Below are 72,089 nucleotides of genomic sequence, written 5' to 3' on the forward strand. Positions count from 1 at the left end.
GGTCTAGTGGTCAGTTCAAGAATTACTTTGAGAACAATCAGACAGCAGTATGGCTCAAATTGATACTGCAGGATTTGTGCCTAATTAGCCTTACCTTACAGGTCAAAACAAGACTGCAACTAACATTAAGACAATTTTAATAAGTAAAATAGTATAGGAAGTGTAGAACTGTAGAAATTATATTACGGTTTATCAGTAAAAATTTTTCTCTATCACTTATGGAATAATTTTCTTGTGAAATGAAACCTAGCATGTAACTCAAGATCTGGACCATGTAGTTGATGGCAATTTTATGGAAGGAGGAGGGATCATTACAATTGGTCTGCAGAGTGATTAGTGACATATATGTCATTGAAGTAGATGAAGCAGTCAAACCAGAAGAGGTTAGTGGTCCGTGAAATGGTAACTGTTGCACCTATCAAAGGCCTCTTGCAAGAAAATGATAAATAACAGACTTACTCATAAAAATATTTTGCCTATTGTATCACTCTGGAAACATTCAAACAAACTCTTTTTACAAACACTAGAAATACTATGTTATTATTTTCTCTCTAGTTGCTGCAAATATCATTAACTTATTATTCCTAACTCTCGCAGCCTTTCAGATAATCTAGCTCTGTACACATAGTTTGAACTCGAGGTGCAGCAGTAAGTGTTGATTTAAAATTATTGCGATTTTCTGAAAAACTTATCACCACCCAAAACTCACTAAAGTTTAGCCACGATTACCCATATCCACCGGACCTCCCATCTCTTGGTTACCCCCAGAGTTGTTCTTTTGTTAATGATAAGTTAAGGGATCAATGGTCTTTGTAGTCTGGTCCCTTCAATCCCACAAACCAACCAACCAATAGAAAGTTCTTGAAAGACACTTTCTGAAACTTCCTGAATGTTTTCACTCAAGGCTGCTCCCCAGCAAATACATGTTATACTTCCTTCAGGACCTCTACTCCACAGTTCATTTCTGAAATCACCACCAGATTCCACAAGTTTCACTGCATCCCCCATCTCAAATGTATATTCCTTCAAGTCCAGTGCAAGGCTATATTTTGACAGTGAGAGGCAAGAGTTCTCATACATCCCCCTATGCTAAAATTCACTAGGAATTAAAACTTAAGGTTACTACTAAAATTGCTAATGAGACAAAAATATATATACTCATTGGCTTCACCTCTACATGAATCAATACCTTTCTATGAAATATCTAATGAACATTTAATTTCACACCCGGTTCTATGGAAAAATCCAGTACCATCGTAATATCCCTATTGGCACATCCCAACTTGGTGATGCTCTGTAGAGCAGATCAAAATGTGGGTCAGTCTTGCTTGCTTCTTACTGAGTACATGGCCCATTATTGCCAGCACAGGCATGTGGGGTGGGGATAGCTGATGTCAATTTATGAGATGGAACTGCGATGAGAATTGTTGAATAGACACATGCCTGCCCAAGACAATGAGATCATGAGCTGAGTAAGAGTGTTGTATTATCGTAACTTAGCTGCAGGCTACAAATTGTCAGGGGACTAAACTGAACATGAGCAGTTGTAGAATTGGGGTGCTATGCCATTAACTAAACACAAGATTGTTTTCACAAAACATACATGAATGTGTTTATTACAACTGTTTCAAGTGGTTGTTGAAAGAGATAAACATCTTCCAGTTGGTTATGTTCAGTGCAAAAATGAAAATTGTGAGCATTGGTTGTTTATAAGGGCAGCACAACTGGAATGAACAGGCATAACTGTAAGAACAATCGACACTTGACAAGAGTGCAAAAATGAAAATTGTGAGCATTGGTTGTTTATAAGGGCAGCACAACTGGAATGAACAGGCATAACTGTAAGAACAATCGACACTTGACAAGTGTTGCACTGCCAGTGCTAACAAAATATCCATTATGGACAAATGTGTTTCAATGTGTGCAACAAACTTCTGACCTTTTAACATTATAGGTGGTGAGGGATTCATAAGCTTAGAGCAAGAGCTGATAAATACAGGGGAAAATTATGGACAGATCACCACCCAAGAAATGCTATCTTCCCAAAGAACTTTGGCACAACATGTACAGGGTGAATCATCTGAAAATTGCAATGCAAATATCACGGAAATGATGTGTGATTTCTACAGAATGGATTGTTCATCAAGGGCTTGTATTCTTAGCCATTAAACAGATTGTAATAATATTTGGAAAGTGTATTTTTATGCAAACACACCCTTTTTTTAAATGTAACAATGCCTATTGACATTAACAAACTAGAAGTGGGTACATTAGAATGTCAGTAGTGTTTGCTGCAGGATTCAAGTGTGAATCATTTACAAAATATTGTGTTTTGATTGATAAGTAGCAACTCCAGTCTTGTAAACTGACATATGGCTTGAAGAGCAGTTTGCTGACCACATGCCCCTCCATCTCTGCATCCACCTGTGGGCAGAGGATGACAGGGTGACCAGTCGGTACCTTTGGGCCTTCATGGCCCATTCAGGTGACAGTCTAAGCAGTAGGTTGTAAGTTGATGATGGGATTTGCCAATGCAAAAAAAGTCAGCATGCTCAAGATGTATGGATAATGTAAGAAGAATGCAGTTCATTCCTGTATGGTGTATGCGAGAAGATATCCCAATAGATATCAACGATCTTGGCAATTATTTATCAATCTCTTCAACTAGTTACATGAAAGTGGTAGTGCAACCACTAGACAACATAACAGAAGGAAACAAGTGATGACACAAGAGGGAGAAATTAATGTTCTTGCTGCTGTTGCAGTTGATCTGCACATTAGCTCCCATGCAATTGCATGAGGATGTGGCATGTGTCAGGCAAGTATCTTACGCATTCTCCATCGACTTAGGTTCCATCCCTATCCCATCTCTCTCCAACATGAGCTGCTTGTAAATGATTATGAGAATAGTGTTAACTTCTGTACATTGGCATTAACCCTTTTGGTCACAAAGTATTTTTTCCTGACAAAACAATCATGGCTTTGCTATCCAGTTCTTCGAATTAAATTGTGATTTTTCAGATGTGTAAAATATTCTGAGGTGCCTCCCAAGGGGGGATACAAAGCATCCCCATATGAGGACATCGTGTTCAAGAGGGTGCAGTATAAGTCGAAATGTCAAAGTATTTTATTTGATTTTATTTCACCAACATACATAAATCACACAAAGCTTACTTAATGATTACTTACATTAACTATGGTTTTACACTTGTGAAGAATAATAATCAAAGAAACACTTTTTTTTCTATACAAACATAAGTGAAGGTTACATTTTACATAATAAAATTTGGTTTTGCCTTTGCAACCCAGTTTCTTGCACCTGTCAAACGATTTTTTGTCACTGACCACAGGAAGATGCCCAACGTTGTCCAAAAAACTTCAGCTTTTGGGCAAACTTCCACAGTGGCTCATTTTGAAGTACTTGGACTCTCACTAGTGGGACGCCCCCTTTTCCTGGCAGCTGGCTTATCTATTTTTGCCCTAAAGTGAAGCAAATCCAGGTTCTTATTTTTAGGAGCACCTAATTCTGATGTGTTTTTCTTGTACTCAATCCATGCATTTACACATGAAATATCAACTGCGTGAGCAAACGTGCATCCACTTTCAGGTTGCAAAACTGGTTATAAACCATCAAAAAAGGCTGTCAAAAATCGTATTTGGTTTCAAAAGAAGCTAACTGCATGTTGTCTTCAGGCGCAAAGCCTGCTAAATTCCCAATAGATGTGGCTGTCACCCTCCCATGTCTGGATACATATCACATGAACAGACATCAGATTTAACCAATCTGGACATTCGAAGCTACCTTTCAGTCTGCTACGATTAGAATGGATATTTTTTCTTATTCAGCTTTAGGTTGGTTGTGCTGTAACAAATTCTTACACAACAATAACATTCTTGTAGCCAATGCATTGTTGTTTGGATGGGATGAGTGTTTCATGATTATCTCAGTGTCACTTATCATGCAGTTGGCGGGCTTTGCATCTAGGCTACTCAGCTTACAATATACCACATGATATAAAACATCTAACATTACTTCCATCATTGTCCTCTTGTTCAAAATTATCGCCAGGATCATTGGACAGATTGAATTAAAGAGCTCTATTGCTCCTTCTGCAAGTGGCCTTCGTCTATCTTGGACATTGGGGCATTGTGAAATCACCATAAGATAACTAAAAAGATAGTGAAATAATGTCCAAAATTACTATGCTATTACAACCTTTCAATCACAATGTCCTCTTTTGGAGACATTTATAAAGTTATAAATATGTCACTTACATTTCGTTCTGAAAGATGCCTTTAGTTTTCACCTTCAACAATGCACCTATCTATGCACAAATATTTTTTTTTTTTTTTTTTTACCTAGCCTCAGAAGATATTAACCAGCTGATGGGAGGTACAAAGATTACTGGCAAGCAACCATGTGACTGTACACATTCAGTTTTGTTTTGTGGTACCACAGATTCACAGCAGGCATCGACACTGTTCTCAAATAAACTCTCTGCTTGTGACAATATGAGGACAACAATTACAAATGGTAAAATTTAATGAATTTTAATATACTAAGCATTTATTTAGTATGTCCTTATATGAGGACGCCATAACTGAAAGGGTTAAGGGGGGTAAGACATCAAACGGGCCGACTTGGAGCAGGAGAGGCACCACAGGACATTTTAATTTCCACTGTCTATAATTTTACAAATAAATTCATAAAACTTTGAAAGCATGATCAGGAAGGATTCAGGATTCATACTCATAGTAGTGGAAGCTCAAAAACCTAACAAAATACATTTTTTTACATGTAAAATTTCATCATTTTTTCACTTACTACTGGCTCCATTTGTTGCTATAGGTATACTTTTCTTCCTAAGTAAGAGAGATTCTTCGATGAATTTTGCACAGCTTACAAACTATAGTTACATGTGTATGAAACTCAAGGTTTTATTTGATTTATGAAAAAATGAATGAACTGTTACATTTTAAACTTCTTGTTTAGAAAAAACTCAAATTTTATCGTTAATTATCTCAATTTTTACCACAGTTTTTAATAGATTTGGAAAATTCTAGAGTTTCATACACCTGTAAGTACTGCTTGTACGCTGTGCAAAATTCATCAAAGAATCTCTCTTACTTAGGAAGAAAGGTGTACCTACAGAAACAAATGCAGCCAGTAGTAAGTGAAAACATAATGAAATTTCACATGTAAAAAAATGGTATTTTGCTACGTTTTTGAACTTCCACTGCTATGAGTGTGAGTCCTCAGTCCTTCTGGTCATGCTGACAGAAGTTTTATGAGTTTATTTATAAAAGTATAGACAGTAGAAATTAAAATGTCCTGTGGTGCCTCTCCTGCTCCAAGTTGGCCCATTTGACGTCCAACCCCCTATAGGACAGGATACTCCAGATTGCATCTTCTTTAATGATCAAGTCACATTTTCCAATCATGGCCAGGTAAACTGCTGAAACATGCACTATTGATGTGTTGACAATTCCTGTTGGCTTCATCAAGTGGAATGTCAGTGTCCATGGAGTGTAAACATGTGGTGTGGTACACCAAACCATCAGTTCACAAGCCCATTTTTCATAAACAGAACACTGAATGTGCACAAGTATCACAGCGTCCTAACAGACTAACTTCCATTGATGTTCCTCTGCAGACTAGGAGGAACCTGTGGTACTAACATGATGTCTATCCAGCCAATAGTGCACGAAGTACTACAGCATGCCTTCAGGAAATGTTTCCAAATTGTTGGATTGCATGCAGAGGACCTGTACATTGGCCAACCTGTTACCCGGATTTGACACCTGTAGACTTCTTTCAATAGCGAACTCTGAAAGACGCTGTCTACAAGAATATACCAACTACAACCAATGATATGCAACTATATATTACCGCAGTCTGCTTGGACATCTTCCCTGAAATGCTAACACATGTGCAGCAGTCATTCAATACAAGACTGGCAGCATGTATTGCCACTACCGGTGGTTATTTTGAACACAACCTGTGATGGTTAATTGTCCTGTTACTAGTTAGAATCCACATAACTAGTGCATGAACTTGTGTTGTTCTTTAGTGAGTGCTACCACAGGTATTGTATAAGTGTCACTGTGGAAACTTTCCAAAATATGATCTCTCATAAAATGACTTGCAATAGATTCCTACAACAAACATCACTGACATTTTAATTTACCCTATGTTTAGTCTTTTAATGTCAATAGTCCTTGTTCCATTTAAAAAAAGTGTATGTTTGCACAAAAAATACACTTTCTAAGTATTATTACACTCTGTTGATTGGCTAACAGTATGAGCCCCTGACTACCAATCCTTTCTGTGAAAACCGCACATAAATAGTACTTTCCATTTCTGCACTATTTGTGGTGCAAGTTTTAGGTGATTCACCCTGTATATTGATTTGGCTGATCAAATGAGGAGTGAGCTTATTCCAGAAATGAAAGCTGCAATTGTTAAAAACCAGTGGTCAATGATGTGCTATCTGTGGATGGACGCGATTGTAATATCCACTATTTGAATGTCATGTCCAGATGTATTCATGGGTTGACGGACAAATGGAAATTCAAAAACAGTGTATTTCTAACAGCAAAGTTTAGTGATGTTGCCAAGGCTGGTGAACATATCATTATGGACACATATAAACAAGTGGCAGAGTTACTGATAACTTCCTCAAGGGGGGCTAACATCAAGAAAGCTCTAGAAGCGCACGGACATCTCTCATACATGATGCACTGTATTAATACAGCACTGACACACACAACCAATGAAAGTTTTAATGGATGAGATTCCTGTGGTATATGACCCCATCCTGACCAAATGTAAACTAGTAGTCTTTATGAAACAATCTGGCTTAGCAGCAACATTACAAAAAACCTTACACCAGGATGTAGAAACTAGGTGGAATAGTGCATACATGATGTTAGACTCATTTAATTGACAGAAAGACTAAACAGATACAAGATGATGACACTGAATTATACGCGACTATCAAAAGCATTATTCATGTTTCGTAAGCTAGTCCTATCCTCAATTGCTGCTTTAAATCATTTTCTTTTGGTTGTTGTTGTTGTTCTTGTTCTACTACTGGCACAACAACAGGGTGATTGGTTGTTCACACAATGCATCCCTCTTTGTTCAGTTACAGCATCATCGGTGTAATTCATCAGTGTAATTTCTTTTAGTTTTAGCTACAGGTCGATCCAGCTTTTTGTACTTTTACTTACGTCTGTTGTGATTTGCGAACGTTTACACTGAAAAAAAAAAACACACACAAATAAAACTGCATAGCAGTGATGGTGAAGAGCTGGGTATAAAACGATGACAAATGGTGATTACGTGCAGTACCTTAAGCACCCAGGCTCTGAAATGTGGAACGTCTCCAAATTTTGTTGACTCCTTGAGGTATCCACGGTATGTAGCTACAGAACCTGCGAAAAGACTGTTCGTAGTTCCATAGCCCCTATTTTCTTGAACACTGTTCCTTTACAGTTTCATTGCAGACATGTCCAAAAGAACAGACACCACACATTCATTGCCTCAAGGGGCAATGAATCCACCACCTTCAGTGTAGAAGCACAATTACGAACGACCTCCTGCAGGAGTCTAGAAGTAGGAAGCATGGAGGACATGGACGGTGACTGCAGGTAGGGGGTGCTGGTTGGGGGTTTGGGTCGACTGTGATGCATGGCGAGATAGCCTGCATAATTGTGATAAATACTGTGTCCTGGTGGCGCAGTGGTTAATGCAACTGCCTAGTAATCAGGAGATCCTGGGTTCAAATACTTGTCCGGCACACATTTCCATTCAGCATGACTGATTCTGCATATAGTCCTGATGCAGCTGACATCAGTAGTCCCTTCCCTCCCCCCAACCCCCTTCACTCCACCTCCAATGTCAACATTCCCATAAGGCTATAGCCATTATCCTTCAGGTCATTTGACATTTATATAAACTGCCAATAAATAAATACAACAAATTAGCTTAGCACCACCCTTATGACTTACAAACTTTTTGTTTTCTACATCATAAACTTCTTCACATAATTAGTTTTACCCGAACCAAAGTCCTGTTAATTAAAAAATAAGGTTAATTGAAGTTAAACTGCAGTCTGTTAAGTACAGTATCTAGTGAGTTAATCATCATATTTGTGTGAAGTGACATACATGATTAAAAAAGCTGGCATCCCAGTTTGGCAGTGTCGTACTTTGAATTACCTGAAAATAATTCACTTACAAGAGACATGACATTGAAAGTTCAGATGTTCACAATAGTCTATTACTGATTTTACTTGTAGGCTTTCAGGATTCTGAACTTTGACTTTATACTTACATTTACCAATTCTTTCTGGGCAAGATAGCCTACACAATTAATTAATTAATCCACTAATTAATAATTTTGCATAAACTACTATAGTTTTGAAGATGGATGCCATACTTGCAGTTAGCGTATTCCCAATGCGCAAGCATAAGATGGTCCTACATACTTCTATACATTACTAAACTTCAACACATTCCATAAACCTACAATTGTAAAAATTTACACACTATTCATTATAGAAACATCTAACCTAGCTATTTTTTAAAATATTAGGTAGTTTCGAAATCACAATATGTTTTTATGCCAGTCTTTAAATAGCCCATCCCATCCAAAAATCCTGTCTCTGGGGTCCAGGCATCATGTTAACCTCTCTATGTCAGTTCAGGTAAGAGTTTGTGACTAGTATCCATGCAGCACTATGTGGAATGTTTGCAATAACAAAGCCTATGACAAGAGGTCATATGAATAATAACTATGTATGTTTGTTTGGAAAAGTTGCATATCACTCGTAACATGCTAACACCTATGTGTAATGAGTCCACACATCTGAGCAAATGTGTCTTCAAATAACTACCATTCAATGTCTGGATATTTTCATTGGCTTTTATCATAGTGGTGGTTCTACTGAAAACTGTATCTTGTGTAGTGATAAATTTATATATCTACAACTGCACATTTGCCATTATGAGGTTCAATAAATACCATTATTACCGGAAAAATATGTAAAATGAGGGAAAGGCAACCGCTTACTTATAGAGGATTGGTGTGTGGCACACAAAAGCGCATAATAAAAAATAATTAACACTATCTTTCAAGCTCTTGCTCTTTTTCTAGTATGAGTACACACATTCACACACTTAGACACCCAAATGCACACACTCACAGTAGCAGTGAGAGCAGCAGAGTCTCACTGCTACCACAAACATATACGTCTGGGTGTCTGCATATGTGTACTCTTATTAGAAAAAGAGCAAGAGCTTGAAAGCTGGTGTTAACTGTTTTCTATTATATATTTCTGTGCACCATGCACCAATCCTCTATAGGTAAGTGGTTGCTTTTCCCTCATTTCACACATCTTTCCATCCAGGAATTTCCATTATTGTTATGACTTATAAATGCTTTATTCTCTTCTGGATATGCTGACGAAAGAAGAGACACTATCTCCTACCTGTATAAACTGTGTACTATAAGACTGGAGCTTACCATCACAAACATTATAGTGTCAATAAAAGTGGGAAAAGCCACGTAACCCCAAATGCCAACGGGTCAACATCATTTTGCAATTTCTATTTTTTAAAGCCAGTTTTCAGCACAGTCCAGGAAGCAAGATAAGAGACTTTAAGAATGAAGGCATCAAGGGCAGTAAAGATAAAAGGAACACTGCTACCTGAGTAATTGAGGTGAGAGTAAACCAGGATTTTCATTGTAGTTCAGTGGTGTGTGATATGTCTCCAACTAGGACAATGCAGCTTGTGCTCATTGTTCAGTCTGTCGGCGTGCCTCAAAAAATCAAGCTTAGACAATGTGTGTATTATCATTTTCTGTCAGGAAGTTGCTTTCCAAACTGGCATACATAGAAGCAACATCATTCAAAATTGAGCCAATATCGTGACACACAAATCGCTGAAGATCTCCTTCAGAGCAGTTGTCCACTGATGATTACTATTTACAAATTACAGCTTATATATATCCTGCAAGGAAAGCAGCTGAACTGCACACTGCTTTCCTGGGGGCAATAAGGAAGTCAACACAGACAGTAAGTAATCATCACCACATGATCTATTTGAGATCTAGGCATCCAGTATGGACAACAGCACAAATCACCCAGCACTAAGGTGTGCAAAGGAGGTGGGCATGGGGACATCTATAATGAATCCTGCATAATTGTCATTGGATTCTCTTCACTAACAAATGCAGAATTTGTTTGAAGCCTGATGATTATTGTAAAACAGCATGGAGATAGCCAGATACCAATGCTATCCTAAGGGTTCAGCAAGCAGACAGTCAGCCATGTTTTGAGCCAGTGTTATGTATAAATAACACTGGACACCTCTAACTGCTGTTGAGGGTAATTTACGTACTGTGCAGTAACGGTACAGGGCCCTCCAACTTACATAAGTGTGGGGAAGCCAAACCCTGTCTGTTAATTCTGGTCCTCCAGATTAAGATTGAAATGATCAGCCTACACTCCCAACCTTCACAGAACTACTGACCCGAAAAAAAGATGCAGTCAGAAGGCTCTGAAACAAGTGGATAAACAGCAGAGACAACCAACAGGAAGGGAAAGTACTATGAGCTATGGATGTATTCACATGCAGGGAAAAAGACAGTTTAGGGGAAGGGAAAGGACTATGAGCTATGAATGTAAGAACATGCAAGGTCTGAGTACAAAAGAGCAGAAAATTATAAGGTTGACACTAAGGTTTTGAATGAAACAAAGAAAATGGGAAATAATAGGCAAAGGAAAGGAGATAATGTACATTTTTAGTGGAGTCAGTGAAGATAAAAGGACAAAAGCTGCTGTGTCCATAGCTCTGTAAGCCAAGTTCACAAAGAACATTGGCAATTATGAGTCAGTCAGGAAAAGTTTGACAACGATCTACCCTGAACTATGGTACTACAGAGTTTTGATAACTGGTGTACAAGTACCAATAATGTTCAGAAACGCTAGGAGGTTTTCAGTACACTGGCATCTCTGCTTCATACTGAAGGCTGGCTGATTAGTTATATGTTCCATAGATCATTTGAATTTTTTTTTTTAATTAAAATGTTGTGGAATGAGTCAGGAGGGCAATTTCCATGGCCACATTGGTAGCAAAAGTGCAAAAGAAACAGTTAAATCTTTTGAGGAAGAGACAGTCAGTGGTGGTAGAATAAGATTAATAGAGGTGTATGATCAGTTTGGCTTAATAATTTTAAATGAGTTTAGCTCTTTGCTGGTTGTATCCTCATAGTCAAAAGATTTAATAGTTGTCAGTCATTCACTGTTTGCAATCTCTTTTCTGGTAGTGTCCTGAAAATGATATTTGTTAATGATGCCTGCAGTGCCTTCCTGAATAAATTTAGTGCATCTGTATTTGAGTGTTTATTTTTAGTTCATGTGTTTTCTGTCACTACTGGGAAGAAATCCTTGAATTTTGTGTTCTGTTATCATATGCCTCTCAGTCAAATTTGTGTCCATCAAGAATCACATTAGGCCCTCTTAAGGTTTCAGAGTAGTATTATAGTCTAAATTTTAATGTGGAATCTGAACCAGAGTGCAACATTGCAGGTAACTTAGAATAAAAAATTCGGAGAAAGGAAAGAAGTTTAACATACCATTTATGATGATGTCATCAGAGATGGATCACATGATCAGATTGGGAAAGAAAATTAACTACATCTTTTTCAAAAGGAATTACTCCAGCATTTGCCTCAAGCAATACAGGGAAATTATGGGGAACCGAAATCGGTATATCTGAATGTGGATCTGAACTGCTGTCCTACTGAATGTGTGTCCAGAATCATACCACTGCACCATATCACTCAATAGGTCATCTGAACAAGTAAGCTGTAAGTCTTCCATTGATAACATCACCACTGATGCAATCAGAAGCCCCAACACAACAGTAGAGCAAATTTTAAACGGCCATTCTGACCATCACGCCCAATTATTTATAATCAGGGGTGTTACCCAATATACCATACAAGTCAGTGTCTGTAGCCCTAAAACATTTAGATGTATCAATACTGAAAATCTTACAAGCTTCAGAAATTTCTTATTGGACATCAATTGCGGCTGAGTCTACAATGTTAAAAATGTAGATGGTAAGTGTAACCCATTTTTAAGAGATTTTACTTCCTTGTTTCGAGCTCTGTTGATGAGGCTATGGCTCTGCTTCAAAAAACAGGCCTCTCAAATGTTATCCACATCAAATGTGTCCTATCACAGTAAATGAAACTGACAGGGTAATTAGGGAAATGAAAAATAAAATCTCTACTGGTATTGATAACATATCCATCAAAATCTCTAATTACTGTTGTTATCATATAAACTGGATACTGTGCCATATCTTTAATGAATTACCATGACAAGTAACTCTCCTGATGAAACTATATCATCATCAAAACCGCTGTATAAAAAGGGTGATAATGTGGAAGTAATTAATTACCATCGAATTTCCCTTCTAACATGCTTCTCAGAAATTCAAGAAAAACTTCTTCATAGCAGTCTAATTAACCACCTCAGCAACCACAACTCACTGAATAAAAAACAGTTTGGTTTCCAACACAGCTTATCAAGTGAACAGGCCATATTCTTATTTACAACCAAAACTTAAAATCCATTAATAGAATAATGTCTTTCATTGCAATACTTTGTAAAGCATCCAAAGCCTTTTCAAATATGAGATTCTTATAAGGAAGACGGAGTTTTATGGGTTTAGTGGGTCAGCCAGGATGTCAAACAAATCATATCTGAATGACAGAAAGTGGAAGATTTTGTTGAATATCACAGCTGGAACACCTGTATCATCTAAGTGGGGCACTGTGAACGGTGGAATCCCATAGGGCTCTCTTGTTTACCTTTATTGATGATCTTTTCGTGTGACACACATTTTACACTTTTTTCTGACGACATGGCCATTAAAGTAAACAAAGATCTGTATTTGGTGATGTTCAAAAGTGTTTTGATTCCAATGGACTCTCTCTAAATGCAGACAAAATACAATTCATGCATTTCCAACCAAGCACAAAATTGCAAGGACAGGTTAACATTACATGTAATGATCAAGAGCTAATGAGTGTGGAATCATCTAAGTTTCTGCTGTACATATTGACAATTATACTATGTGCACTGATGATTCTTCATCTTTAAAAAAAGTCATTTCAACCTCTTATGTTATCTGTGTCATTACTTCTGTTTGTGACACTAATGCTGTCAAAACTGCATGCTTCAGCTACTTCCACTCACTACTGTCTTATTGCATTATATTCCGGGGGGAGGGGGCAGCCAAAGATAACAATCATTTTTACCAGTCAAAAGAGAGTAATTAGAGTCATATGCAAGGTTCCCCCAGATATTCATATGGAACCCTGTTTGGAAAATTAGGAATCCTGGAAACAATATCCCTATATATATATATATATACTCGGTTATGTGCTTTATCTGTAAGAATTAGTTTGTATACAAATAGAACATCTCATCTCACAATAACAATACAAGGAGATAGATTGACTTACACTGTGCACTAAAGAACATTAGCACGGTACAGGATGGAGTGCATTACACCAGCACAAAAGTGTTTAATATTCTCCCTCCTTAAATTAAATCCGTTGCCAATGAAATGTCAAAATTTAAACACCTTCTTAAGTAGTTCCTGATAGAAAAATCCACTGTAAATGAATATCTAAACCAACAGAAATAATTTATTTCAATTTTTGTTAAATCTGCAGCTCTGTACCATCTGCAGTAATACATTTATCAGCCAGAACATTGGGACTACCAACCTACTATCGATATAAACCCATCCAGGTTATAGCATCATCACCTGGTAAGGAATGACTGTTAGTCAGACACATGCATGGTGCATGTAATTCGTTACAGCATAAAGTTAAGCGCTGGCATGCCAGTTGGAAATGAGGGAGCAGAGAGGGCTGTGAAGAAGATGTCAGCCAATTGCATGCTGACCGACCCCTCTCCAGGACGACAACGCGACGGCAGCAGCCCCTATACGAAGAGGGCATAAGCAGCATGCCAACTGACCATGACCCAGTTCTACAAAAGCGTCAAGACCAGAGACCTGGATAGAAGCATCCACTGTATTACTTCACTTGTATCGGAATCGTTATACTGAAGGACATTGATTATTTTTCATGTCACCTTTTGCTTGTGACACATCTATGTTCTTCTCAAAGTTGAGCATTGTCACTGATCTTATTGTAATAAAAACTCATTAATATGGTTTGTTTGAATGTTGTCTAGTGAGCCGAGAAAGCAGGTTTCCTAGACACCCCACATTCAACGACTAAGCAGGATTCAACATAATATCAGTCAGCACGATGTCCGTGGGTAGAATGGGGAAGGCATGTAATCTATCTGAGTTTGACTGAAGGTAGATAGTGATAGCTCGGAGGCTCGACACGAGCATTTTGGAAACTGCACAAGTTGTCAGGCGTTCAAGAAGTGCTGTTGTGAGTGTCTTCAACATGTGGTGAAACCAAGGTGAAAACACATCCAGAAATCGTGTAGTTGGGCGGCCACCCCTCACTACAGATGTTGGACGTCATAGGCTGGGCAGACTGGTAAAACAGAACAGGCAGTGAATTTTGGTGGAACTAACATCAGAATTTAATGCTGGGCAGAGTACAAAAGTGTCTGAACACACAATGCACCAAACACTCCCAACGATGGGCCTTCGCAGCCAATGTTAGCACAATGACATTGGCAACTATGATTGAAATGCGCACATGACCACTGGCACTGAACATTGGTGCAGTGGCAGTATATTGCATGGTCTGATGAATCCTGATACCTTCTTCATTATGCAGATGGGAGAGTGTGAATATGTTGTCTTCCAGAGGGACAACTCCTTGACATCTGTACTGTGGGACAGGAGACAAGCTGGCAGCACCTCCATGAACTTCTGTGGAACATTCACTTGGGCATCCATGGGTCCAGTGGAGCTCGTCCAAGGAACCATGACAGACAAGGGGTATCATACACTGGTTGCAGACCTCATACACCCCTCCATGACAATCATCCAATCGAACACATCTGGAATGTGACTGAACAAGGCAGCAGAGCTCATTGTTCCCCCTCCCTGGAATTTACAGGAATTAGGTGACTTGTTTGTTGACATGTGGTGTCAACTCCCTCCAAGAATCTACCAATGCCTCATTGCTTCCATGCCATGATGCATCATTGCTGTTATCAATGCCAAAGGTGGACATACCAGCTATTAGGTAGGTGGTCATAATGTTGTGACTGATCACTGTATAATGAAATGGTGCACACCAAAGATCATCTTGTAGACATGTATCTAAGAAGTTGAGTGTTCTATTACTTTACAGTTTATGAATAAATAAACTGTAAAGTTTCATGAAGTTTGCTGTAAATAATCCACTGCAGTTCTGAAGAAACAATGCTGTACATAAGTTAATTACAATGCCAGAAAAAAAGACATTCATTACTCCCCATTAAGGCTGTCTTTAGCCCACAAAGGGCTGCACAATGCTGCAACTAAAATTTGTGACCACTTATCCAGTGATTTAAAATAACTGACGGACAGCAAAGTAAAATCTGAAAACAAACTGAAAAAGTTTCTCCTTTAAAACTCCTATTCCGTAAAACAATTTCTGCTACTGTAATGTTTAAAAGGTGGTGAATAGGAATTAGTAACACACATCTGTATATTTATTAAAAACAACTTCTTTGTTTTCTGGAACATTGTTCTAGAAAAACAGTAATCTCTGATATATCAATAAAATTTGCTAAAAGCAGTATTGATCACATTAATACTTTCTTTAAACTGGTGACTGGTTTTGATCTGTTCTACTTAGATCATCTTCAGATCTTGTACCCCATAATGGTGACAGGAGCTGGACTGGCTGAGGAGGCTGCTCTAGAGAGATGTAGTCATCTGCATTGATTATACCTCTCTACAGCAGTCTGCTCAGCCAGTCCAGCTCCTGTCACCATCACAGAGTACAAGGTCTCAAACTGATCCAAGTGCAATAGATCGAAACTGGTCACCAGTTTAAATAAAATATTTATGCTATCAAGGGTGTTTTTAGCAAATTTTACCTTATAAATGTTCATATTGCAACCATCTTTAGTAATTTATCTGCAATGTGAATGTAAAATGGCTCATTCCACATCATTACCATTTATCAAGCAAATTATCCATGGAATGTGAAACTAGCTATCTAGCTCATGAACTTTGTTTCCCAATTTGGGACAACCTTATGTCAGCAAACTTTCAACTGTAATACACACAATTATTTAATACAACACAATCTAATGCTACTCCATATAATCTATTAATTGTCATTCAGTATTTATGCACACTCACTGTCCTTTAATTTTACAATGTCTCTATTTTATTTTAAATATCTACTAATTGTCTCATTTTTTTCAAGTTGCATTCATAATTTTAATAGCATTGTGTTAATTATCTCCTCTTCTATACAACTGGTAATCAAACAGTTTTTATTTTGTATTTCATGTGCCTTTTAACAATAACTGCAATAATCTTTGGAAAATGTATTTTTTGTCTTACCCTAAAACCAAGTGAATCACTTGCCAACTGGACATACATTATTTTAAAAACACAAAATTAAAATAAATAAATTCTACACACATATGCAGCTCAGAATAACAGAAGCAGCATATCAGTTAAAACGATCAATATAATATCGAAAATGCTAACTTGCTCTCATACTGTAACATACCAACAATGAAATGCTATAATAATGATCAAAATTTTTTCAAAAGCTGGTAATGCATTTGTGCTGTTAAGGATTTCTGTGTCTAGGACGTCACTCAACTGAAGATGAGTTTTGTGTTTCCTCGTATTTCTTTATTATAACAGACTATATTACATACATGAGAGTCACATACTCAAGAACAATTCATAACAAAAGAGGCAGGAGATAAAAAGGGAGATCAATCGAGTAGAATTAGGTCATCAAGCACTACCTCCTGTAATAACCCTGCTTTTGCAATTGTTATGCAGCTACAATTTACTTGTTTATTTACCAGATGAAGTCAGCCGATTTTCACGGTCCACATTGCAATGAAATCAGATGTTTAAAGCTTCACTTAATTTCAACTAAGTACAAAATGTAACCTTACACAATTATCAGGCTTCTAGGTCTACAAACCCAATGATCTATGTTTCAATCTTCAGTCGGTCTTTGGATTTTTTTTTTTCCCCCACTTATTGCTCCTTTCTACAACTTGTTCATTAACATGACTGATTTCATACCTACAGTTCCATTTTCAAATGTTGCTGAGAAATACTTGAGTTATCGCCTTAAAACATATGGCAGTCGTCAAAATTTAGGCGCTATCACTTGTAGGAATACATATAGTACATCACAATACACAATAATGAATGAAGGCTGGAAATATGAGTAATCAAGGTGAGCAGTAATTTTATTTAGATTTCCCTAACATCTTTTCGTTTCATTTGTAAAACGGGGTTTTATGTGTTATGAATACTTGTGATGGGATGCTAGATCGAATTTTGCATGGACGAGGGAGATTATATACCTTATATGGACGGATTCCAGCACCTGGGTGTTATCATTTCTACAGAAATTTATCGAGTTTCACTTCGTGAGAGACAAACGACTACACAATAAAAATTCAAGTTGATGGTAGTATCAATATTCTACGTCTCATCGTCTCGTTTTCCATGGTAACTCGTGGTTTATCTGTTAGCGAATAAATATAGTCGTTAGAGGGGCGTTGAGAACTGATTCACTATAACGTCAAACGCTCAAAGTTTCGTGAAGTAATGAAGATTGTGAAGTGTTGATTTTACCAAGGAATTCCGTGGTTTGGACGTCATCATACAGATGTACAATCTGCCTTTATAGAAAGAAAGTGATGCTCATCTCATTACTTCAAACTACCAAGTCGATTACTTTTTTGGGCAAAGGTTCGAAGCCGTTGCTTCAGAACCACTGTGAAACGCGCTAGCATGTCATCTCTTCAGAGCAATTCCCTGTCACAAAATAATGTGCAACAAAAACACAACTATGCGACGGTTACAGGGGTCTAGTTTGAACTTCATCTTCTTCTCTTCAGGAAATAGTCACAGTTTCTCTTGCCAGAATGTTTAACGGCATTATAACTACGCATGTCTTGAGGATAGTTACTGCCCATGACTAGAGCAACTGGTTAGTGTTTGTTAGCAAACTTTTATTTCGAGATACTGATAAATCATGGCGAATAATTTGTTATGTGTGGTTCTTAAGCAGTTTATACAGATATGATTTATAGAGTTCATTTTATATCGTTTCCATTCACAGCAGTGCATATTCGCTTATGAAGTAACAATAATCATGAAAAACAACTACAAATGCCGGTGGTAGCCATATTGAATCTTCAGAACTAGCAACTAGCAATTGCCGGTTTGCCACTTCTATGCAACGTTGCCATTTACTCAGTACCCTATATGATAACTTACTTAATTTAAAACATGATGGCTCATTATATCAAATTTCTAAAGTTGATTAGGGCCAGTTGGGTTTCGTTGTACTATCTTATTAGTCTGTGCGCCCTTGGATAGCTGCCGAAGTCTTTCAAATCTTTAGTAGAAACTGTGGAGGGGGATTTCATCTTGAAACGGAAGTTAAGAACTTTGATCGAATGTTCGTGCAGTTAGTGTTGGTATCCCCGACGTTTGGATGAAGCTTTTTCGACGAGCCATTCGTGTGTAGTGATTGGAGTTGTTATAGAATACAATAGACTTAAAGCTTATTAGTTTGTAAAGGTAACTGATTTGTTCCCTTGGTCTGCAAGTTCCAACATATTGATTGAAGATTGCAGGCTAACTCTGAAGTAAGTGCATTCGGCCTATTGAATGGGCTCAATTTTGGCGTTAGAAGATTGATGCTAAGATTTGTTTGGAGGCAAATTTATCTTTTAAGTTCTCCATAAAGTTATGGGGAGTGTGTATTTTTAGTTTGCAAAAACATTTAATGAATTTTCTTTTTAAATTGTTGTATATGTAAAGTGAGGTCGTTCTGTGTTTCATAGTTTCATTCCAAAGTAAATAAGCCTCACTTTCGAAAGCTTGAACTCTCGTCATTAAGGTACAAAAAAAACAAAACAAGTGAAGACATTTTGCCATTGTTTGCTTCAAACATTCAAATATCACTTCATTAACAGTTGTGCGTGATTATTCCCACGTTTAATTTAGAGTTGTAACGCTAGCAAGAGAGAAAAGACTTTCCAGCAAGCTACCGGTTACACAGACCACAAAGGGTAAACAATTCGTCATAGAATTATATTGGCATTTTTCATTTGTTGTAGTTCATTTAGAGATTAGTGGGTAAATTATGTCTTAATTCCAGTCGCCTTCATATTCTTGTACGTAAGTCGCAATTAACGTACCATAGAACTGCATTTCATGTGGATGTCAGTTACTGGGTGCCTGTTTTTGAAAGCTTAAGCTTAGAAGAAAACCCACCAGAACAGTAGCAAAAGTAGAGACTTTAAAACGCAATGAAGCAGGTGGTGTGGAAGTAAATGAAGCATCCCTCCTGACCAAACTTAGTGATTTTTATTGATGAGGAGCAATAATGTTTCACTTTTCGGTAGTAGCTTTAGAAAAATCGATGCCCATGTTATTAATTGTTAAAATTTCATGTGTAATGTTAACAACGGATATGTGCCCAACATAATGGTGTATCACAAGTTGACTTTTGTATCCCCTCTTTCATATGAATTTGTTGTAGGTGTTCATATTTGATTAGAGAGGTGGGCTTAACTGGTGGGAAAGGAAGATGAAAATATTGCAATAATTAAATTAATTTTATTTTATGAGTGCCGTATACGACCAAAGTGATGTAATCATTGAGACATGCATGATGGAATGCATATTAGTACAGTTAAGCTTCTTTTGTCTTAACCTCAGCTGTTTGGATTTGGATTATTAGCACCTTTCAATACAGAATTTATATTTGGATTAGTACTGTTAGTCTGGAACTGGGCATGTCACAATGAAAATTTGTCTACTCCAATCAGGGGTAAAATTGTTTTATTGAATTTTTTTGTATTGATGATTAAATAATTAAATAATTAAATTTTTCCTTCAAAACACTAACCCAGTCTCACAATTACTTAATGAGCATCCTTCCCTCCCCCCCCCCCCCCCCCCCCCGCCGGTTAGCTATGTTTATGTTGCAAGAAAGTTTAAAACCCAGTATTATCAAAATGAATTCTTGGGACAGTAGATAGTGGGCTTCAATAAATATGCTGGTTCTTCTTAATTTGTGTAAGGTTAATTGTGTAACTTTCATATGTTAATTAAATTTTCACAATTAAATATAGTTTGCTTTTCATTTTTAAAAATGGGGTTTAAAAACCGAATCTTTTGGTTAAATTAGAACCACCCCTGTTGAAATCTACTGCCAAGGGTCAGGTTCTATGACAGTAGCCACTTCACGAAACATTGATATTATTGATGGTGTCACATAACTTAAGCCCTCACATTTGTCTGTGAACACACCTCAGATACGGAAACAACCTTACCTGATGCACAGAGTGCACCCAGCTGCAGTTGGTTGCTCTTGCTGGTACTAATGTGTCACTTTGAATCAGAAGAAATTATCTGGTTTGTGGTGCCTATCTAAAGCAGTAAAGGCAGCTAGTCTTGCTTGTGAGATGAAGGCAGAACTCACCATCTGTAGTGTTGTCAACAGGACCAATATTGGACAGAGCCGAGTGAAGGGTCTGAGTTAGAGACTCGCACAGTTGTGAAACTGTGTAGGCGGCAGACTCCTTGACTTGTGCCATAGGTTGGTGTGTTCTGTGTAAATAAGTCTGGGGTCTCTCACAAATGGGACAGGTTCATGGGTAGAGGAGGCTGTGATGCGTGGACTGGGCAGTCCAGGGTCTCTGGGAAAATACGTTGAACAATTCAAAGAAGACTTCTCATTTCATTTAGGTATACCACTCAAACAATTGTAGTTTTTGATGCCTTTAATCTACTGTTGACATGCTGGTGAAAATACATTTTTAAAGTTGGTGGTAGGCAGAAAACATTGTCCAGAATTGTACTAAGTGCTTCCTCAGAAGATTATTTTGAGCAATCAGTGAATGGAGCCACGTTGAAGTATCAGTGGTCAGAAAAACACACTTTGTCTTAGCTGCAAATAATCCTGAGCAAATAGGTTGCATCATGGTGGACACAGGGATTAGTGACAACAATGTTGCTGTAGTGCGATTGATACAACATCCAAATACACCAAAAATAAACCTAGAATATATTTATTTAAAAATGAAACATAATTGGTGCCCCTCCTAAGAGTCTCCACTCCTCCCTAACTAACTGTGAAAGTGTAGGCTATCTGTGGCTGAAATTCAGAGAGTATCAGCGGCAGTTGAGAGATTTATACTGAATAAATTAAAGATGGTATTGATCCTCCGTAGTACACAAAACAGGTCAGATCAGCTGTTGCTGAAACAATGAGAAAAGCATGCCAAATTTATAAGAATTCAAAATCACCAGGATTGGTAGTGATTTACAAGAGGTCAAAATTCATCATCTACTTCAGTATAAGATGCTTAAATACTTCCACAAAAAAACTATCTTGAAATTTAGTTGAAAATCGAGAAAGATTCTGGGTCATACTAAAAGTACAGGAGTGGCCGAACACATTGCTACCTTCACTTTGTGATGGCAATGGAAACGTTACTGATGACAGTGCCACAAAAACAGAATTTCTCAACTTGGTTTCCCAAAATTTCTTCAACAAAGAAGTTGAAATAAATATTAGAGTGTGAATCAAGAACAGCTGCAGACATGAGCAACGTAGTTGATATCATCTATGTTGCTAAGCAGCGTAAATCGCTTAATAAAAGAAAGCCTTCTGGTTCAGATTGTACATCAGTTAAGTCCCTTTAAGAGTATGATGCAATAGCTCCATTCTTGGCAGTCAAATATGACGACTTGCTTGTCGGAAAAACTATACGTAAAGACTAGAAATTTGAACAGGTCATGCCAATACTCAAGAAAGGGAATAGAATAATCTGTTACAGACCCATAACACAGATGTCAGTTTGTTATAGGGCTTTGAAGCATATACTGTTCCAACATTATGAATTACCTCAAGGAAAGTGATCTATTGACAGATAGCACAGATTCAGAAAAGAATGTTCTAGTGAAACACAGCTATTTATTCTCTTGAAGTAATGAATGCTAACAACAGAGAATCTCAGATTGATTCCATGTTTCTGGATTTCCGGAAGGTGTTTGATCTCTATCCCACATGCAATTTCTAATCAAACTACGTGCCTAGGAAGTATCATCTCAGTTGTGACTGGAATCGAGATTTCCTATAAGAAAGGTTATAATTTGTAGTAATTGACAGGAAGTTGTTGAGTAAAACAAGTGCTATCTAGTGTTCACATTTGAAGTGTTGCAGGCTCTGTTCCTGACCTATATAAGTGATTTAGGAGACAGAGCAGCCCTCTTAGATTGGTTGCAGATCATGCTGCCATTTACCGTCCTGTAAAGTCATCAGATGGTCAAAACCATTTGCCAAAAATCTAAATGAGATATCTGAATGGTGTGAAAACTTTGACTCTTAAATAATGAAGAGCGAAGTCATCCACATAAGTGCTAAAAGTAATCTGCTACATTTCCATTATACAATAAATCACACAAATGTAAAGGCTGTGAATTCAACTAAATAATTTGGGGATTACAGTTATGAATGAGTTTAAATTTAAACATTACATAGATAATGGTGTGGGGGAATTGAACCATAGGCTGTGATTTATTGGCAGAACACTTCGAAAATGCAACATGTCTGCTAAAGAGGCTGCCTGCACTACACTGATCGTTCCTCTTTTGTAGTGTTATGCTCTGGGGGATCCGCATCAGATAGGATTGACAAAGGACATCGAAAAATTTCGAAGAAGGGCAGATTGTTTTGTATTATCGTGAAAGTGTGGAAAGAGTGCCATTGATATGAATTGGAGTGGCAATAATTGAAACAAAGGCATTTTGCGTTTCTTGGAGTGATTTTTCTCCCAAATGTGAAAATATTTTGCTGGTGCCCACCTGTTTAGGGAGAAATGATAATTGTAATAAAATAAATCAGAGCTCATATGGATAGACGTAAGCATTCATTTATTCTCGCGTACTATTAGAGAATGTAACAGAAGAGAAATGGTCTGAAAGTGGTTTGATGAACCCTTTGCCAGGCACTTAGGTGAATTGGAGTCTACCTTTTTAAAAATTTTTCTTTCTTTCAATTTGGATTTTGTAATTGGAGAATTTAGTCCATAGAGCTCAGCTAGTTTCTATAAGCCTGATAGAAACATTATGCATGGTTCGACCTAATATTTCAATAGGAATCCTAGAGGTTTAATCTCGTATTCTTGCTTTAAGTTCTTTGTGGTACCCTCGCACAGTGCAGTAACCTTGCTGCTGGACAATATATGCTCATGTAGCTGACACGGATTTTACTGAGACCAATACTGAAAATTTTGTCCATTGACAAAGCCACTGAGGTGGAAGTGAGCTTCATCTGACATCAACATGTTGTTAATGAAATTGTAGTGATTGTGCACTTTTGCTAGCATGTGTTCAGCATATTGTCTGTGCATTAGCAGATTGTTAGGTTGAAGTTGCTGAATGATCGGCAGCTGGTACAGAGGGGACTTTAAAATCACTTTCAGTATATGTTGAACACTCAAACGATGCAACTGTAGAGACCCTGTGTGATGTCGAACGGAGCACTGTGGGCTTGTTACCAAAGCAGTTTGCACAGTCTGGATATTGCCCACCGTATGAGCAGGTTGGGGTCTCTCTGCGATTGTTTCTTCAGTGCTTCAAAATTTTGAACACAGGTGTAGATTACATGCATCGAGGGAACGTGACCATGTCGTCCAGTGTTGAAATAACACTGAAATTCTCAGTGTGCGGTGTCCAGACTTCGATACTTGTAAAAGGCTTTCATTGCAGAGGGATGGTGCACAATGTTCCATTGCTCCATGTTTACTGTTTGCTGAATGGGAAGATAGAGCAAGCAGCATTCTCTGCCATTTGGCACCACGTATCTCGCTGCATTGCTATAACGCTTCACAGAATTTCCCATTCTTTTGAGCCACCCTGAAATTTATCTGCTTAGTAAATTCAGTGTAAATTTGCTCTGGGGGCCATACCTTCTTAGGTGAGCATCAGTTTAAAATTAGCATATGATCTTATTTTCACATGTTATTGGTACATGTGAAAATGTTGAATTTTTTTCTGATTTCATGTTTGAAATTAATTTCCAAATGCTTTCTTATTTTAGTCGTTTAGTTTTTTGTGTTTCACACACTAATCATCATTATTTCAATTTTACCATAATGGGAAAAGTAATTTCTGCTGCTATTTCCTAAGTGTATTTGTGACTTCTTACAACTTGTTGTGCTAGCGATTTAGTTGACGAGCAACAAAATTTGAAATCCAGTCTCCCCCCCCCCCCCCCCCCTTCTATCTGGAGGTGTCCTGGTTTATATTTGCCACAGTTTGAATATGACTTGAGGGGTGTGTGTGTGTGTGTGTGTGTGTGTTCCCCCCCCCCCCCCCCCCCACTTGCAACAGTGCAGTTACCATAGAATATTATATAAAATTTAATGGATTAACATTTGATTAGTCTGATAATTACTAAATTAGTCATATTTATAATTGTTAAAACTGTCATGAAATTAGAACCTTTTACATTTGCTCAATTTAGTGGTCTTAAGTTAATTTTGGCGCAGTATCTTGAACATGGCAATCGTTACTTCAATTTTTGTAAGTTGTCAGATAACTGGAGTTGTATAAAATGTAACTCAGCTATGTTTATAAGTGCCTTTCTGTCCTGTCATCTTAATTTGCAAAGCAGAGATGAGTTTCACTACAAAATGTTGGTGTAACTACCCTCCCAGTTATATTGGAAAGATTCGGTTAATTATTTAAATTGAACATTGTTCTTCTTTTCTAATAAATATCTTGTATACGTACTAGAATAAGCTGCTTGCTGATAGTTACATTCTGGTACTACTTAAAGGAAAGCTTGTATACAAGATGAATTCTTTTGTTAGTGTAATTATAAATTCTTATGTTTTGCTTTAAATATAAACACACACTTGAACAGAAAATCTGTGAACTGCTGTTCAAAAATAAAAGATGAAGTTGTCACATTTAATTGCATCTTTATTTAATTGGAAAATATTGGGCCATTCCATGCTCAGCGAATGCAAGGTTTTGTCATTTAAAATGTCAAAGCAGCAAGCTCATATTTGTGCAGTTTTTAAAATTGCAGAATTTTAAACTCTTGAATACTTTGATTTAATCTTGTATATATTTTTGTAATATTAGGTAAGCAGGAGATCCTCTGAAGATCTTTGAACTGGAAAAAGTAAATAATAATAATAATTTATGAATTATCATTTTGCATCAGTAGTCATTCATATATAAATTGGATGGGTGGCACTAGAATCAGTTCTCAAACTGTGGAGCAAACAGTAAAGATAGTGCAAATTTTTTCGTTACTACCCTAGTGCTGTGAATCGTACTATGCTTTTATTGTTTACTTTAAGAATTGGGTGTACCTGTGAGTGTGTGGTGTCATCACTGAAGAACCATAACTCATAATTAAAATTGTGAGAACCTACCTCCGCACTAAAGTTTGTTCAGTTATTTTCTATTTATGGTAGCCAATAATAGGTTCGATGTAATAATTTTTCTTGGATGTATTATAATAATTAACCAATGTGCATTTCCTTGCACTATCTTGATACTAACTTGCAAGAGAACGTAATTTCTTTCCCAATTTTTGTGCAAAATTAGTACCTTCAGTGTGATTTAACTTATCGTTACCAAGCTTTGTTGTATTACATCTGACGTGGAATGGCCCACGATTTTCACTTGGAGTTGTAGGAAAGTTCTTGGTTTTTGGACATTGATGTGACAGGTCTCTTGTTTCGTTTAAGAATGGGAACCAGAGTTTTCATTGGAGGATTAACATACCGCGTTCGAGAACACGACCTTGAGAAGTTCTTCCGGAAATATGGTAGAATCAAGGAAATCGCAATGAAGAATGGATTTGCGTTTGTGGTAAGTGTGATTTAAATTTGAATTCCGTTTTATTGCAGCATGGTAGGCACAAGGGTATATGTCGGAGGACTTCCATATGGTGTCAGGCAGAAGGACCTCGAACGATTTTTCAAAGGTTATGGTCGAATTCGTGAAATTCTCCTCAAGAATGGCTATGGATTTTGTGTAAGTATTAATTGATAGTCATACTTGGTGTAGGTTGAATTTACTGGAAACATTTCCAAGAATTCTGGATTTTTGTAGAGTTCAAGAATTTGTGTTCATTTTGTCAGATATTTCTGTAGCGGTTTGCCATTGCCAGATCATGACTGTGTTTTATTATAGATGTCTGATTCATGGATCTGATTCAAATTTTTGTATTGAAAAAGTTAATTTGTTATATATCAACAGCATTATAGTGGAATAGTGTTTTCTCGGTAATTGTCATTCCCATTTTTGTCATTTAGTCAGAAGACAAAACTGTTGAGGGTTGTGAAGATTTCAGTACACTTATTGCTCCAGTTGTCAGCACATATTGTAATAGTGGCTCATCTGTCTACTTTGTACATTTTAAACTGTGGAAATATTCTCAAGAGATGCAAATTTTGTAGTGGTTGTAGTGAGCTTTCTGTTAGACAAGGAATGTAATGTGGACTTCACTGTGATATGGCTACATGGTTTTAATTTTGTTGAGTACTTTGTAATGTAGACTTTGCCCTTCCTTAAAGGAGGAAAATAGACTTTTGCTGAAAGTTTTGATAATTGCAGGGAAAGTAGTTACCAGATTTCAAGAAATTTTATTACTGAATCATTACTACATGTACTTAATAGCTTGTGTGAATTCAGATAATTGTCAGAAGTTTTTACTGCAGTGTACATGAAAAAAAAAAAAAAAAAAAAAATAAGATGATTGTTTTCAAATTCTGAGGACTAGGAAAATTACTCCCAATGTTTATTTTCCCCAGAAATTCTGTAATCTGATAGTTATTTGGCTATAGTGAGTTATTTCTTCTGTTCCAGGAATTTGATGATTACCGTGATGCTGATGATGCTGTGTACGAATTGAATGGAAAGGAATTACTTGGAGAAAGGTAAGCATTTATTTTATCTGAATGTATAATTTAGTTAAGAAATTGAAAACTAACATTCTTTTCAGATTGTGAATGTAATGAGATGTGATGATTTTATGTTTTTGTCTGTGTTCCTGCTTTTCTTAACAGGTTTTTTAGCCTCTTAGCCTGATGCGTTGATGTCTGGTGCCCTGTGGATGTGGCCCACTGGCCCACGGTGAAGTGACAACTCTTTTGATTTCAGGGTGATTGTTGAGCACGCCCGTGGTACAGCAAGAGGAGAACCTCGTCTCTATGGTGGTGGAATGGGAGGCTACACACGTCGGCGTTCATCGTGGATGGACAAGTAAGCCGATATTATTGCTTGTTGTTGCAGAGTCTCTGTAGAGAAAGCGCGTGGTACACCGCGCGGGAGTGACATGTGGCGAGATTGGAGTAGAAGTCGAGGCCCTCCCCCGCGAAGGCGGAGCCGCGATCGGGCCAAGTAAGCGGTTAGGGTGTCGTTTCATTGATATTACTGTCACAGTTTTTCCTCACCCACCATGGTGACTTTTGTTTTGTAAAAAGATAACTGGTGAGTAGCACCCCTTTCATTATTTCAAAGGAATAAGCATTTACCTTTCATAGGCCATCATTAATTACAGATACTTACTTATCATAAATTTATAGTTAATACTCCCACAGAATAAGCAGACTGAAAGCATGAATTCATGGAATCGAACATTTGTTATTGTATTGACAGGTGTTAAATAGCTGCAGATTTATGCAAAGTGAGAGGGCAAGGCACTCCTTTTTATGCCTTCACATTTCCTAAAAAATTTTGGGGTCATTAAACATGTTTGGAAACTGAGTTTGTGCTGTTCAGTACTAATTATAACAGTGTGAAAACTTAAGATAATGATCTCTGTAGTATATAATGTAGTAATTGAGGGTTTTCGGTTACATAAAATAAGGCATGAGGGAGTGTCTTGTTTGTGGAAGTCACTGAGCTTATGACTTCATTTGTTTCAGGGATATGGATGTCTATTATCATGACAGGTATGTTTATTCTTTTCATATTAATACAGATACTGTTTGTTATTTTTGGGTTCATTTACATTGTCACAAATCATCATTCAGCTCATTCCATTAGGTGGTGTATTTTGAACTGATTTTATTTCCTTATATTGCTATGTTTTGTAAGCCAATAAAGAATGAAATTTAAGGATTGAGTGCAAGAGAATAACGTATTTGGTGTTAATGGATAAAATGTTGCCGCCTTACATAAGGGAGGTGTGTGTGTGTGTGTGTGTGTGTGTGTGTGTGTGTGTGTGTGTGTGTGTGTGTGTGTGTGTTTTTAAACAAATGTTTCTTTAACAGTACAGTTGATACAGGGGTGTTAACACAGGAGCTAATTGCACAGATGAAGAGGTCTCAAGTTGTTTGATAACCATACCTTTTCTGCTGTGTTGTCACAATTAAACACCGAAAATGCAAATTGTTCACATGAAAGGTTTTAGTATGTGTAGCTCAGAGAAGGTGTACGGTTTACTGTATTCATGGTAACAACAGACTTGACCAAATCCAAGACATAACCAGCAGTTCCTAGTAAGAACAGAGGGAGGAAGTTAGGAACCAAAACTTCTAAAACCAGTTCGTCAGTAGGTGAGGACTGAGTACAATAGCAAAAAGATAAACATTTTTTGCTGGGATATATATATATATAGGAAAAATGTCTGAGGACAACATGACTGGAACATTGAAACTGTCTGCCTAATAAAACAATGTCAAAATAATGACTAATGGTACACCATTATTAAATTTCATCAACCAGCCACTGTCTCACATTATTAAGCCCAAAATGGAGTTACATTTTCCCTAATACAAGTCCATAACTATAATATATATATATATATATATATATATATCTCACTTTGTTGAGGGCCTATCGCAAAATTCAGTCTATGCTACAAAATGAGCCAGAAACTTTTTAATTCTTTCAACATACCCCATGTTAAATGACCAGTTGTAAAATGGGGAGATTTGGAATTAGGAAGGACGATGGTACCATTGGTACTTTTTGCCCCATATCATCCTTCAGTAGAACAAGATTTTGGTTTACTTTCGGTCTGTTGGTCTCCATGTGGTGACCTGTGAACTAAAAATTGAAGTGAAATTATCTGGAGACATAACAGGGTTTGGCTCAGTGGGAGCTTTCTGTTTATGAAAAAGTCTTTTTTAAAATTGTTTAGTGCAATGTATGATAAGCTGCATCAACACTGTAATATGTTTCATTATTGTGGTGATGTGAATGGTGCAGGGGCAAGACACTGGACTTGTATTAGGGAAAATGTAACTCCATTTTGGGCTTAATAATGTGAGACAGTGGCTGGTTGATGAAATTTAATAATAGTGTACCATTAGTCGTTATTCTGATATTGTTTTATTAGGCAGACAGTTTCAATGTTCCAGTCATGTTGTCTTCAGACATGTCTCGTGAACAACACTAAGCAGCACTCGAGCATGTGTAAGACAAGGCACCAACATTCATATCTGGTTCTGTAGATACCTGAACTGAAGTGTGAAGAGCACACTTCCTTGTGAAGTTTGGGTTTTTATGGAACCAGATTCAATATGTTAGTGCGTTGTCTTATGCATGGAGAAGATGCGATTGGATGTTAAAACTGGTGGCCTAATAAAACAATATCCAAGTAACAGCTTTTGGTACAGTATTAGTACATGGTAATTGGGAGGTTTGCAGTTCAGATCACTATCCAGCCATCCACATTTAGGTTTTTCATGGTTTCCCTAAATCATTGAAGGCTAAAGCTGGATGGTTCATTAGAAGACGACATGGCCAATATCCTTGACTAATACTGAGATAATATGAGCCTATGCTCAGTCTGAAATTATCTCATTGTCAGGATATTAAATCCTAAGCTTCTTTACTTTCTACAATACAGTGTATTGTTGAATTGTCTTTTAGCCACTTCCTGGAGAATACACCCCAACCCTGTGTTCAGTTTCATAGCATTCTATAGGCATCATTAATTAATATGAAAAATGTGGTGTGGACACTACAACATGGAAGTCAGCCGTGATTGTAAACAGGTGAGAAAATCTAACGTACAAGGGGAGAGGAGAGGTGCAGGGGAACAAGCTCCATCTCACTACCATAGGGCTAGCAGTGTACACCTTGGATTTGTGCTTCTGCGAATGCACAACTGACATGGTCAAAGGGATCACCAGTTCTTTCTAGTGTTGAGTCACACTGATACCCATTATGGAACAGGATTACTCATTTCTCTCTTTTCAAGATAAGAAAAAACAAGCAGGCCGAAGCAAAGCAGAGTGCTTAAAGCATTTGGTAATGGCTGCTGTGCAGTTGGTTGCTTAGGTGAACAATGTAGTAAATGTGGTAGTTCAGGTGCAACCTCTATCTTGTGCAACCATAATTAAAAACACCTTCACATGAAACTGCCATGTTAAAGTGTCCACATAGTATTACAGTTTTAGTTTTCATGAGATGTAGTTTCAGTATTATTAAAAATAAGGGGACTTCCAGTATATATGTAAAATATTAATTGTTGTATCTTTTTAAATATTATGTACTTCCTTGAATCATTGCATGCACAGGGTTGCTTTTACTTCTAGGTATGGACCACCAACAAGAACTGAGTATCGCTTGATTGTGGAAAATCTTTCTAGCAGAATAAGCTGGCAGGTATGATAATTTTAATGTTTTAAACCAAAGATGTTAAAATGAAATTTTGTCAGGGCTAACCTGTGCTCACAGAGCTAGATTTAAAATTTTTGCTGTTTATTCAGACCGTATATGAAGTGCGTTTTTGGAAGTGTAGTTACTGTATTAGCTGCATTAAGGATGGTATAAAGCTTGTAATAAGTGGAAATTTAAATTAAGTGGTGGTGGTGGTTTAATTGGAGGATTATCTTTCATGAAGGGAGAAATCAAATCCCCAAATGTGCTGTAAGAAATATAGAACTGTTCAACAACAGGACATTGAATACATGTGAAGTGATAAACATATGTGCCAGCACTATTATAGTTTTCTATTGCTTGCACTTAAAGTATCTTATACCTTCACTCAATGTTTGGAGTAGGAGGAAGGACATAAAACAAACAAATATTCACTTCTATCTCAAGCTGTGTGTTTATTTTTTATTTATTTTTGCTCATTGATGGGCTCTTACTCAAGAGTATACAGAAGAGTGGATGCATAATAGTTCAGTGGGATTAATAGGTATTCATGTTTTGTATGTATAATGCCTGGAATTTAAGGCAGTTGACAGGTGTGGAATGGAATGTGAGTAACAGGGCATAGATCACCATTCACCGTAAAAGTGAAATATTTCATAAATGTTTTCCAGTGTTTGATAGTGTGTGCAGAAGGTTATTGAACACAATTGGCCATACTACTGCTGCTATGGTACTTAATCTCACTCCTCGGAATCCATACACAATTGTCTCCCCTGAAATTCGAACTTCATTCCAGTACCTCATGTTTTGGTTTAGCACATTATTTACTGCTGTATATTTGAAGGATTGTTTACTGTGTATTCTGGTAATACTTGGATTCTTACTACTTAGTTCACATTATCTATTACAGGATCTGAAGGATTTTATGAGACAGGCTGGAGAAGTTACATACGCTGATGCTCACAAACAGCGTCGAAATGAAGGGTATGTACAAATTGGAGTGACAAAATGTTTACATGAGTCAATTTAAAAATAAGTTGCAGTATGTAATGTTGGATTATTTTGCAGGGTGGTAGAGTTTGCGTCATACTCTGACATGAGGAATGCACTTCAAAAGTTAGATGACACAGAACTTAATGGCCGTCGTATCCGTCTAATTGAAGATACACATTCGAGTAGAGGCAGACGGTCCCGTTCGTCTAGTTCGCGGTCTAGGTCTCCTTCGCGTTCCAGATCACGTCGTCGCAGCAGGACTCGTTCAAGGTAAGTAAATAACATTTTAAATTGGCCCATTACTGCCTTAACTCAACAGGGAGACTACTCTCATTACAGAGGAATTGTCTTCTTTGTGTGCATCTTGTTTTTCGATTGTGAACTGTGTTCTTACTCAGTGGTAATATTCATCAAAACTAGTAAATTCAGTGATAGACAATGAGCAGTTGGCCAATACATCTTTTGCATTCTGCAGGAAGGCAGAACTGATGTTGTTGCGCAACTTCACAGCCAACAACCTGTATAAATATTTTGAACATCTGAATGAACAGGGGCAAAATCAGTTCTGATTAGACAGCAACCACTGGTTATGGAACATATCTGATAAACACAGATTTACTGTATCAGTTCATCAGACTTTGTACCACTGCCAGTGTGTTGGCAAGTTTTAACTTGCCACAGCCTAATCATACAGTTGTAGGTCAGTCCCATAGTAATATGCTGCACTTAATAGTTCCTTAATAAAACGAGCAGCCTGTACTTGGGTGAATATGGTATTCTGAAGGCATGAATAATGTGGATGTTTCCAATGACAGCTGTATCACATGAAACTTGGGGAGTACGGTTATGGTGTTACATGGCTTTCAAAATCCCGAAAGGCAAATGGCTTGGGTTAATCAAAGTGACAATATTGGGGTCATCCAGAAATTAACCATTGAAGCAAATGTGAATCATCTTACTGTATTGCTAATCATTCTTTAGTAAATCTAATTGAAGGAAATTTTCTGTGTTTCGTTTAAGTAGCAAATCACCTGAAATGCATAACTTCCCTCTTCCAGTTAATTTGAGCTACAAATGTTTCACTGCAGGCATATGTTTTTGCCATTACAACTTTCTTTCATAGTTTGCTACTCAGAATCACTAAAATTCATAAGATATTTGAAATTTTTTTGGTATGTCCATTGAAACCCAAATGATACGATCTGATGAAGGCTGTACTGCAACCTATATGGAGTTGCAAACAAAAGTTCATTTAATTTGCAATTTTGTATATTGGAGAAAGGTATTTGCTGTGTAAGAGCTAAATATGTACACTTGCACTCCACAAACTATTGGGATGTGCATAGCACAGGGTACTCAATGTTTTATCACTTATTAGGGGTTCTTTGCATTTGACTTTCCTATTTAGCACAGAAAGAAAGATTGCATAAATGTGTATTTGCATGCTGTAGTTAGTCTAATCTGGTCATTGTGGTCCTTACAGGAGTGATAAAGGACTGTAGTATGTTCTTAGATTCCTTCTGTAAAAATGGTCCTTGAAATGTGAGGTAGATGTTCATAGACTGGTTAGCATTTTCATTCCTGTACCAGTTCAGGTTTTTTAGCATCTCTGTGACACACTCCCATTGTTTGATCAAACCTGTGACCATATACTTCCAGCATGCGGGATGTAATGGCACAGCAACTCTTGTTGAATTATGATACGAAAAGACAGCCAGAGTTGGGTATCTTCGTCCGTCTTTTTGCATCATAAACCTGTGACCATTTGTGCTATCCTAAGTTCTATACATTCATTATTCCCCTTTTTTTTGGTTTCATATTGGTTCCACATATGTAAGTAGCATGAGATGGAACACAGGAGTGTTTTGTTAGCTATCTCATTTATAGGCAGATAAAATTTTCCCAGTGTAGTACCAGTGAACTGAAGTCTACCACCTGCTTTACCTACTACGAAGGCAATGTGATCATTGCTCCTCGTATCCATACAAACTGTTACCTGGTTATTTGGAAGAGTTGATTGGTTACAGTTGTCCCTTATTTCTACTGAAGTCATAAGGTACTAGGTAGCTTCAGTTTGTAAAGCACATGATTTTACACTTTGAACATTTAAGGCAAGTTGCCAATCCTTGCACCACTTTGAAATCTTATAGATATTGACTGAACATTTGTGAAGCCTCTCTCTCTCTCTCTCTCTCTCTCTCTCTCTCTCTCTCTCTCTCTCTCTCTCTCTTACAGTACTTCGTTAAAGATGACTGAGGTTTATAATCGTCTGCGAAATCATTAATATCTGGAAAGGTCTCCGTACACTCCCATGGTACACATCTGAAGGTCTCTCATCTATTGATGACTTTCCATCCTGGATAGCATGCTCCTTACCAATAAATCCTCAGTCCACTAACAAATTTAGTTTGATAGTTCACATAATCACACTTCCATTAAAATGCTTGCGTGGTAGCCTAATGCTTTTCGGTTGTGGAGAAATACCCATCTGCCTGCTTGCCTTGATCCATTGCTTTCATGATATCATATGAGAAGTGTGGATTGAGTTTCACTTTAGAGATATTTACTGAATCAACATTGTGTGGAGGAAGCCATTCTGTTAGATATCTCATTACATTTGAACTTAGGGTATGTTCTGAGAGTCTAAAACAGATCAGTGTGAAATTTATTGGACAGTGGTTATGTGGATCACTTCTGCTAAAGAAGACAGATGTGAATATGTGCAGTCTTCAAAGTGCTTGGCACACTTGTTGTTGAGGGATCTGTAGTATGTTATGATTAAAAGGGTTTTTGAGAAAGACCTAAATTCTATATAGAATGTAGTAGGGATTCCATCACACCTTGTAACTGTATAATTTAGTGCTTTCAGATGTTTCTCCACACCACAGACACTAATCTATATCGTGGTGCGAGAGTTGAACCAGGATAGTTTGCATGGATTTTCCTCTGGAAAGAAACAGTTCAACATTTGCTTTGCTATACTTAATTCAGTTCCTGTATCACCTGTGAGTATTCTCTAAACAGTGCCACCAGATGTCCACATAGCTGAAGGGACAGATAGAGATAATAGACTTGTTCCTCACAAACTTCAAGAAAATTGTGCTAACCCTGCCTAATGAGGTATTCGAGAAACTTTAATTTTTTGCCTGACCCATTATATTCAAGTCAGGAAAGTTAATGGTGGACTCATTGGCATCACACAGGAAATAATGCTGTGACTTTTTTAACTGAATATATGATGTTACGTGTAAGAAGCTGTTCTGGTCCTAACATCATTTAAAGAATATAGCATGCTCTTCTGGAATTTTCCTATGTAAGTGGAATGTTTTTAAAGTACAAAAACAATTTTTAATTTAAGTCTTCTGTGATCATTTAGGCATCTGTGTCCTTAGCCCTAAAATTAATACTTTTGAAACATCTCTGATGTGTGTTGCCACAGCAGTGGCACTCTAAACCTGATCCAGAACTTAGTAATACTGGTCTCAGTTTGTACCAGTATGTTTTAAAATTTTGAGATTGTGCAAGTGTACCATCACAGCAAAATCATAAATTAGCATTTATGCCATACCATACCTGAGCTCATGCTGTTCAAGTTTCGTAACACGAGCTATGAGACACATGATTCTTTCTGTACAACATGTCCTGCCAGTGCATAATACTGAAACTGTTAATTGTGAATGTAGTATTTGCAAATGTTTATTAAAATTTGTAATTCCTTTGTTACAGATCCAGGAGCCGTGGTAGTCGTTCAAGGAGTCATTCTAAATCGAAGTCTGTTGGTCGTTACAAATCGCCATCTCGTTCAAAGTCAAGATCACGCTCAAAATCAAAGTCCCGGTCAAAGTCAAGATCACGCTCAAAGTTAGTGTTTATCATGAAACTTTTACTGTTTCATTGAATATAATACTTAATTTGAATGCTTAATTGTATGGTAGTTGATCATTCTTTCTTGTGTACCATGTTATGTTCACGATGGCCAGCCTGTTGAGAACTAGGTAAGCTTTATTAACTGATGTGAATTATTATTCTGCTCACTGCTGTTGGTACTATGATAAAGCGTTAGTTAACACACAGACTGTTAGAGGTGGTGTGGAAATAATTACAGGTATAATGGCTTAGTGGCGAGATCTTACAAAATCAAAACTGGGAAGTTGGTTACAATTGATGTTTACTAATCTTTGGCTCACTTATCTGTAGATGCAGGTCCCATCTTCCCGTATACAATTATTGAGATATGTTTAACAGAACATACAATTTTGGGACAGTGGTGGAGCAATGAACAGTTGGTGGTGTCTCCAAACAGTCAGGTTTGGGATACAACAGAGCCATTATAAATGACATTTTACTTTTGAAAACCCACATTCACTCAGATACGGGTAAGAAACCAAAGGCTACTGAATAAAATTAATTAAAAAATAGTTTTGCTACTGTTACTTATTTTGGGGTAGGTAATGCAACTGATAATGTAAAAGTCCAAGATGGGATAACAACATGGAAAGAGTAGATTGCTATAACATTTCATCTGGCTTCCTCAGCCAGTTATAGGGGAATCTTCAGTTTAATGTTAGCTCCAAACTACGGTGCAGCTTCATACTTTTCACACTGATGAACAAGGTGAAGGTGGTGAAAGAACGGATAACTGAAAGAAACATCAGGACATTGAACACCCCCCTCCTCTTCCCATCAAGATCCTTTGATTTGAAGTTGACACTTGGCCCCACAATGTGTGTGGAATGTTCAGTGATTGAGATCAGGTTATGAAGATTATTAAACTTACTTTGTGTAAGATCAATAATGGATTACATTCAAATTAATCGAGATAAATGTGGTTAAATTGTTACTGTTCAGTCTATATTAACATCATGGCAGACTGAATCAGTAGCAAAAGAAGGAAAAATATTACCGGACAGGAGAAGTTTTCTGAAGTCCAGTCTGACATAATGTTCAAATTCAATGATAAGTAACTACATTTTTAAGCAGTGAAAACAAAGATAATACAGTAGATTCAGTTTCAGTGACACAAGATTAGTAATAGTGTATTTGGGCAAATGTGTTGTAATGCAGTGACTTTGTCAAAATGTGCATGGTGAGGCCACAGTGTCTGTCCAGACCAGTCCCCACGACAGAGAGAGAGAGAGAGAGAGAGAGAGAGAGAGAGAGAGAGAGTAATGAAATTAATCCTTTAATTCTGATCACAGATTCGAACTCTCAATAAAATTCAGAGGAAATTGATGCCAAACAGACAGGTAGGGCAATTAATAAGTTGTCAATCATAATTACTCAATTAATACTACTAAGCTAATTATCCCAGGTCTGCAGACACTACTGAGGTATTGCCTAAGTAGAGGATGATGGTTGTAGGGGCAGGTTAATTTTGGCATTCCTAATTTAATACAGAAAATGCTCGAGAAGGCAAAATCTAGGTTGGTCCCCTGACTGTATTTTCGAATTATTTTTGAGGCCATGTGGTTGTAGAGGCACACACAGTATACCACGTTTTGGGAAACCATGCTAATTTGGCCCACCCATTGTTACAAATCGCCACCCCACCCCAGTCAGCTGGAGCAGGGAGAATGGTTACACTTTCAACTTCCATTATATTGCCTACAAGGACCTTTTTGTATATTGCTTGAGATACACTGGAATTCGTTGACAGAATCTTGAAACAGACTGGAGAGCAGCTGTCAACACCATTCCGTTTCAGTTATTAAGGATGTCGACATCGTGAGATTCATCATGCAGCACTTACTGCCATTTTGTGGCAAGTGTTGCCTTTCATTACCTTGGGAGCAGCCTTGTGTTAATCATCCATGAGATGCTCATGATGTTTACAATTACGAAGTGCGCTGCAACTATGAATAAGAATAAAAATCTTTATTAGCCGTTCAGTATTTTCTTATACAATGGGCTTTGTCAATAAGTTCAACTACAGTATAAAGATGGTTATATTCTCATAACAACATATATACAAAGCATATTAATGTTAGTGTAGTACAATAGCACACATTTGGAATTTTATATATTGTTAATTTTACAATAAAAAAGAAAACATTCTACAAATTTATATTAAGTGGGGAGTACTCATGTTGATGACATTATGTCATTATCCTAATACATTGATACGCATGTAGAGCACTTGAAATAGGTCTATTATGCCTATATGTCAGATATTGTTTTTCCAAATTTAGGTCCTACTACAGGCAGAGGTACCTTTCTCTATGTTAAAACAGCAAATCTTCCATATTATAATCTTTATATTCATCAACTGAGTAAAATGCTTTACCTTTGACCCAATGTTGTCTTAAATTTATTTTTGATACTGTTTGTACAGTTTTAGGGAGCATATTAAACAGTTAGAGGCCTACATATTTATAACTATTATGTATCTTGGACAATCTAGAGTATGGCAGATGAATTGTATGGTTTCGTCTTGTATTATGGGTGTGGACAGATGACCTAAGGGGATATTGAGCTATGTTTTCTTTTACGTGTAATAAGCAATAATAGATGTACAAACAAGGAACTGTCATGATGATAAGTTTTTGAAAAGTTCCCTGCATGTATCCCTAGGAGATAAACCCACTATACATCGAAGAGATTTTTTTTTTTTTTTTTTTTTTTTTTTTTTTTCCATCTGAAAATTGATACTGAATTTGGAGAATTTCCCCAGAGCGGAATACCATATGAAAGATGGGGGTGGATATAAGCAAAATATGAATGCAGCAGTAAGTTTTGGCTGACATTATTCCTAAGCTTATGAAGTAGGAAATAGCACGTGCAAGTTCAGAATGACTGCATCTGTGCTGCCATTATATTTGCACTGTGAGTACTGGTGCTGCAGATAGACATGTAGCATTGTAAGCTCTATTGTCATATACTTGTTGTTATCACATTCTTGATACATGGCTAGCTTCTCCAATATGATGTTTGGTATTAATTCATTTTGCGCTCTTGCTGAAGACATTATTATTTGTGTTAACTTTTTTCTTTGGACTTACCCTACAACAAGTCTGCTGCTCATCTAGCAGCTGCTTTATTGTGAGTGATACATTAGGAAACATGTCGCAGGGCTTCCTCGTCAGTTTGTCCATTTCTGAATAGATTCATTGCCAGATCCTGACTTCCATTGGTCTGTAGCTTCCCTGCTGTCCCTCTATGAAGTCAGACACCTGAGGCAGAAGATCCACTCTGGAATGATGTGCTAGGGAGCAGTGATAATTGTAAAGTTACTTCATTCTCTTAAGAGAAGAGATGACAGAGACCTCAGCCATAGCTACAGCTATTCAACCAACCAACACACATGCTACAATGTGGTAGAAGAGGAAAGGGTATTAGTAACCACCATCTGGAATCATAATTTGTGGATGGTCGCGGGGTCTCAGGTTCGATCCCCAGCTGGGTTGGGCATTTTCTCTGCCCGGGGACTGGGTGTTTGTGTTGTCTTCATCATTTCATTGTCATCATAATTTGTGACAGTGGCTAGATTTGACTGTGTACAAACACTGAGCTGTGTAAAAATTGGGACTTTGTATGAGCACTGATGACAGTGCATTTGAGCTCCCCACAAACCAATCATCGTCGTCATAAATTGTGGGCAGAAATGTATTAAAGAACTTATTTTGGTAGCTGAAAGTTAATCAGAAGTTAATGTATTCCAGCATGCAGGTAATTAGTGTTTGTTTGACTGGACATATTTGCATGTTGCAATTCTGTCAATTGCCAGTCGTATTTCTGTGGGCAGTATTTCAAACTTGCAACTGTTCCGTGCCTCACTCTTACCTGGGAAAGTAATAGTGAAAGTAATCTTTCAATATACTATTCATTTCTAAAACCATCCCCACCTACACCTGATATTTATATAATTTAATCTAAAATGCTTGTAATTATTTTGGACAGTTCTTTGTGCTGACATTTTTGCTGAAATGAAGAGGTATTTTGGGATATGCATTAACAATGCAAACTGTTGCTTTACTGATTTCATGTTTCATTACTGATGTTGATAGTTTAGGAAAAGTATCTGAATCTATTGGTCATAAATGTACAACATGAAACTTTAAATTCAGCAACAACAATGGTTCAGTAGTTTTGGTACATTACATGAATGATTGTAAATAGTAGGATTACTGGTCAAATTATTGGCTACAGAAACATAAATGAAGGTGTAAGAGAATGGGAGCAGACAACTTCTCTTTGCATGTGTCGTCCCCCCCCCCCCCCCCCCTCTCTCTCTCTCTCTCTCTCTCTCTCTCTCTCTCTCTCTCTCTCTCTCTCTCTCTCACACACACACACACACACACACACACACACACACACACACACTCTCTCTCTCTCTCTCTCTCTCTCTCTCTCTCTCTCTCTCTCTCACTCACTTTATATAAGTTCTACAAAGTATTGAAGAAATGCTTAATATACTTTTGTTTTGCAGTTATTTTTATTTTACCCTTTTGTTGCGGAAATTGTGTTTTTAGCTGTATGTGATAAATTGTATTTCCTTTATATTTACATCATCATCAGTTTAACATTACAAATTGACACCTTTTGAGTAAAATGTGACTTAAACTTGGACAATTTGTTTTGCTGTAAATACTGCTTTATTCTTAAGTAGCAGACAGGAAGATAACTATGCAGAACAAAACTGTTCCATAGGCTCCCTGGCCCTTTGTTGTCCTCAATAAGTTTCTATACTGTTGATGGCTTCTGCTGTTTAGCAGCTCTAGTAAGACACTGATTACATATGTAAAGAAAGCGATTATTGTGGTGTAACACCCAGCAGGCATGACTCAGACCTATAGCCCGGTTTAAAGTAGTTGTCACTTGATGTTTAGGCTCCAGAGTTGTGGAATTGTCGTGTCAAGTAGCCTGCAGGCAGCTGCCACAGTGCATCACTCTCCGCAGTGATAGAAAATCACTTTAAAGCCTCTATCTGCCACAAAAATCAAGTAAAAAATTTCAAATTCATGTACAATGTAGACTACTTCTCTTGCAGCATATCAAAAATCTGTTCTTAATTTTAATCTATTCTTAAGTTTAATCTGGAAAAGAGTTACGTTAATTTTTTTGAAACAGACTAAATTTTCCTCATTGGTAAACAGCTTCAAACTTGTCATATATCAAAAACTTGTGCTCTCACAATACTTTCCTGTCATTGATTACTAAAATATCTTGCTCAGCAACAAATCTAGAAATTTATGTATACTGTCACCCTGTGGTATCTCTCAACTCATCAGAAATCTTCTCTTAAATTTAATTTCAGCTGGCGTTGTGTTAGCTATTGAAACGGGAGAAACTGTCACATGCAGAAAAGTTACCTTATCATCATTACATATCTTGAAAATATTACACACATGAAATATCTTCATGTCTACACAAAATGAAATATATTTAATATACAGTCTAACTTACTTAAGGAGATATATAAGGTGTAACTTAACATAAGGAGATGATTTTAGCTGTCTGAACAGTATTCATTAGTCTCGCAACAGGAAAGAGTAATTGATTGAAATAAAGTCAAAAACACCAGATTTAATCGAAGTAAGATGTTCATTAAAGTACACTATATACTACACACTAATCAGATAATGGGAAGAGATAGGTTAATTGAGTCAGTCCGTTGAACTATCAGTGTCTTGGCTCGTAGTGACAGATATTATCAAGTCCTCTACGCACTGTTTTAATACTCTTCCATTGTTGCATGTTTCCTTTATAACTCCTTTCCCAGTCTTCTGGTGTCACTTTTTCAACTGCCTCATTCAAAAGTCTTTCCACTGTGGTCAATGTAAATTTTTTATTTTCTGCAGCAGTGTGGTGTCTAACATTACCCTTAGTCGGTTATGTTGTGTGGAAATGGCAATGGTATGAAGGCAGCCTGAGCACTTTATGCCTGCAATCTTTTTCCGTAACTCTGTGAACTGGGTTCTTGGACTTGAGTTGTGGACTAAGTTCTGCCTGTGTCAAGCTACTGTCAAACCGTATCATAATTTTCTCTAGCCGACAAATAATGTAGTTTTTCTTCACTGCATTTTTGGGGATCTTGTATTGTATGACCAAATGCTGTGGCATGTTATCCATGACAGTTATAGTTTGTCGTCAAGTTTTGAAGCACTGTCTTCAAACCATTTCACAAGAATGTTGTGGTTCATCTCATCATTGTAGTTCATCTCATCATTGTAGTTCATCTCATCATTGTAGTCGAAGGTCTTATTTGAAGTGAATAACACCAGACAATTAGAAATAAAACCTTTTGAATTTCTGGCTTATGCTGCAATTATTCATTTTCCCCTGGTGGTCGGAGCTCCCATACGACTGCTGATGGTATGGTCTGTCCAGCCTTCTTTTAAACTGCGGCCACCAGACCTCCCCCCCCCCCACCCTATTCACCCATGTTTCATGTAGCCAAATTATATTGTCAAAATTTGTCCCTATTAATTCTCTAACAAAACAGCATTGCCAGGCATCAATATCTTGGTGTTCCATTATTAACTTTCACCTAAAAATGGATTCCTATAGGAATCCTAACTTCTTCACGAGTCGTAGTGAGACTGTTCAGTATCCTGAAATAGGTCCTAGCTGCTGCAAAGTAGTATGTAGCTTTTTGAATGCCAGGTACTCTGTCCTTGAATAATATGCATATTTCTTACAGTGAAATGAATCATCCTGAAAATAATTGGGATTTGTAACGACCTTCTCCAGGTGCCTTTTTATCCAAGGTGCCTCCAACTTAAGTGATTTGTCTGGTTTTTCTTTTGCGAATTTCTGTTTACAGATTCTAATCACTGATTTGTAGAGCAGTTGCAGTTTGCTCCACCACTGTATCTAAAGGAAGTAGAGGTGCTACTACATTCTCTCTCTCTCTCTCTCTCTCTCTCTCTCTCTCTCTCTCTCTCTCTCTCTCAAAATATCCTCATGTGAAACACACGAATTTGTGCGACTGACTGTATAATCACACAACGTCCCAACATTTTTTGAAAGTTTGCTAGGAGTGTGTAGCCTCTGTCTGCCCCTCTGTCGACTATTTTAATCTTACATCATAAGACTTATGAAGCCAAAAGTTACCCAAATCTCGCACCCAGGCTTCCATTGGTGTATTGGTGGTGGAGCCGAGCAGCCCATGACATGTCAAGTGACAAGTAGTTTAAATCACGCTATAATGTACAGGCAACGTGGGTACGATGTTAAATGATCAAAGCTACATGGAAAATTACCGTGGTCTAAGCTTACTTATGGTAGGCTATGGTAGTTGTAAAATTCTAATAACATAAAATTACATCATACATGATACTTGCTACCTCTTACAGAGCCATGTATATCAGGATTGCTGCAGCAGATTCTTCTGAGTGAATCAGGGCTAAAAAATGAAGTAATAGGGAACTTTTTTTACCCATGTAACGCCATGGTATAGGACACTTCACTGGCTTCATGATAACTATTTCATTATAATCTGTACGACAAAACATTAATTTATGTTGAGGCTATCACCAACAACTCACATTAAAGTATGGTCAAGTTAAACATTTTTGGTAATGATTGCATGACATTTTGTTTCTGTTGCTTTTTTCATTTACGTGTGTGTAGGATGTGGGAAATCTTGTGCAACATCGTTGTTTCAGAATATGTAAATGAGGAATACAGATTAATCACTTCTTATTTCCATCAACTAATGTAGCTAACAGTCTGCTCTAGTGTAATAACTATGTTAATAATACAAACATATTTTTAATTTAAGTTCCTAGATAAAACTGTACTAACCATTAATCACCATTGTGTTAGTAGAGGGGACACTGAATGATGCAGGACTCAACAATGTCTCCTTCAACAATTTGATTCCCATTCTTAAAATATCTCAGAAACCTGCTGTTCCAGCCATAGAATGACCCTTTACAAACTTGCTGCTTTATTGAACACACATTATGTGATGGCCTTGGGCACACAGGCTTGCCTTTGCGGAATCTTGTAGTCTGGTCTGCTGTACTCTATTTAAAAAATTACCTTTATAATATTACCAACGTCTCTGAGCTGTTCACAGCAACAACTGGATGTAAGTTATACGCACTCTCTCAGTCTGACATTGACCAACATGATCATTGGTTTTAGGCACAATTGAAGATCTTACTTACAAACTTACATGTCTCCACCTGAGACCAGTATTCAATTTGTTGATGTCTAGTTACATGTTTTTGCATCACACTGTTTTACTTTTATTTTCAAAGTAATATTTGTTGTGTTTAAAACGATATTTTTCCAAACTTGCAAATTTGTGTGCAAGCTATAGAAACTTTCCTAATTCATACATTTCTTGAATTGTAGAGTTCTGAGATTGCATAGGAGACTAGAAGGCATCATGCTGGCATTTATTTATTGAGTTTTTAGTGAAATTTTGGGATTGTGTGCAATACAAAAACTTTTGAAGGCTAAATACAGAAACGTCCATACCATATACCTGAAAGAGGCTATATAATAGGTCAATATCTATCTAGTGATATTCGTCAGCCTGTTCTAGTTTGTAAACACAGTGATGAATGCTGCTGAACAATAAAATCATAAAGAATTGTTAACAAAGCTTAACATGCATTCTTTTCTGTTCATAAATAAAGCCTCAATGGGACAGTTTTATTAAAAACACTACTCTGGTACTGAAAACTGCAAGAAAGAGAATGAACAATGATCATCATTATTTTCAGTGGTTTTTTTTTGTGTGAATTCTTTGGGGTTAATGGAAAAATACATTCTTACACAGAATGCGTAACAGCACTCAGAAGGATGAATAATGTTAGTTTGAGTAAATTAAGCATTATCTGATTCATTAAGCTCTTCATGTCAAGATGTTCTCTTAGTCCAAGCAAATGCTCTTGCCAGGGAATAATGATTAACTTATTCTTATCACTTTACAGAATCTTAAGTATAATGTAAATTTGTCTTAAATCCAGTAAACGGTGCTTGAAATCATGTAAATTCGGTTTGATTTATTAATTTAACAAGTATTATACTTGTTACTTGTTTTTGGTGGCATTATATGTAAAAGTCCTGTGATTAAGCTCCAAAGTGATTTAACTCCGAAACACAGTGTGGATTATCTGTCACATACTAAGAACCACATTTCTCTCAATTAGATCCTTATGTAGAATGTAAAAATGGCCACATGCTGAGAAGTGGGCTTTGGATATGAAAAAGAAGCATATTATTTAATATTTATTTGTTCCTGAAAATTTTCATTTCTTGGAGCTACATCATTTCAGAAATACATCCTTCAGTTGCAGGAGTGAATTGTAGCTGGGCGACCCTGTAGAAGGTATCATTATTGTTGTAAAAGACAGTGTTGTATGACCTGTTGATGATAGGGGACAACTTGTAGAATATAACTATGTAAAATTTGATTCATATTGGGGGAGGAGGGGCAGGGGGGGGGAAGAGAGAGAGAGAGAGAGAGAGAGAGAGAGAGAGAGAGAGAGAGAGAGAGAGAGAGGGGGGGGGGGGGGGAGGACCTAATTTATTTGTTCATTCTAGCATTTTCTTGAGTTTTGAAAAAGTTTTTTTCCAAACAGATCGGAGGAGCGGTTTGATGTAAAGGCAAAATCGCGGTCACCTTCAAGCTCGGGATCTCGTTCAGAGACTAGACAGAGATCCAAATCAAGATCTTTATCGAGACCAGAGATGGAGGAGATGGATGGTGAGTCTGGGTGAGTACTTAAAAATAAGCTTAGCGAGCATAGTTCTGTTGTGCCTTTGAATAGTTTGATGTGATCTGTTAGCTCCAAATAATAACTCGTTATTACAGTGATAAGAGTTTAAAAATACTAATTGTCCAATGCAAAATGGCAATTTAGGAGTATTTTCACACCGTGTGATACTTTATTTTACAGTGAGAAGTCTCCTTCGAGATCACCCAGCAGGGATGGGAGCAAATCGCCTAAGTCCACCCGTGGGTCTGAATCCCCCAAGAGAAGTGGTTCAGAGTCACCTGATGAAAAAGCTGATGATGAGTAAGAGTTCATTGTTGGTGTTCTCTTGTGGAGGATGACAGTGCAGATAGAGACTGTAAATTTATATTCAGTATTGGATATTGAAAATCTGAATATTCCAGAAAAAATTCCGCCTGTGAAAATAAAGTTCCAGTGAGTGATGTGCAAGTGCACACAGGGGAAGGTAATTAAAACAAAAATGACATTAGGTAACCCTGGAGTGAGTACTGTACACAAAAGGGTACAAAATGTTGTGGTGTTTCTTGTGTAGTATGTGAGCTCTGAACTGTTTCAAAGTTTGGCGTTCAGAATTTCCCACTGCAAGTAAATATCCATCATGCAAGAGTGAAAAGTGTTTTTACACATCTAATTAAGTGGTTTGTAAAAATGACTTTTAAAAACCAGGATAGCCAGAAACAATTCCTCTCGTGTAAGGCCGATCTTAATGCTAAAAGAGAAAGAGAGAGAATTTTACAATAGATAGTATACTGCTTGGTCCTTTGCCCTGTTATGTGTGAGCCCAAAATAACTAATTCTAGAAGCATTCAACATTAAAACGTTTACCTACTTCCTAAGTACAGAAAAAATTGGCAGCAAGAATAGCACTATAAGGGTGTTTCAAAATGAACATACTGATTTTAAGGCGTTGTAGCATTTATTACGTTCAACTTACAATTGTGAATAATACACAAAATGAAAGAGCAACTCCCAAACAGTTTTATTTGTACACCTGTGCGCAATGGGAAGAGTATGGAATGACAGAGTGACTGAACATCGTGTTGAACGAGTGCGAGACTTTCACACTTACAAGGGGAGGCCGCGAATTGTGAAATTCAGATTCGATTCATACTGCGCATAATAAAAGCTCATGGCCAGAGGTGTAATGTGGCAAAGCACCAAGCTGCACTTCTCAACCGTTGTCGAGAAAATCGACAGTTAAAAGAAACCGTTGCGCTGAAATACTCTCTATGATTGATAATTTTCTACAGCGTTGTGGTGCAGCGGTGTGGAAAAACTGGCGACTTCGAACATCATTGTTTTCCGCAAACAAAGTTTATTTCACAAATGTTATTAATTGTCTTCATAATGTTAACCACGTATAGTTAACGGAAGACGTAGAAACGATATTCCGAAACGAATACGTGTAGCATAAGTCAAACGTTCGAATTAGAATAGAAATCCCACGAACACTAATTTGCTGTGGCACGTATGAAATATAAACTCAGCATGTGGCCATTTTTACATTCTACATAAGGATCTAATTGAGAGAAATGTGGTTCTTAGTATGTGACAGATAATCCACACTGTGTTTCGGAGTTAAATCACTTTGGAGCTTAATCACAGGACTTTTACATATAATGCCAACTGTGAACTTCGAAAGAAGGTAGATGCGGTCCCTAGCGCAACTTATAACATCGTCGAAAATCAGTGCGGACGGGAGAGCTTTGGTACACCCTGTTAAACAAACTGAAAAATGGAGGCGGCTCCAATTGTACCGCCTCCATTTTTCAGTTTGTTTAACAGGGTGTACCAAAGCTCTCCCGTCCGCACTGATTTTCGACGATGTTATAAGTTGCGCTATATATATATATATATATATATATATATATAAAACAAAAAACTAATAATAATAAAAAAAGTTGCATGGCGCGGGATTCGATCCGGCGACCTTCAGATTACGAACCAGAGCGCTTACCGCTGCGCCAGGAAGCTCTGGAAAATTATTAATCGTAGAGAGTTTCACCGCAACTGTTTCTTTTAACTGTCGATTTTCTCGACATCGGCTGAGAAGTGCATCTTGGTGCTTTGCCACATTACTCCTCTGGCCATGAGCTTTCATTATGCGCAGTATGAATCGAATCAGAATTTCACAATTGGCGGCCTCCCCTTGTTAGCCCCAAGAAATACCCCCGTGGAAAGTTTATGGGTGGCGAATCAACTGTAACTGATGTTCCTTATCTTGATGTGCTACAGCTATGACCCGTACCTCAATGGGAAGAAGCAGAACAACACATCTTTATGTGGGAGCAAGATGGTGCGCCGCCTCACTGGTATAACTCAGTACGCGACTGGTGGACTGGGTGAAAGAGGCCAGTTGACACAGCTTTTTTATGCATGACCTTCATGTTCTCACACGTGTTCATGAGTATGTACCTCCGATACCAGCTGATCTATCCGATATTAGACACAGTGTTATTGCAACACTTACTCCTGACACATTGATCAAGGTATCTGAACAACTTGCCTATCGACTCGATATGTGATTGTTGCTCACACTGAGTAATTGTAAGAGAAACTGTTTGTGTTTTTCTTTCATTTGGTGTATTATTTATAATTGTAAGGTGAATGTAATACATGCTACAAAGCCTTAAAACCTGTATATTCATTTTGAAACACCCTGTTCTATTAGAATTGGTTTGCTGGACACTTCATAGTGTTAAAATATTTCCCAGTGCTGAAATACTGCTACAGAATGTGCTACCTTTATAATTGCCATGAGACTGATATTAAGTCATAAACAGTTTTTTTTATAGGGTTAAAATACCTCATTTACTTTGCCATTGATATTGCAGCAAGTCAAGTGGTAGGGGCCATCCACCATCCAATTGTAGTTCTTTCTCGAGTGCCCCATGCTCGCTATACTTGAAAAAATAGAACACAATTTAACATCTGTACCTGTGGCGTCATTTCTGTTTTCTGGCATATTCTTCTCATGGCCAACTGGTGAATGTTATAATGTAGTTTACTGTTCCAGAAAATTGTATGTAATAGCAATGAAATTTACACATTTACTAGTGTATTTGGCCACTGGAGTATCTTGTATACTATGTGTGTGCTGCAAAACAATTTGGTGTTGGTTATCATGAAGTTAGTCCTACAATCCAAAGACATCACTGTATCGTATTTCTGTTTGTTTGCTACCTTGAATTTTAAAACTTACACTGAATGTAGACATCACATGTTTGATGTAAAGCAGTATTACCACAGAATGAAAGTTTTGAGCCTAAGCATTTGTGCTTTAAGCTGTAGAAAATTCATTGGTCAAAGGTCCAAGCATTATAGAAATGTCAAATTCTTAGAAACAAGTTGTGCTGTGTGTTTTATTTTTTGAAAATGTCTGTAATCATACAAAATCTGTGTGTGTAATGTTATAGTTAACATTTTCCAACATCAACATTGTGTTGAATACTAAGACAGTGATAGAGATGACTGACTGTAGTCTGGTGTCTAATTTTAATTACTTAATGAAAATCATGAAGTTCGATTACATAGTGTCTCATACTGGTATGCAATTTGATATTTTAAAGTTATGACTTAGACAGCTTCTTCAGTAAATGTTGTTTGTACAGGCAAAGGTGAATAAAATTTTACAGCAGCAGCAGAACTCTTACAGTGTGGAATTAAGATACGTGTTTTTGGAAGTGACAAAACAATGTAAAAGTGAGAAATTTAGCCACTGGTAGCTACACATAGTTCGGTGTTAGTTGACTTTGACACTGTGTGTTTGTGTGGACAGATAGAGACTGCATAGTTTTTCAGTCAAGAAGTTGAAGTTCTCCGACGTTACATGTGAATGAATCCCCTTACTGCATTGTAAGTGTCAGACATAAAAGTGGTAAAATGAAAGATAGATATTGATTGAATGTGGTGATATATTCTTGTAAAAAGATTTTGTGTCTGAACTTTTGGACTTGATTTCATGAGACTGTGATGTGACTTACGTCAGGGTCATTTGACTATTGCATAGGAAGAGAATTGTGTTACAACAGAAGTGAGAAATTAGTACTCATAAACTTGATCTCACTGCAGAATTACAGGCCTGTACTTTAGTATGCATTGTGAAGATTGTTTAAATTGGAGCCAACGTATTTCCAAAACATTACTTTACAGTGAGTCAAGATTGAAGTTTGTGGAATATTGCTGCTTCTGTATAGACATATGGAGTGCAGATTTAAAACTGTGAAGTTACGCTGTAACTCTTCAGTTGTGAAAGAAGAAACCTGTCAGTGAAGTATAACTGGTGTTGTATACTCATTTGTTTCCTGTAAGACTAATAATGGAAGTTGACTTTCCAGATGTTTAAGTTAAAAATTGAAAGAGATCACTAAATTTACAATCAAATTGATTGTATACTTAGAATAGGAAACTGATCAATAAATTAGAGCTTCAATTGAGGTGTGAAAATTTAGTGTATTTTTGTGGAATTGGTTGAAGACGTTGTTGGGAAGAAGGTGACGCCTTCTCCAAGCCATCTGCAGGGGTCTCATTTATTAGAAAATTCAGATATTGCACCTATTAAATGAAAGGAGCAACTTTAAAGAAATGAAGGTGCAGTTTCTGCTATTGCATTTAATGACTAGTGTATCTTCCATGTTACACAGTGTTGTAACATTAGATGTTTTGTATCCTACAACTGTGATGAGTGGTGGTGTTTGTTCAGAAATCTGTTACTTTCAAAGATCTGCTACCTGGTAAAAAAAAAAAGGCAAGTTCCAACTACAAGCAAGGCCCTTGATTGATACATTGTCTCTAGTATAGCATTCATTCATTCATTCATTCATTTCATCCTTCCTCCACACAACACCTATTCCCCCACATGCATCCCCTCCTTTCAGTTCCTCCGTAAACCCTCCTCCTCCCCCCCCCCCCCCACCCTCTCCAATATTCTGCCACACTCGTCCTCCATTACACATGTTAAGGCAGCAAGGCAGTATTTTTCTGTTACATTTAGGACATAGTAGTGATCATAACAACGAAGAAACTGAGATGATGTTTATGCGAGGTTTTGACACAGTTGTAACATTGTATCATTGCCACAGCTACAGTTAATGCACTGAATAACAATAATGGTCATAACACATGTCTAACTACAAACAAGGCCCTTGATTGATACCTTGTCTCTAGTATAGCATTATAGAGCTCTGTATAAAGTTAAATAGCTCAAGACTGGGTGAAACCTATTTCACAGCAAGATTTAGTGCAGGACTCAGTTATGCAATGGAAGTTAACAAACAATAAAGTCAGACTTGTACGTGAACCCTGACTCTTCCCTTTTGTGGGTAGTAGCCATAGTGAGTCAGCTATACAAACATGACCTATGATCCAACTGGAAAGTATGAACTACCAGTAACTTTGTTTTACTTCCCAAATTCTTTAGACAGTCTCTTGTATGCCTTACTCGGCTAGCACCTCTGGGAGAAAGGAACTATGAGAGGCACTATTAGATCATCGTTCCTGGATGCATTGAGTGTCATCTGTTAATATCTCAGTAAGAGCATTGGGCATGAAAGCTGGGAGTCTGGGCTGAAGTTTGTCTGGATCACAGTTCAATGTTGGGAAGCCTTATAGCTGTATATATTCAGCTGCAGAGTGAAAATTAATCCAGGAAATTTCACAATGTATGTTATAGAGTAATATTGACCTTTTTGTGAAAGCCGGAAAGTAACTACTGAACAGAAGAGCTCAGAAATCCAAGATGACTGGTACATACCTAAATGGAACAGATATGGGCATCTACCATAATATGTTATAGACAGACGTGTGTTTTGACCAATATGCGTAATGGCAAATAGAAAATGTTCCCCATCCATTCTCTCTCTTTGCCAGTTACTAATTTACCCCATTAAAACACCTTAATGACCATTGATCCCTGTACCTCTGCATTAACTTAACTTGCAATCCTTTGGGTTTCTGTCCGTGTTGCACAATTACCATTCATGTGTTTGTTTTAATGAGACTGTGAACTCGTGAGCATTGTTGCACTTTGTATTCACTTGAAAATGCTTTATTTTTTTTCTTAGAAATCCTCTATTAATATGATTAAGCAGGTCTTGTCTGTATTGTCAATACAGCATCACTAATTTGATTTAAAAAATTCAGCAGTTCTGCTGGAAAAGTTGGTAGTAAGTTAAAAATTTCCTTTGTTATCCATCATTTAATGGCTGCATTTCATACATTTACTCCTCTGCCATAGACTGAGGACAACTTATTCTTCCCAAATTTTCCATGGAGGTGGGAATTAAATGAGAAACCTTTCATATGTCAAGTTACTTGCCATATCTCAAACTTATATTTGTATGAGACAGACCTATAATTACTGTGAATTATATTGTTTGTTGGGATTATTACTTTCATGAAGACTGGTGTTTCTGACGAGAAGAATTAAGTTAATTGTGCAAGTGTTCCTGATTTAGAAGTACTTTGTTGACTTTATTTATTGTTTCAGTTTAAGTTTTAAATTTATCAAACAAGAAATTACACGTGTCCCTGACTTAGGGTGGGCATCATTTATTATTATGTCGGGAATTTATGATGTCTGGAAGTATCCAAAAAATTATGGAATAATCACTTGTGGTCTTGTTCTGTCTTAAAAGTTTCACAATACATTAAAAAGGATATGCTTCTGATAATTTTGACACAGTACAATTCTTAAGAGAGGATTTTCGGCTATTACTGATGAGTTTATCTTAGAAATGAAAATTAAGTAAAATCTGAATTGATGTCCGTTAATGTGCTTGCTTCATAAGGACATAGCTTTTTGAAAACATAAACTATTAGATTACTGTCCAAATAATGTGGTAAGAGTCTATCTAAATGATGTAATAATTTAGTCACTTCAGACACAAATTAATGTAACTAATCATTGAGAGTAAAAATTGAATGATCAAGTATTAAAAGCTTAAAGTATATTTAACTTGCTTGATATGGTACATATCTGAGCAGGTCGCGGTAAAGCTGATACGAAGAAAATTATTGTGCTTTAGTAAGAAAGGAGCTACCAAAATGGATGTGTACCCTAAGTTGAGGATTGCCTGTAATTTCACTAAGGTAAAAACTGTTGACCCAAAGTTTTAACTAGAGACTTAAAAGTAATGAAGTAACAATAGACTGTGAATGTGCAGGGCACAGAAGTGAACATGGCATTGCAGTAATGGTGATAAGTGTGTGATGTGTAGATATGTCTGTGTGAAATTTTGTAACTGAATTTGTGTAACTTTTACATCTTTGAATTCCTTTTTAAAATTCTTATTGTTATAGATGTTTCTTGTGTTAGAAATGCTGCTGGTGTCTGAGCTGAGTGTGTCCAGAACATTGTAGCAAGTGTCTCAATAAATTATCGATGGAAAAATTTATTTAATATGAGTTTACATCAATAGCATTCATATGCATTTTCCTGAAGTATGTTCCAAAAGAAAAATTGCAGGAGTTGTGTGTGGTATATCTCCATCATTTATTGTATTTACTTCAGTCTTGGTACAGTTTTTTTTATTGTTAATTTTGTTGGACGTTTGTATTTACTATTGGACAAGAATTTACACCCCCCCCCCCCCCCCCCCAATGTACATGCCAGCTGCCACAGAATATTGATGAATTTCAGATTAAATAACACAAACTGTAGCTGTAGGATCCCTTTAGACAACTTAACAGATAAGTCTGTAATTAGTACTAACTGTTTGAAGACACTTAATGTAAAATTAAGTTGCATTTTAAATTGTTAGACCTTGTCATCCTAAACTATTAGGCTAGCCAAGTAACAAAACTTTTGATATTCTGAGGAATGTGATATTTTACCTTAGTGAATATAGGCTGAACATATGTTAAAGAAAGGCAAAACTTTGTGTCGTATAACTATTAAGAATCATTAATGCCTGTTCAGAATTCTACTACTACTACTACTACTACTACTCCTCAATAGACTGTGTTTGAGTTGCACTATGCAGTCATTCCTGCCATTTTCTAAACCAGTGCTCAAAAATTTACGTTTGAATAGCAGTTGCTTTTTCCTGATTGAAAAGTGGCCATCAGTTGACTGAAGTCAAGTCAGTTGACATATCAAGTCTTTTGGAGTGACTACAGAAAGTTTGCAATCTCAGGTGATCAATTTGGAAAATGTTGAACAACAAAAGTCAGTGACCACAGTTGTTAAAACAAAAAACCTTGTGGTTTTTTCAACACACAAAATGTTGGTGCCCACTGAACTTGCTCGGTTTGTGATTTTTTGTGCCACATTATTCGTGAGATCTTCCTACAAATGCCCTTCTCTTGTGTCCAAAATTAAAATTAAAGTAGGAAGGATACTGTTTCTATACCGTAGGTGACATCGAGTAATGTGTGACTTTGTGCCTAAGTGTAAACAATGTTAGGAAAGATTGTGAATAGATGAGGGAATACTTTCAGGGAGGTAGGGACTAAACTAAAGATGTAAAAGTTGAATAAAAACGTTATTTAAAAAAAAGCTTATGTTTTTTTGAAAAGGAGTCAGAGAGGCAATCCTGAAAAGGTGTCATTCTGCTTTCACACAGACTGGTAAATAGCAGTGAGAAGCAAAACTCTGCTAACAATTGTCAGAATCGTAAATAGTTAATACATAAATAATTTAGTTGGCTGATATACGTCTCATTGCTGATTGAGCAGTGCTGGATGCTTTTAAAGAGCATGTCAGAAGGATATGTGAGTAAGGCCATGTTTTCTTGCATGGTGAGGGAGGCTCTCTATGCACCAGAGAGTCTTAACAAATGTTGCAGTATTCCAAAATGTTTTGTAAAACAAAATATATCAGCAGAGCATGAACCCCATGTCGGGTAATAAAGGACCAAGAAACAAAAGTGACTGTGCTTGTTGGTATATAGAAATGGAGATATCAGTTTTCAATAGAAAACTGAATATTACAGAATACAAAAACAGAGTGAAGCTGTTGCCTCTAATGTTTGTGCTCCTGGAAAGTAACAAATTCTTGGCCAGTGTGGCTACACTACTAATTTTCAAAAACTTCCATAACATGAATTGAGTGTCCATGTGCATCCCATTTTCATCTATTGGTTCTTCACCAGACACTGCAGTGTTTGTAGATAACACAGAGGTGACCTCTGAGTCGAAACAAAATGTTGGTTATGGCTTACAAATCTGTACGTATTCAGTGCTGTGCGCACGGTAGAGTTAACAGTTTGACCAGTTGTTGTAGACAGCACTTGATTCACTAAATCATAAATGTCTGTAGGTTGCTGTATCAGGATGTATGACCATTAAAATCAAATTAATGTCTGGAGAAAAGCTTCCAACATGTTAAAATTAGTACTACGGATTGGAAGCTACGACAAAGTGAGTAACTGAAGCCACAACGAGCTTGGCAACGTTTGGAATGAGCAACTGTTCAGAGTAAAATTTTAAAATTAGCTGTGAAATGCACACTTTGAAGAATATGGTGTGGAGATTGCTGTTGGAGCAATGCTTGTATCCATAGTGTAAACAAAGTGCCAACTCAATGGGGCCAGATAGTTTTGAACCAAGGGTTCAGTTCTTTAAATGGATTCATCATACCTTTTTCAACCAAGATGATTTCGGCTGCTAATTATTCATGTCCGAAGTTCTAAAATCCAACCACCATGTACATCCCAGTCTCTCTACAACTTGTAGTTCGGAACTGACAACTAATGTGACCTTACCTACTGCCATCCCATTTCAATTGTGCGTATTTTTTTTAGAGGCATGCTCCCACAGACTGTGTACATCTTATCTGTGTTAGGATCCACACCATCCACTTTAATACATTAAAGTTTATCAGCAACTGAACTACTGATGCCTTCCAACTTGAACTGGAAGGACTGATTCTGTTCCTCGGCCAGTGTGATTACCAGTCTCTTGTGTTGACTTTTAAACTATGGTATTATGTGAAATTAATGGTGTATGAACACTAGTTGAAACTGAAGAGAAAATATTGGGGTCCTAGCTGCCTGTCACAATGTACAGTAGACTGGGAAGGGAAGGGAGGGAGGGGCTTGTATGAGAGGGGCAGTGAAAAATTAAGTACGTACATTGAGGACAGAGGTCATCACTCTCAACAGCTGCTATTTGATTTTTTGTTGTTGTAAGGTGTAAGTTGTACCTGTGCATCGACAGATTAAAATGACAATAAAATATTTCCCTTCCCCTGTGCGGGAATTGTGAAATGTGTGACTGTAAGGGTTGTGGATTCCGGGACATTGCAACTCGGGTTGGTCCTGGAGGCATGTTGGGATACCCGAAGTGGTAAATGATTACTTGCGATAAATGGGAAATTGGGGTTAGAGTTATGCTCTGCCAGAAATTTTCATTTGTCACAAAAAAGCAGATGTCAATCTGGATTCGCAAATTGCAAATCAATTTTGTAGTATTTATCACAGATGTAATGATCGGAACAGTGTCTGTTCTGTATGAAGTACATTGTAAAGTGAAGATACAGATACTGCATAAACAGAGAGAATGTAACCAAATAATGTCAGCATGTACTCTCCTTTATGTATAACTTGCCCTCTGACAAGTGTTCTTTCGTCGCGAATAAAATGTTGAGCTCTTCTGTGATTGACAGTGGTAATCTTTAATAGCCTATTTGAATTTCTTTCCTCCCGACTCATCACTGCTTCTTTAACATGACGTGAAAGATATATTCGATGATCATCATCATGATATTGGGCTGGGAACTGTTTTCAATCATTTTCGATATCAGCTGACTGACGATGCATCAGGGGTTGTCTACACAATCGTGCTCTGAATCATTATAGAGAAAGCTGTTAAATAATAATGCATTATTGAATTACTATAAAATGGTAACATTTTCTAAAATGAGTAACTTGGAAGTGCCCTGAAGGAATAAGTCTTTAATATTCAGTCATGTAAGGGGAGGACTTGAGTTCCCTTGTCTCAATGTGCTTTGTGTGTAGTATAAGGCTTTTTTCACATCTTTTCGCTCACTTAATATTGTCATGTCATGACAAGTTTTTCAAGGTGACAAGGATTTAACACATACGTCTGAACAGTGACAGTCATTTTCCATAGTGTACTGAGCAAGTGTAGCATGGATTGTGTCAACAGTGCACCTCGTACATACAGCTACTGCCTACGCAGCTACCTCATGTTCAGCAATGAAGTTTTTGCTGCAACTTCGCTATGGACATTGCAGTATCTCAAAAGTTGGCCAGTAGCTGCTGAAGCAAATATGCTATGTGATCAAAGGCTTCAGATTTTTGGCAACTGAGAACTGGAGTGAAACTAGTTAAAAGCTTAAAATTATTTGATAGAATGACAAGTGAAAAGGGAAGCATCTCTCACGTATAAAATACTGTTTTGTCTCGCTTCAATTTCCTGTCAGGAATGCTTAAAATGAGAGCTGTTTATCTTATTTTGAAAAATAGGATATTTGGTATCAAATATAGCAGACATACCAATACAGCTGAGCTATTTAACGAAATACTGGCTTTAAAGTTATGTAGAAACAGCTGAAGAAGAGCACTAACAAAGCTTTCTATGTGGGTTTGTGAAGATTTTTTTAGTGTGGGCTATGATATGCTTATCTGGACATCGAAATAGCTTTGCTATATTTATGACAATTCCAGTGACAGCAGCATCTTTCTCAACACAGTTTCAGCACGTTAAAGATCATTACTTTGTCGAGTACAGGTGAAGCAAACTGCCAAATTCAACTATCTTGTTGACGGATCACGACACAGCTACTAAGGTCGACTTCAGTGACATAACCAATGAGTTTGCTTTGCTCAGAACCACAGAATGAAAAATAAAATTAAAATAATAAACATAATTCTTAGAGAGGAGTGTGTTCTCGACACTAATTTATAGCCTTTTCCCGTTTATTTACAATAAATAATTCATGCCCTACTAGTACTTCATGAGGAGCAAAACTTATTTATTACACATTGTACTAAAATCAGTGTGCAGTAGCTGACATAAAAAATACATAGATTTTGTTTTGCTTTTGTTTTAGAGTATGCAATTTGTAATTTACAGCAGCGATACATTTCAGCATCCACGTCTACTAGAGGTCTGCATCTGGTATTTATGCTTGCTAAAATTGCTCGGTGCATGAAATTCCACTTTAAGTCCGACAGGTGTCAGTACAGCCTCTTTGGATGCAATGAGCAACTGCACTCGAATTCCGTGACGCTCGTTCAAATATCCGTTGCTCGAACTGTCTGACTGCTCTTAGTTACGTGAGTGGCACCCAGGTGCTCGCTACAGGATGACGACGCGTGCTCGTGAGATAGTGTGAGAGGAGAAAAAAAAAAAAAAAGTCGTGAGTGCGAAAGATAGTGATCGTAAGTGTGTGGGGGAGGTTTCATTAGCGACTAAGGAAAAGGGTGCTACATCGGCTATGGCAAGTGCTTTGCATTCCTGTCATACAGATCTGCCACCATGCATTTACATGGTACATGTCTGCAGAACACGACGGGGTGTGAGTTCTGAAGCATTATCAGTTTCAGTGAGAACTATGGTTATTGAAAAGTTGTGTAGAAATGTGTGCCAGAGATCTTCGTTCATTTACATTTATATTTGGCGGAGTTCGCGCGTGATGCCAGGAGCTTGTAAACGTCGTTTCAGAGTTTGTACACGTAGATGTCTTCAACATTTTGTCTTATCCTATGACGTGAAGACAAGCAGATGAAATATGGGCGAGTTTGATGCACAGCGTTAACCACGCCGTAGGCGTGAAAGCACAGGGAGTGGACCTATACATATCCGAAAATGTGGTAACTATTACTGCGCATTTCTTTATCAAGACTAGACAATGTGAAATATGGTATTCATGACAACTTACTTTTCTGAGAAGAAAAATATAGGGAATTAAGAACTACATAGCAGAAACTTCATTTAATTTAGGAGTAAATCTCTAGCATTATAACAAGATTTGTCACTGACCGAGGTGTTAATGCATGCAAGGCATGGCAATCCTGTCAGCCTTATCGCACTTAGAATATATTCCCGACACATTTTGGATGACCTGTAACAATCTTAACGCACTTAGAATATATTCCCGACACATTTTGGATGACCTGTAACAATCGGGCCCATTCCGGACTACTACGCTTCAGGATGAGTTAGAGAAATGGCGAGGGAGATAGCAGATTTGTGCTGGAGCATATAGTTACAGTGGTGTTATTGATTGGCGTCTATTCAAGCAGCTTTATATAGCGCTTAGGTCATCCTCACGGACGCACTGTGTGCTTGGAAACGCAGCCGATCGCGGAACGCGCCGATGCCCCGGTCTATGTCAGCCTGTTTTCCTGGGTCGCGGGCGGCAGGTACCACGATGCCGAGCAGCCATTCCTCGGTCACTTCGACCAGGACAATGGCTGATGACTTCTAGGTGGCTAGGAGACCACAAGGGTGCGCATGCTCCAGCCGGATCGGTGGCAGCTTGCAGTCCGTTAGCTGAAGTCCCTCAGAGGGTGGGTGCTAGCTGCACACCAGCTCCCTGCATCGGTGAACTTTCCTAAGTCCAGAGGCTGCTACGCCTCTGGTAGGCGCACCTCGCCAGAACTCCATGAGTTAATCTGCAGGCAGGTAATCAGCCGATCTTCTTCACCAAGGGCGGGTCATGATTTCTCTGAAACTCAAAAGCCTGTCATTCTCTCCCGTTCAAGACTGGACAGAATGGTGGCACGACTGAATGCTTTGAGCCCCTAAGCTTGATTATTTATACCCTTAAAGCTACATTTATGTTCTCCTGGAGGGCGACTAGTAAGTTTGCTTCCTACTGCTTATCCTGTCAGCTCTCCTTTGCTCACTCTGCCCTGAGCATGGGTTGCTAGGCTCAGTTAAATTCGCAATGTGAGAGTTTCTCGGTAGCACGCATGTGCCGGAGTTACAAAATATTACTTCACTCTTGGTCTCACAGTGTTAGCTGTTCAATGTGCTCGACTATTGACCAGTGTTGCAAACTCCCATCTGCCCGGAATGTTTTGTTGTAATGTCAAAAATACCGTCCAGGGGCGTAATTGATTAGCGCATGGACCGTGCTGGCCTCTACTGCCTGGCCACTGTAGGAATAATACTTTAAAAATTCACAGTACGTAAGCCAAACTTTTCTGGGGAGTAGCTCGCTCCTCTCTTTCGAAAGATTCTTGCCGAATTTCCCCAAAGAAGTCTTTAATTAAAATTTATGTTACCAAACTGAAAAAGCCTCCATACCGTGCTGATGGCAACACCGAGCTCCAGCCAGGAGCTCTCGCGTGGGTTGCCCCTTACCCATACTGAAATGAGCTTCTCTAAGTGCGGTCTCTAGGATCTTATTACAATACAATTTTCATCCAATGCTTACACTACTTATTACAGAGGTTTTGCTTCCATAAACTGTTCCCTCGGCTCATGCGCATAATCACCTGACCGGCAACTGATGCATTGGTGGATTTGCAGACTGTGCACATCTGTGTTTATTACAAAAATAAAACATGCCAATACTTTGTAGAAACATGCCACAACTGGTAGCTGAAATGCTTATCGATATAATCTTGTGCTGACGATTTTCTTGAAAATTTTGAATATGCAACGTCTGCTCCATTGAAATTTTCCTACCGGAAATTAGTCTAATAAATGCACAAGTTTAGGGTTGAGAATGACATTAAGATAAGTTGAATTCTGGTTGGGTAATACTGTTAGTGACCCTTCTGGCCAATACAATGTATTCTGTGTCGGTGTCAGTGGTGGACAGTCATACCAGCGAGTGTAGACAGAAGGGGGAAATCCGTCACGACTATCTCACAAGTCGTACCGTTAATGATAACTCTGCTTCCCTGCAACTCTAATTGTCTCAAACCCCTCAGGTTTCCCTTTTTCATAGCAAATTGTCAACACCGTTTCTGGCGAGAATACCAAGTACAGCCAATGCCTCCCTACTTTCTGAAATCCACAATACCTCCTGCATCCTTATTTGTGTCCGTTTCCCTATTAGCCCCATTTCACCGGATACAGGTGAATGGTGTAACATAATTTCGAACCAACCCCTGCTCTAAACTAGATAATTGAGTTGCATGCCATTCTGCTACAATTTTCGTAGAACTCGCCATTTTCTGGATCTGATCAAGTGTATAATTTAATTTCCGAACCACCTCCTCATCTGCCGTCCTGGATACAATTTTTTGTAACTTAATCCTCACATTTAACCAACCTCTTTCCCTCTAACTATGATCCACAGTACAATATCTACCAGCTGTGATAAATGTGCTCTTAATTTGCTGTCAATAAACTGTAACTACTTGTGCTTCTCTTGCACTTTCCCTATAAACGTCACTTCCCTGTGCTTTATTATGCAATTCCAATAAAACATGTTCCAGTTTCCGAATTCCTTTCCTAATTTTCTGGATCTCTACTGTCGGATATCAGTGTCCACTGATGGCTTGTAAGGAAGACATACAATTGAATGGAGAAAAACGTACGTATTTCCAACAGTTGAATGACAGTCAAGCTGTCTGCTCCACTCTCAATGAAGTATGACCAACTCGGGACCATTCTCATCATCCAGGATGTCCTCATGAAGTCACCACTTCAGGAAACGAACCGTGCACCATTTTCTCCCTCCTTCTGAAACGATTAACTATCGACAAATAGAAACAAGAAACAGCATCAACAAGAACCAGACAATAACCTGTAATAATCGAGAAAAATACACATGGCAGTTACATGAAAACAGTAAATCTTCGTATACACAACACAATGCAACCCACCTCCGTGGCCAAAGTCGCTAATGCACACTTGTGTGGTGGTGTTCGACCTGGGGGTAAGCTGGTTCGAAAACTGGCGGTGAAAAAAAATTTTAGTGCCCCTATTTGGCCGGCAAAGGGAGAAGTGGTGGTGGTGTAAAGTTCGTCATCACCAGGCTTTGCGCCAATGTTCTAGTATATATACCAAACCCCTCCACATTGTCTCATGAAGTGAGGGTATGTGACACTGTTGATGGTGATCTATCCATATGGATGGGGATATACAGCTTAGCAGGCCTGTTGGTGCTATTCACGAGGACTAGGCTATGTGCTGGCACCAGGTTTCACGCTCTCCCTTCTGTCGTCGTTATTGCATCATCACCACACATACATACACACAATATTACAAAAAGTTGCAATGGAGCATCTTGCGAATAAACACAACACAATGAACCTTTGAGTTGTACATGCAAACTACATTGTTGCAATTCCAACACACTCTTGCCCAGTTGTACTCAACATGGCAACTTTGCGGATTAATGTGTCAATGTTTGTGTGATTATGGACAGCCTCATAATCACACTCACTAAGCGTAAGAGTCCACTGTGTTAGACGACTAGGCCATTTCAATGATGGATGATCAGTCACAACTTTAAATCTTCTACCATACAAATAATACTGGAAATATGTAGTCCCCTTATATGACCACTAACATCTTTTCAGCTGTTGAGTAGTTTCATCCCGCCTTATTTAACTGCCTCGATGCAAATGATAGTGGATTCGCCTTTCCATCAATCATCTGACTCAAAATGCAGCTGACTGTCTTGTCAGAAGCGTCACAAGAGAGGAAAAATCTTCTTCAAAATCTGAAAAAACCCATATGGGATCCGAAATCAATGCTTCTTCCCATTTCTTGAATACTGGCTGTCAATCCTGTGTCCACTACAACTTTACACATTTTCTGAGTAATCTCTTCAAAGGTGTGCCTATTTTTGCAAAATACTTTACAAATTTATGGTAGTAGTTGTACAAGCTGACAAGCAACTGTTTGTTTGGTGGTCTGCAGTGCTGCAAAATTTTGAATTGTTTCTGTAAGAAGAGAATTGGTCTGCACACCATACTCACTAATTACATTTCCCAGATAGCGAACCCGAGCTTGAGCAAAAAGGCACTTGTCCTTTTTAGCATCAAACAGGCTGACTGTAACGTACTAAAAACATCCTCCAGTTGTCTGTCAAGTTTTTGCTATGTCCTATGAGTAGACTATTACGTCATGCAAATAGACCATAAGGGTCTTAGGTTTGAATCCTCTTGAAACTCCACCTAATAACTGCTGAAAAGTAACAGCTGTATTTTTTAAACCGAATGGCATCCGCTTGTAATGATGGTGTCTGCATGTTGCGGTAAATACCGTCTTTGGCCTATCCTCAAGTGCTACCTCTAACTGATGATAACCACTTTCCAGATAGTTGTGGTAAAGTGACGACACTGACCCAAACTATCCAATGTTTGTGTAATATTAGGGATTGGATAAGCATCTATAATGGTCTGTGCCTTCAGAAACCTATAACTGCAGCAAACCCTACATGTATTTGTTCCATCCAATGATTTATTAGGGATGATCGTGATATTTGCACTCCAGGGACTATCACTAGGTTCTGTGCTCCCATATTGTAGTTGCTGTTCAGTGAACTCCTCTATTAACAGCTGTAAATATCTTTTTATATGATACATCTTCCTTTAAATTGGTGAAGATTCCCTGTTGGTGTACGGTTCTAAGTTACCAGGTTTGTTGGTAACCCCTCATCTGTACAAAACAAGTCGTTAAACTTCAATAACACTTTTTCAACAGCTGTGCAATGAATGCCCTTCAAGGGACCCAGCTTCTAATAAGGTTGCTGTTTTAACTGTTTCCTAACGGCTTCTATCCAGACTCGACTTATCGAAGTCTTCTTCCTCTGATACTTCCAAAGTGGCTATAACCATACTTGTTGATAGACTAACACTTCTGCCAAAGTTATCTGCTCTAACTGCAACCGTATATTCCCCATTAATATTACTCATGCGCGCTATGCTTCGGCGCACAAAACTATGTGAACCATCCAACTCTTCATTACTGGAGAGTGGCTCAACCACATACAAAGTCTCACAAGTCCGACCACTGAAACCCACACTAGCTTTCCCTTACCTTCCAGTATTTTATCCTGCTGATGAAAATGTTCAAATGTGTGTGAATTCCTATGGGACCAAACTGCTGAGGTCATCGGTTCCTAGACTTACAGACTACTTAAACTAACTTACGCTAAAGACAAAACACACACCCATGCCCGAGAGAGGACTCGAACCTCCGGCGGGAGTGGCCGCCCGATTCGTGACATGGCGCCTCTAACCACGCGGCCACTCCGCGCGGCCCCCTGCTGATCAATCTTTAGCGAACTCATCTGTAATTTAGCTGGCATCACCTTCATGACAGGTGAGTGTTGTGACATGGCTTCATTTACTACTGCATCACCAAAGTGGAACAAAGTTTCACTGAGCTCAAGCATGCATTGCCAAATATCGGTTCTTGCATGATATTCGTCGAGAAAATCTAATCCAAGAATCACTGAATATCCTTCTCCCACATATGGTATAACTTCCAACGCTCCGTAAACTTAGTTCCGCCAATAGTAAACTCAAGTACCGTCGTGCCCAATGACTCAACACAACTATCGCAAACCTCACATAACGTATATCTTATGGCTTCAGTTTCTCTCACTTGCCAGTTCTAGACCGACAATGAACACGAAACCTCTGTCCCACTAAGCCCACTGAGCAGCAGTCAGTCTGTGCTCTTAACTTGTGCAGTGTTACGGTCTATTGGGAGTACTTTCCGATGGTCAGAGCTTTTCTGTTTGGCGGCAGTGACCCACTTTTCCTCATGAGTAGCCCTCTGGTTGCTTAATGCTGTGTCTGCGTGTGGCCCTTACGTACACATATAGCATTTGACTCCAGAAGCCTAAACATGGTAACCTACCCATTGCTTAAAGACAAAACCGATTTCCTCCAATTGCACCGCAATTCTAAAAGCTACTGTTAAATCATCCGGATTCTCAAAGCGAACTCTTCGTGAGATTTCCGCGGGAATTTCGGGTGCAACGGAACATGTAGCGCCCTGTTTTCAGCCTTCTTCACTAACATCTTATTGGTCTCCGCTCCGTATTCTGGCTAGGCATACAGTTCTGAGCACTGACTTTGCAAATCCTGTCTGAAAATATTTCCACTGACTCATTACGCTTCAAAGTCAAAATGCTGAGCTTGTCGGGAAAAAGCCGTGTGGTATTTTATTTTTGGTATCACTGGCCGGCGACTAACTGCTGAAACGGCTGTGCTTTACTGAGGGTCTCATGATATACTAGTTTCGGAGTCCCCTGTTAAACGGAAGTTAGCCACACGAAGGATTACTTCGTCTGACCAATTGCTCTTTGCAGCAGTAGCTGTAACATCATCAATGAAAACCGATATATCCTTTTGTTGTTTTACCCGAAAAGGGATTCATAAGCGCGGTTACTGCTTGATCAAAAGAAAGAAGCTACCCCCCCCCCCCCCCCCCCCACCTCTCGCCTTATTTTTCCTTTTCCCCTGACTCAAGCTGACTGAACCTGACGAGCTCCCAAAGCGTGAGATCTACGAAAGTGGTCCTCAGTCTCCTGCTTTTGGCGACAGAGCAGCAACAGACTCTGTAGTACTAGCTGCATGTGTTTATCATTTTGCGTACTTCACCTGTACTGTAATTAATACCTGCAACACGAATAAGCCACTACTACACTAAAAAAACCTTATAAATTACTTTTTCCTGCGTATCGTCACCCATCTACACTCTGAACAATCGTGAGACAAATGACCAACACGGCCACACGTAAAACGTGTGGCTGCAACATCCTTAGTGCATGGCAATTCGTGCATAGCAAGATTGCAAAACTGTTACATTACTGGTACTAGATTATCGGGCCTACTATTACTGTTGAACAATGGTAAGTCCAAGAGTTCACATGGCTCTGCAAACATAATCTTAAACATATTCTACCCAGCTCTCCACAAATTAGGTCCAATAACTAGACCAAATACTGACGGCACCCCATGTGCAGAGCTGTTTCTACCGAATTGGAGATATGCCAAGTACCACTAGCTCGTACGTGAGTTACGAAAGTACTCAATCTTATTGCATGACACCAGATCAGTGTCTAGCTGTCAAGAGTTATCCAACAACCACGGCTACCCAAAGCGAGCGAACATTGAACTGAACCTCTATTTCATTCCGTGCAATCAGAAGTTAAACGTGCTTAATGAATGAAGCAAACACACCAAGCGTTGTGGATGGGACAGCGATCTCTTACTAACCAAAATCGAAGTCCACAAAACTTAGCACTGACGGCAGGAATCCGAAAGCTCGCATCTGGATTCTCGCCCCCAGGAGAATACCGGTTAGACTCAGAATCTGGACCAGAATCAGAGTCCGCGGCAGAATGTCAACTCTCTTCTCTCCAGCTTACGTCGAAGGCTCAGCTACCCTCTCCCATCCGAAAATTTAATTTGCTCTTCTTCCAGTCAGGGAATTCATTAGAGTTAAACAATATGAACAAATTATTGTTAAACTCCCATTCATCTACAGTATTACAAGGCTGACCAACGAACGGAAAGCCGTTGGCTTGCTCTCCCACCAGACAGCATTTTAATATTGCCGGCAAGATACTGCTGAGCTCTGTTTCCCACGGCCCAAAGTAAACTTTCCAGACTTGGCGACAGCGAGGCATGCCGGAAAACATTAAACACCTAACTGGAAACTGTAAGGTCACATCCTCACGAGCTGACTAAAATGCTTACCGGCCGTTCATGCGGCTTAGTTGGGTTGCCTTTTCCTTTTCACTCTGTGACCAGGCTGGTCGGCGAAACTGCAGATTGCTCCTAAATAAAACATTCAGGGCTCACCCTGTTACATTCACTGGCGTTCTCAAGTAGCAGGGATACCGTATCATGCCGCCGCCTACCCAACTCCGCGTTCCAAGAGCCACACACTTTGAACGGACAGCCCTGGGATACTTATACAAAAGCGAGCAGGTACGTCAGATATCACGGCCTTGTCCTCTGGTGAGTTAAACCGGTTTCTATAATATTTCTAACCACAACGTCGAATGGGGTCACAGTCGGGCTCGCACTGCAGAAATTCCGGTTATTTAACCCAGGTCAGAACATTATTCCACAGGTACACGTGCAGTAAGAACCCATTGCTAAACTAAAATTAATAGTGTACCAATCAAGACGTTAATATTGTGGGAAACATCTCTCCCATATGGATTAATAAAATTTAAAAGACACGATATAACGAGCATTACTCAAAGAGAACGTGATTACACCCAAAATTAAGTCAAATCACTCAGTAAAAGATGAACTTCATCATATATTTCTTCAATATCTTCATCATCTGTGGAGCTAGTTGGCATATAAACTTGCACTACTGTCGGGGGTGTTGGATTCGTGTCTATCTGTGGTGTGATAAGGATTTCACTAAACTGTGCACAGTGACTTATCCACATTTCTACTTTCTTCTTCATTATTAGATCTACTTCTGCATTGCCTCTATTTGATTTTGTATTTGTAACACTGTACTCACCTGGCCACGTGTGCTGCTTCTCCTGCTACTGTACTTCGTTAATTCCCACTATATCTAACTTCAACATATCCACTTCCCTTTTTAAATTTTCTAACCTATCTGCCCTGTTAAGGGATCTAACACTCCACACTGCAGAATGTCAGTTTTGTTTCTCCTCATGACATCTTACTGAGTACTCCCCGCCTGGAGATCTCAATGGAGGTTTATTTTAGCTCCGGAATATTTTATCCGAGATGATACCACCATTATTTAACCACACAGTAGAGCTGCATGGCCCCGGGAAGAGGCATTACTATAGTTTTCCGAAGTTTTCAGCCGTTAGCAGTACCGGCAGAGCAAGGCCATGTTTGCTGATCTTGCAAGGCAATATTAGGCAATCATCCAGACGGTTGCCCCTGCAACTACAGAAAAGCCTGATGCCCCTCTTCCGGAACCACCCGTTTGTCTGGCCTCTCAATATCAGTACTGTTGTTGAGGCACGCAGGCTACCCCACCAAGGTCCATGGGTCATTTTTTACAGTAAATGCTCGGAATTTCTGCTTCGAACATTGAAACAAAGCTGCGCCTCCGAAGAAATGATAGCTCACCCTCTCTGAACATTCTAGCGTGTTGTGAAAGTTTGTCGCGGCTTCAAAAATTTTTGGTACCCGTTCTTGACTCGTGTTGACTTCTGCACACACGTTGCTGATTGGCTGTCGTTTTGTGGTCGTAGCTCCACAATGGTGTTCTGTGACCTGTGGTTATTTTTCTCTGCTCGACGCTCTTTCTCTGATACGAAATTATTGGGCTTCGTTGTGCCGCTTCCTGTATATTGTCTTGACGACAAATAACAGCGAGTATGGTAGCCCCCATTCTCCTCCCTCTTGCCAGCCTAGGAACACCAACGGGCTGTTCCACAAGAAGGTTATAAGACGGCCGCTTTATAAGTTTTATCAAAATTTGAAGTCCGCCCCAGTAGCTGAGTGGTCAGCGTGACGGATTGCCGTCCTCTGGGCCCGGGTTCGATTCCCGGCAGGGTCGGAGATTTTCTCCGCTCAGGGACTGGGTGTTGTGTTGTGTTCATCATCATTTCATCCCCATCCGGCGTGCAGGTCGCCCAATGTGGCGCCGAATGTGATAAGACCTGCGATATGGCGGCCGGACCTGCCCCGCGAGGGGCCTCCCGGCCAATGACGCCAAACGCTCATTTCCATTTCCATCAAAATTTGAAAGGAAACATCTTTTGATATATGCCAACTAGCTCCACAGATGATGAAGAGATTGAAGAAATATATGATGAAATTCATATTTTACTGAGTGATTTGACTTAATTCTGGGTGTAATCACGTTCTCTTTGAGTAATGCTCGTTATATCGTGTCTTTTAAATTTTATTAATCCGTATGGGAGAGATGCTTCCCACAGTACTATCGTTTATCCGGGGTATGATAATGGTTTCACTATGCTGTGAACAGCGACTTATCCACATTTCTATTTTCTTCTTCATTATTAGACCTACTCCTTCATTGCCTCTATTTGATTTTGTATTTATAACACTGTACTCACCTGGCCACGTGTGCTGCTTTTACTGCCACTGTACTTCGCTAATTCCCACTGTATCTAACTTCAACATATCCACTTTCCCTTTCAAATTTTTTAACCTATGTGCCCTGTTAAGGGAACTAACATTCCACACTCCGACCTGCAGAACGCCAGTTTTGTTTCTCCTCATGACATCTTGCTGAGTACTCCCCGCCTGGAGATTCAATGGAGGTCTATTTTAGCTCCGGAATATTTTATCCGAGGTGATACCATAAGGAATACCTCACGATATGTATTGTCAGCCTAGGAACACCAACGGGCTGTTCGGCATAAGGTTACAAGACGGCCGCTTTTTAAGTTTTCTCAAAATTTGACAGGAAACATCTTTTGATAGAAATTGTTTTATTGTTTCTCTTTGAAATTTACACATTTTTGCGTGCATACTAAGCTATTATGGAAACTTTTTCCCGCTGTGATGTTGAAATCTAATAAAAAATGGTTTTGGAAGGATACAACAGCTTCTTGAGGTGATGAAAATCTCTGTCCGCGTCGTTTTTGTTTCAGGTAAGGAAACTAAAAAACTCAGTAGGCAATACATGAGATCAGTATGGACAATGAGACATTAATCCCACGTTTTTATTCGTCAAATAATCAATTGTTTGAGGTGCTGTGTGAGAGCTGGCATTGTCATGATGATGAATGATGTGCCGTCTTCCCTGATTTCATCAATCACTTACGGAAAACAAATTTTTGTATACCAATCAGTATTAAGTGTCGATCCTCTCAAACAGTGATCGTAGCATATCAAGTGTAGCTAAAGAAGCAAGTTGCAAGCGCTTGGTGAAGGAACCAGATGGTTCAGATGGCTCTGAGCACTATGGGACTTAACTTCTATGGTCATCAGTCCCCTAAAACTTAGAACTACGTAAACCTAACTAACCTAAGGACATCACACAACACCCAGTCATCACGAAGCAGAGAAAATCCCTGACCCCGCCGGGAATCGAACCCGGGAACCCGGGCGCGGGAAGCGAGAACGCTACCACACGACCACGAGCTGCGGTGAAGGAACCACTTTTGTAGTTTCGGCTAATCTTGGAATACCCAAACAGCAACTGCTACTTGGTTTCAGCTGTTATGGTGTTTTATGCGTATTTTGCATTTCTTCGGTGTCCGCCCCTGGTAGCTGAGTGGACAGCGCGACGGAATGTCGTACCTAACGGCCCGGGTTCGATTCCCGGTTGGGTCGGAGATTTTCTCCGCTCAGGGACTGGGTGTTGTGTTATCCTTATTATCATCATTTCATTCCCATCGACACGCATGTCGCCAAAGTGGCGTCAACTCGAAAGACTTTCCCCAGGCGAACGGTCTACCAAACGGGAAGCCGTAGCCAAACGGCGTTTCCATTTTCTCGGTCGTATTTTTGGGCCAGTTGACAAGAGCTTGTTATTGAACTTTGCTCATGTTATGCAGAATCCGTCGGGAACAGACGTTTTTCACTGCTAAATGTTTGTACTGCTGTCGTTGCTATGCATAACGATTCCTCCCTCTCATGCTAAGTCACATCTTTTTGCAACATAGCATCTGTTTTTTTCGGTACAACAACGGACTTTGGCCATCCTTCATCGCCGACGGAAGCGCGATCATGATGAAATTCAGTAAGCCAACTGTAAACAATGGTTTCTAATGGTGATTGATTACCAAAAGTTGAACGAAGCGATCCGAAGCACTGATAAAGTTAGCACTTTACGAAAACTGTCAATATAATCAACCAACGGAAACCTTCGCCTGAAATGTTAATTTTTTGACAGAACTGTTTCTTCAGACGCTCACTGTAAACAAATTACTCGGTCAGTTTCAGAGCTGCTGCAATTTTTTTTAACAATGACAAGTGACAAATATTAATCAGAGACGACGCAATGTGTGCAGAGAGGACGTCCACGGAGTATTTTTTTAACTAAGTACACCAGTAGGAAACGAATTGCTGTACTATACTGCCTCCTTTAAAATAACATTTTTTAGTAATTTACACCAAAATGGGAACTAAAATAATACGATTGATAATTTAAAACTGGATTTATGTTCTCACTTGGCCAACGGCCTTGCCGTAATGGTAACACCGGTTCCCGTCAGAATACCGAAGGTAATCGTTGGCGGGCTCTGCTACCACATGGGTGGGTGACCGTCCGGGCTGCCTAGCGCTTTTGGCATGAGGGGTGTCCACTCAGCCCTTGTGAAGCCGAGTGAGAAGCAGTGGCTCCGGCCACGAAAACTGACAACGGCCGGGAGAGCGGTGTGCTGTCAACGTGCCCTCCATATTCGCATCCAGTGGTGCCTATCGTTGAGGATGGCATGGCGGTCGGTCGGTGACGTTGGGCCTTCCGAGGCCTGTTGAGAAGGAGGTTTTTTTGTGTGTTCACGTGACAACGATCTTTTCTTAACGTGATGGGCAGATTTCGATACGGTTTTCAACATCTTACAATACGTTTATCCCAAAGGAGTGGGCCGGCCGAAGTGGCCGTGCGGTTAAAGGCGCTGCAGTCTGGAACCGCAAGACCGCCACGGTCGCAGGTTCGAATCCTGCCTCGGGCATGGATGTTTGTGATGTCCTTAGGTTAGTTAGGTTTAACTAGTTCTAAGTTCTAGGGGACTAATGACCTCAGCAGTTGAGTCCCATAGTGCTCAGAGCCATTTGAACCATTTTGAACCAAAGGAGTGGTAGCTCTTTCTTGAGAAAATTAGCTGTTGTACAGCGACTGGACTAGTTTTTTCCTTACAGAATATGTTGAAAGAACAGTACTACTTACGAAGTTTCAGACGTTTCCTACTTTCCTCTGTTAAGTTTCATCTTTAGAGTAATAATTTGCAGCACCAGCCAACTACTTTAAAATGTATATTCTGGTTTATAGCAAGGGAGTGTATAGCTTACGTATTGTTGGCATAATTTGTTTATTGATGCACAAGTCTTACATCATTTGCCGGATAACCAATTTGTCGGAAGTGCCACACACCCTATCTCTATTTCGAAATATCTAAAAATAATTATTTTATGATTACAAATTTAATAATATTTTTAGACAGATCAATTTTGCAAGGAAAAAATCGTGCATCTGTATAAACTTAAACGTAAAAGCTTCTCTGTATGACACGTAAAGTTTATTAGAAAACACAGTGCCTCTGTCTGTTCAGTGTCTTTGGTTTTCTCACGTGACCGCTTCATCCGTCTCCTCGTCGTCGCACATGATAGCACCGTAGATAATTATAAGTAGCGCACTAAGTGTAAGCGCCGATCTACTCGCAATTTAACCCGATACGGTTACTAGTACACAACACCACCGTTTGTTTCTGTACTCGAAACTCCGACTTTCTGAGGTGTTTAACTTAGCCGCGCGGAGTGACACCATGTCACGTATTGAGCGGCCGCTCCCGCCGGAGGTTCGAGTCTTCCCTCGGGCATGGGAGTGTGTGTTGTTCTTAGCATAAGTTAGTTTCAGTAGTGTGTAAGTCTAGGGATCGATGACCTCAGCAGTTTGGTTCCTTAGGAATTCACAAACATTTTTTGTTTAACTTAACGCTGAACGTCATGTAGACCCTCACGTGCTGGGAGCCGACTAGATGTACTCGGG

The 72,089-nt window shown here is 38.5% G+C and overlaps 1 protein-coding gene across 5 annotated transcripts; it reads left to right on the top strand.

Moving 5' to 3' along the window:
- The first annotated feature begins 18,694 nt into the window (after positions 1-18,694).
- On the top strand, positions 18,695-46,908 carry LOC126469624 (serine-arginine protein 55-like). Of its 5 annotated transcripts, none has more exons than XM_050096749.1 (11): positions 18,695-18,875; positions 26,010-26,133; positions 27,133-27,203; positions 27,427-27,528; positions 28,194-28,220; positions 30,816-30,885; positions 31,790-31,863; positions 31,948-32,142; positions 35,599-35,733; positions 45,411-45,545; positions 45,729-46,908. In XM_050096749.1, exons 2-11 carry the CDS (start codon positions 26,011-26,013, stop codon positions 45,850-45,852), a joined length of 1,056 nt encoding a protein of 351 aa, XP_049952706.1. In that variant the 5' UTR covers positions 18,695-18,875; position 26,010; the 3' UTR covers positions 45,853-46,908. The 5 variants fall into 5 exon arrangements, with proteins under 5 accessions (XP_049952706.1, XP_049952704.1, XP_049952705.1 ...); XM_050096747.1 differs by lacking the exon at positions 27,427-27,528 and adding an exon at positions 27,559-27,666; XM_050096748.1 differs by lacking the exon at positions 26,010-26,133 and adding an exon at positions 26,172-26,298.
- Positions 46,909-72,089: the final 25,181 nt, after the last annotated feature.

The sequence above is a fragment of the Schistocerca serialis genome, chromosome 3 (genome assembly GCF_023864345.2).
Source record: "Schistocerca serialis cubense isolate TAMUIC-IGC-003099 chromosome 3, iqSchSeri2.2, whole genome shotgun sequence".
Lineage (NCBI taxonomy): Eukaryota > Metazoa > Arthropoda > Insecta > Orthoptera > Acrididae > Schistocerca > Schistocerca serialis.

Coding starts and splice junctions, on each gene's coding strand:
- LOC126469624 (XM_050096746.1), top strand. CDS start 26,173: ATGGTAGGCACAAGGGTATATGTCGGAGGACTTCCATATGGTGTCAGG. Junction 27,204..27,558: donor AAGGAATTACTTGGAGAAAG/GTAAGCATTTAT, acceptor TTGTTGTTGCAG/AGTCTCTGTAGAGAAAGCGC. Junction 45,546..45,728: donor GAGATGGATGGTGAGTCTGG/GTGAGTACTTAA, acceptor TTTATTTTACAG/TGAGAAGTCTCCTTCGAGAT.